General features: G+C 41.0%; 2 protein-coding genes and 1 pseudogene across 9 annotated transcripts; 2 read left to right on the top strand and 1 right to left on the bottom strand.

Annotated features, from left to right (window-relative positions):
• Positions 1-332: 332 nt before the first annotated feature.
• On the bottom strand, positions 333-60,408 carry LOC738676 (tripartite motif-containing protein 60). Of its 6 annotated transcripts, none has more exons than XR_010156739.1 (3): positions 60,260-60,395; positions 59,417-59,554; positions 333-453 (listed from the first exon to the last, which is right to left on the bottom strand). XR_010156739.1 is itself a non-coding variant. In XM_063809983.1 (3 exons), exon 3 carries the CDS (start codon positions 52,684-52,686, stop codon positions 51,271-51,273), a length of 1,416 nt encoding a protein of 471 aa, XP_063666053.1. In that variant the 5' UTR covers positions 52,687-53,023; positions 59,417-59,549; positions 60,260-60,395; the 3' UTR covers positions 50,965-51,270. The 6 variants fall into 6 exon arrangements, 2 of the variants coding, with proteins under 2 accessions (XP_063666053.1, XP_024212125.1); XR_001717266.1 differs by lacking the exon at positions 333-453 and adding an exon at positions 6,641-6,799; XM_063809983.1 differs by lacking the exon at positions 333-453 and adding an exon at positions 50,965-53,023 and having other exon boundaries at positions 59,417-59,549.
• Positions 8,244-28,317, top strand: APELA (apelin receptor early endogenous ligand). 3 transcript variants are annotated; one of them, XM_009448507.5, is made up of 4 exons: positions 8,244-8,655; positions 10,142-10,231; positions 23,140-23,173; positions 24,779-26,904. In XM_009448507.5, exons 1-2 carry the CDS (start codon positions 8,580-8,582, stop codon positions 10,228-10,230), a joined length of 165 nt encoding a protein of 54 aa, XP_009446782.1. In that variant the 5' UTR covers positions 8,244-8,579; the 3' UTR covers position 10,231; positions 23,140-23,173; positions 24,779-26,904. The 3 variants fall into 3 exon arrangements, with proteins under 3 accessions (XP_009446782.1, XP_009446783.1, XP_009446781.1); XM_009448508.5 differs by lacking the exons at positions 23,140-23,173; positions 24,779-26,904 and adding an exon at positions 28,093-28,317; XM_009448506.5 differs by lacking the exon at positions 23,140-23,173 and having other exon boundaries at positions 8,245-8,655.
• LOC461588 (tripartite motif-containing protein 60-like) lies at positions 44,824-46,307 on the top strand (annotated as a pseudogene).
• Positions 60,409-72,089: the final 11,681 nt, after the last annotated feature.

Below are 72,089 nucleotides of genomic sequence, written 5' to 3' on the forward strand. Positions count from 1 at the left end.
ATAGATAGATAGATAGAATACATGTATAATATACACATATATATAATATATACATATATATAATATATATTTTCTATGACCTTACTGGACTTCAAAAGTACACAAGATAGTTTAAATATTGTTGTGTGTGATATGGGCTTAACAAATCTAAAATCCTCATAGTCATTGAGTAACTAATCACAAACATTTCTTGTTTAGGTACCAAGTTTGGGGAATGCAGAGGTAATAGGATAATGAATAATAATAAAATACACCTTCTAGCCAGGTCAGGAGGCACAACAGAGAACTGTATCCAACATTCTTATAAAATAGCCTGTGTGGGTACTCACTGTAAAAAAGGAGAGAGTTGGCAATCGTTCTTGACTAGTTATCGGGATGAAAGTCAGGCAAAGCATGGCAGTGCTAGACAACCAGGCTGAGTATCCCAGGATAACATTAATTGGACTAGATTCTCTGGAAAAGAGAAATGATATTTTTGCAGCATCTCACTAGAGAGTGAAATCAAGGTCCAAAAAGAAAGAATGAAAGTCTCGAATACTGATCAACAAGGTTTTCCGTACTTTGTTAATCACACATTAATTGGCATGCTATTACCCTCATGTGTTTGGGACATAATGTTTTGGTATTATATTTTTCTTTTTCATAAAGTGCAACAAAATCCCTGCATATACTAAGTATTCATTTCATTTTGATTAAATAAATTTATGAGCCCTCTTAAATAGTCAGCCAAGGCCAGGCACAGTGGCTCACGCCTGTAATCCCAGCACTTTGGGAGGCCAAGGCAGGCAGATCACCTGAGGTCAGGAGTTCGAGACCAGCCTGGCCAAGATGGAGAAACCCCATCTCTACTAAAAACATACAAAGAATTAGCTGGGTGTGGTGGTGGACGCCTGTAATCCCAGCTATGTAGGAGGCTGAGGCGAGAGAATTGCTTGAACCTGGGAGTTGGAGGTTGCAGTGAGCAGAGATCACACCACTGCACTTTAGTATGGACAACAGAGTGGGACTCCGTCTCAAAAAAAAAAAAAAAGCCTGTTGCAGTGGCTCATGCCTGTAATTCCAGCACTTTGGGAGGCTGAGGTAGGTGGATCACCTGAGGTCAGGAGTTTGAGACCAGCCTGGCCAACATGGAGAAACCCCATCTCTACAAAAATATACAAAATGTTAGCCAGGTGTGGTGGCAAGTGCCTGTAATCCCAGCTACTTGGGAGGCTGAGGAAGGAGAATCGCTTGAACCTGGGAGGCAGAGGTTGCATTGAACCAAGACCACACCACTGCACTCCAGCCTGGGCAACAGAGTAACAGTTTGTCTCAAAAAAAAAAAAAAAATCTGTAAAGTTAAAGTCTAAATGCCTCACTTTTTAAATAAAGAATCTGATAAAATAATTTGACCAAAGCCAAATGATTTAGTGACAGAAGCCAGGACTAAACACTCAAGTTGCGTTACCTGTAAAGTCAAGTCATCCTATTTCCATTATACTAAACTACCTTCACTTTTGTTCATGAACAAAATCACCAAGCCTAATTTCAAATACAAAATTTCTGATTTATTTGTTTAATGCTAAACACTAGGCCATTCAAGCAGTGTAGTTCAAAAAAGATTCAAAATTTCATGTATTTCAAAGTCTTAAATATGCACTTAAAGAATTCCAGCCCAGAGTTTACTAGCAGTTTTATATTTTATATAATTTATCCAGTAAACAATAATTGTTGCTTAGGAGTCACTTGGGTTTATTATGAAAATTCCTGAGACTGTTTTTGATTAAATAAGCACATAAACAATGTTGAAAGTGGTGATGGAGAGGATAAACCCAAATGTGTCTCACATTTTTTATTTAAAGAGAAGTATTACTAAATAGGATCTCTTTTATTCACTTGAAATATTTATATCTAATTTGTTCTTCATTAGAAAACCATCTAAAGATCACCATTATCTCTTTTAATTTCTCACAATACCAGAAGGTCTTCTTCATGCCATTTGGTCAATCACTTTAGTCAAGTAGCCTGGGTAAGAATCACCCCAATATAGGGATGTCTGAATATTCCACATATGTTGCTACCTCTGTTATTTTTGTACACAATATAAAGAATCTATTACTCGTATTCCTATGTTATTTTTCTCAGGTTTGCCAGACATATGAGGGTTAGGAAGGTATTCATACTCTCAAAAGTGTGTGCCTTTTTTGGACTTATGGGTTCTTGCAAAAATATATGTTTTGGCTCAGATATTAGGCTGATGCAGCATTTATGATCAGTAATGTTTTTTCAACCAGCACATGTGCCCAAGGAGATCCTGGGAAAATTTTTGAGTGAGCATTGTACTGAATAAATGTTTTACCACACTCAATATTTGAATTTTATACATTTGATATGTCCGACACATCTAATCCATCATTTCCTCTAAGCAAGGAGAATGCCAATTTTGTTCACACAAGTTTTCAAAACTAACAATTTTTTGATTTACTATGATTCTATTTTCTATAACTTTGGCTGTTAGCTTTCCACTTGGTGCTATTTGAGTTCCAAGAATGGCAGTAGATTAGGTAGGCCTAGGAGAACTAATTAAGAATTAATTAGATAATAAAATTAAGTAAATGCTAAGTTAATTAATTGGAGAATTAAGGAAGGCCTAAAAGAACTAATGTAGAGAATGAAAACTAAAAAGCATTACATTAGTCTATAGCAAGAAGTGGTCAAAATGGAACAAAGGATCAAAAGAAAAATACATACCAAAACCAGGTCAGTCCAGCAAGAGTCAGAAAGCAGAAAAACATAGTGGTCTGAAATCCAGCGAGGGTCAGAAAGCAGAGAAATGGAAGAAATAGGAAGCCAGAAAGAAAGAAGGCCACAGGCAGATACCTGAGGTTAAAACAAAGTATTGGCAAGGGGTAGTGAACACCATCCAAACAATCAGTAATCAAATAGGAAACACACTTGAGAAGATACACTCTAAATTGAGCCACATTCTGTCTCCACCAGGATTAGCTTTAAATGCTTCCATCTGAGGGCAGGAGCTAATCCCACCACAAATAGAGACAGGTGTGCTAACCAGGAATCATGAGCTGATCCTCATAAGATTAAGATCTTCTTTACTACACTAGTGTGGTTAGCATGGAATTTTGCTGATTCATCAAGTACGATATTGAAAATATAGCAGTGAAGAAAGCAGTTAAAACTTCCTACCCTCATGAAGTTTACATTCTATAGAGTTAGACAAATCCCAGGTTAGAGAGTGTAGTTACAAGACACAGCTTTTCAGACTTGAAAGGTAACCTAGTTTCTACCCTTAACTTAGGTCAAGTTCCATAAATGGCCATCTTAGTACTTGCTGTAATTAATTCCTGAATTCACCTCATTTTTTATCTTTTTCACTTTTCCAGGTAAATATTTTTCACATATTCTTTTTCTTCATTACAACTTTCGTTTCTGGAGCCATACTGGTTTTAAGTTCTCACCCATGCATTCTTTTTAATATCTCATGATTTTCATACTCGATTGAATATGATTCAATATTTCTAGACTCTGGAGAAGACACCAAAATGGGAAAGAACAAGTTTGTTCATTCAAGGAGTTTTTATTTCTGCAGGATTCCATACGTGCTCAAGAAACTGTCAGACCAGGATGAATGTATTATGGCCCACGAGGGAGGCATTAAATGCTATGGTGATGAAAAGGCTATGATAACAGGAAAATTTCCAGATCCCTAAAACATGACTAAAATCACTTCAGTTGGTAGGAATCAGGAAATGCTTATAGAGAAAATTCAATTAATTTATAAGAAAATTTAATTAATTAAATTTAATGAATGAGCATTATATTCATCATATAGTGACATGTCTGGTTCCTGATTTTATCCCTAGTATGCACAACAAAGCCTGGGACACAAAAGTAGTTTAAGTACTCTACAAATATTTGTTGAACTGATCTGGAATGATTGATTAAACCCTGAAGAACTTGTAGGACTTCAATTAAGGAAAATTGGAACAAACCCAGCAGATTTTTTTTCTAAAGAAAAGAAACACAAGGCCAGGCACCGTGGCTCCCATCTGTAATCCCAGCACTTTGGGAGGCCGAGACGGGTGGATCACCTGAGGTCAGGAGTTCAAGACCAGCCTGGCCAACATGGTGAAACCCCCATCTCTACTAAAAATAGAAAAATTAGCTGGGCATGACGGCACATGCCTGTAATCCCAGCTACTCGGGAGGCTGAGGCAGGAGAATTGCTTGAACCCAGGAGACGGAGGTTATAGTGAGCCAAGATTGTGCCCCTGCACTCCAGCCTGGGTGACAGAACCAGACTCCGTCTCAAAAAAAAAAAAGAAAAAGAGAAAAGAAACACAAAGCATGACAAAAACAAGAAAAGCGAAAAAGGTGAGCGGAGTGTAGCCTAATTTGGATGCAGTGAAGTGTCCACAGAAAAAGTCATATTTGAAAGTTTAGGCCAGGCATGGTGGCTCATGCCTGTAATCCTAGCACTTTGGGGGGCCAAGGTGGGTAGATCACCTGAGGTCAAGGGTTCGAGACCAGCCTGGCTAGGAAGGAAGGAAGGGAGGGAGAGAGGGAGGGAGGGAGAAAGGAAGGAAGGAAGGAAGGAAGGAAGGAAGGAAGGAAGGAAGGAAGGAAGGAAGGAAGGAAGGAAAGAAGGAAGGAAGGGAGGTTAGTTTAATGCTTGGACTCTATTTCAGACATCTAGCTGAATGATAATGGGCAAAGGGAGAGAAATTTTAGGTTGGAAAGAGTACTTTTATAGGGAGAGAGGGATGCAGTAAAGAAGGAAAGACTGAAGCCAGGTGCGGTGGCTCACGCCTATAATCCCAGCACTTTGGGAGGCCAAGGCGAGTGGATCACGAGGTCAGGATATCGAGACCATCCTGGTTAACATGGTGAAACCCCGTTTCTACAGAAATACAAAAAATTAGCCTGGCGCGGTGGCGAGTAGTCCCAGCTACTCAGGAGGCTGAGGCAGGAGAATGGCGTGAACCCGGGAGGCGGAGCTTGCAGTGAGCCGAGATTGCGCCACTGCACTCCAGCCTGGGCGACAGGGTGAGACTCTGTCTCAAAAAAATAAAAAATAAAAAAGAAGGAAAGACTGAAGATGCAAGTGGCAACGATGAAATCAATTGGGAAGGATATCCTAGGAAAAGTTAGGGCACAAGATCCAAATCAAAGAGATAAGAGGCCCAGGACTGAGAGACACAGGCCTCATATTGACTTTGCTATGAGCTATTTTATCTGGGGCAAATCACTTAATCCTCTGAGTTTGTTGCCTTTTCTGTAAAATGAAGATAGAGCTTACATCATAAGATTATGATGTGTAAACAAAATAACATTTGTTAAACACCTGCATATATAGTATACTACTATAAAATAAGTATATATTTATTGGATTATACAGAGAATATTTATATCCTTATAGAATATATGTAGGTACAGAAATGTATTGATTTCCTAGGGCTGTTATAACAAAGTGCCACAGACTGGGTGGCTTAAAATAACATAAATTTGTTCTTTCAAATTCAGGAGGCTAGAAGTCCAAAATCAAAGTGTCAGTAGTGTTGATTTTTGGAAACTCAGAGAATGGTTTTGTTCCATGTCTCTCCCCTAACTTCTGGTGGTTGCTGGCTATCTTTGGCATTGGTTCCTTGGTTCACGGTAGCATAACTCTCATCTTTGCCTCTATCATCACAGAGCTCCTCCCCACCCGTCCCTGTGTGTCTCTGTCTCTTCTTTTTGCTATAAGGACAGCCGCCATATTGGATTTAGGACCCACCCTACTCCAGTATGACCTCAATCTTAACTGATTACATTTGCAATGACCCTGTTTCAAAATAAGGCCACATTTTGGGTTCCAGATGGACATAAATTTTATGGGGCACAATATTCAACCTCGTACAAGAAATATATTGCTAACTTATCTTTTGTTTTATAATAGCTTCAATAGGCTTTTTTTTTTTTTTTTTTTTTTTTAAGAACTGGGATTGGGGCCTTAAAAGGGAGGATAGCAAAATGTTTGAGGGCTGAGATTACGGAATTTGGATCCCATCTATTCCTCTTCCGGTCATCTAGCCCTTGGAGGCTACACCTCTTTAGCTGTCAGTTTTCTCATCTGGTAAACAGGGAGTCATGATACTTCAGAGTGTTTTGGGGAGGATTATGCGAAGTAACATATGCAACACACTTAACATAGGATTTGGCCCGGGGCACAGCGCTTGCCTCCCTCACAAAGGCTGTCTGTAGGGTAGAAGTCTAGGTTTGTGTTCCTGTAAACAAAGAAGATTCCTTGTTCTCTTATACTTGCAGGCTGAAAGTGCTGTTTGCAGAGCCAGTTACATTGTTCTGACACTTTCCTACCAATATTTCTCCACACCTAGTTATTCAGTACTAAGATGAATGATTTATTGCTATTGTTGACTCACATTCCACAGAAATGCTGGATCACTTTTCATTGTACCTCCATGTCTAACATTTCAGTTGCTCATTGACTGTATAATCACTTTATTACTATACTCCAAAAGTCAACTATTTAAACAACATCTTTTTGTTTGTTTTTTTGAAAGAATAATTTTAAAACATGTAAATAAATCATGTGTAAATTTTCATGAGTTTAATACATAATCACTCTTTCAGGTAGAAAACCAGGTATTTTATCACATCTTTTTTCTTTTAATGAGAAAAATAATGTTCTATGTGGTTAGATGACTTAAATATAACAGTTTGCTCTGTCCTGATCAGTGGAGATATGTATCTTCCACAGCACTGGTGCATATTAGTGATATTCTAGGAATTCATTGTTGATCACCTGGTAATGAAATATAAAAATTTTAGTCAATATTTGCTCTCTGTGGTAGGTCTCTATCTTATCTATAAAGACTCACTACTAAACCTTTGAATAGACTTAAAACTTGGCCTGAAAATATAGTGCCAAAATCTATATTGATCTCTTATTGATTTAACATTCAACTTTGTTAGCATGCTGTTTTCCTGAGTGCTGTACTAAGAAGACTGGGGCGGGAAATGGGGAGGGATTTAAAAATCTGAATAAACTCTTTGCCATTCTTAAGTCACTTGTATATCATGAGTTCAAACTCTATTGTATTCCATTGATTTTATGAAGCGATGTACACCATGGTAAAGTAGGACCCTTTAACACTATGCTTGCAGTCCCCAAACAGGTCAATATATTCTCAAGACTTCAATAAAGTGAATTTAAGAATTTTTGTATGCCATCGCCTATTATAAACTCCATGCCTAACTAGACAGGCAGGGAAATTTACAGATTGACTTATAAAATCAAGACAAATTGTGCATTAAATTCAAACCTCAGGAAGCCCCAAGGTTATGTACCAACTACCTGAGTCTAAAGAAGCCAAATACAACAAAATTCCTAATGGTTCAAAACAAATTACACATGCTTTAGAGCTAGTACTTTGGCTGTACTTGTGTTTCAAGGCATACCTATACTATTCTTTTGGCATTTTGCATTTTACCTAAAATATGTTCGATATGGCTGTTATAAATGGAATTTATTATACTTACATAATAAGTATAGTCATTTCCATTTATAACAGCTATATCTGATATATAAGGGAGCACTTGAAACAAAAAGAGATCTTGGTGCATGTGTGTAAAAGACAAGGCTAGACTGTTTTTGTGTTTTCTGAATTCACTGGGAGATGAACTAAGACTTGTTTTCTCCATCTCCAATTTCTGTGACTGTGGTATGTTAGCCTGGTATTCCACCACATATAAATTTTTAACCGAACACAGATTTCATGAGTTTGTGGCTTGCCTGAACTTCCTTTTTTAAAATCCTGGACATTTGCAGATGAAAATAATCTCTGTTACTTTTAAAACTGCACTTTACAAAATATTAATATAAATGTATATGTTTTGCAGATTTATTTCAAAACATTCTAAATTCCAAAAATCTTTACTGTTACAAACCCAATGAATTAGGCAATTTGGAGAGTTCGTGTAAACAGGCACTACTTTGCAGTAAGTTTGGTAAAGATAAAGCATTTCAGCACATGTTCTGCCAGAAAGCATTTGGGACTCTTATGTTAGAGCTTCAGAATTCCTTCTGAAAAAAGACAAAAGAGAGACTTCCTGTCATTTCCACTGGTTTCTGCATGTGGGACCAATATGGGCAAAGTTTAAACAGATGCAAATGGTAAGGGGAGGAGGCAGTGTCACGTCTTGTTTTACGTATTTCTTCATATCCAGATTGAATTTAAGTCATTCTCTTCTTGGAGCTTTCGGAGTACACTTCCACTAAAGTTATAGCATGCTTGAATGGTTTATTTCACCAATATTTGCTTATGGAAATAAAGGGGAGTGGCCGAGGAGAAAGGAGAAGAGGAGTGGAGGAGGGGTTTGAGGCTGAGGGAGGCTCTGACCACAGCACAGAGCACCGGCAACTTTGTCTAATGTGATCATTAACCTTCCTGCAAAACACAGCTGGCAGTTCTCTGAGGTTTGTCATTAGAATGTGAAGACAGCCACACAGATATTGCACAGACTATTTACAGATCGTTTGGTTTGCACTGAGAGTCATTGCTCTACTTTTGTGCGGTAGGAAAATGAGATTTCAGCAATTCCTTTTTGCATTTTTTATTTTTATTATGAGTCTTCTCCTTATCAGCGGACAGAGACCAGGTAGGCCTTTGATACATTTGTACAAGTAACTTGTTTTGCTTGTTTGCATCCCTGGGTCTCTGAGCATGATTGTGTTTATCTGAAAACCACTTAGGTGTGCTTGCAGTTAGTAGTATTGGGGATAAATGTGTAGGATTTTGAAAGTATGCTATCTATCCTGTTGTGTCTATTATTTCAATATTTTAAAAACATCTGGACTTTGAAATGATAAGTATTTTACCACTATTTTTCCTAAATGCAAAGAAAATAGATCTCTAAGCTATTGCAGATTATATTGTCTTTACAAGTAAAATGAAACAGAAGTGTTCGTCTATTCATTATAAAGGTAAATAAATGTATAGATTTTTAGGTAAAATGCAAACTCCAAAGCAGTTTATTTAAAAAGTATGTTGCTGCCCAGAGTAGGGGCTGAATTAACATACAAAAAGCATAATGCAACAAAATGCAGATTAAATCTTAAAACAGGTCAATAGCTGTCATTTCTAATTATGTAACTAGGCATGTCACTTAAAACAAATAAGTGCAGTTTTTATTATTATGCTTATACAGCTAAAAAGCATCAAAAATATGTATGGTAAAAATACATAATATTAATTTACTTGACATGTTTTCAAAGATGATATCAAGTATATTGTACTTAACCAACAGAAATTTAGTACACAAAAGTATTCTAATGTACTTTTACTTCAAAACCAAACAGCTAAGATTTCAAAGAACCAGTAAGTTTGAAAAAAAAAAAAGAAAAGAGAGAAAGAAAGAAACAGAAAAAAGAAAGAAAGAAAGAAAAAAATTAGAAAGTTAAAGTTTTCTGAACCACAAACCCAACTTTAAATAAAAAGGTGGTAATATTTACATCCAAATATGTTAAATTATTCACTTGATAATATACTTCTTCAGTTAGAACAGAAAATGATGCATCACTTGTTAAAAATTCAGACTTTGCTTTTTAGTGAATTAGAAGTTTGATCACTGTGAGTTTATTTCAAATGATGTCCCCTGGTCTGTGCTTTTACATAAATAAGAAAAAAGTTCCAATTCAGCAACTCTGAGAAAGCAGCTTGATCCCTTCTCATTGTTTACAGCAGTCACTATTCAAACCATTTATACTTTTCGGAAATACAGAGTAGCTTTGACAATGTTCTTACAAAATATTTGTGATTAATTTACTACATAAAATAAAAGGTCTAGGAGCATTTAGGAAAAAATCATTCAAAAGGAGGAGGATATTACTGTTAAAATGTTGCTATATTGCTTAACGATGGAGATAAAAAAATAGGAGTAAAAGAAGATCTTGCTATTAACATTAACTGTTAGGAACACCCCTTGTGTATATGCATCACATTGGTTTTTAATTTTATAATCACATTTGAACAAATGGCAAATAACCACAATCTAGTTTGGCTCCAAAATATGTTTGCATTGTCTAGATTAAACAACAATTAAGCCTCTGAAAAATGCTCCTAATACTTCTCTCTTTTTCCTTCAGTTAATTTGACCATGAGAAGAAAACTGCGCAAACACAATTGCCTTCAGAGGAGATGTATGCCTCTCCATTCACGAGTACCCTTCCCCTGAGGTATTTCTGACAGAAAATAGTTTCGCTACATTTAGGCAGTGTTCCAAATTCGATATACCAGAGAATGTTTCTTCACAGTTTGTAATATGTGATAATGGCTTATGGCAATGTCAAGACTTAAGAGATGCATACCAATAAATGAAAGAGTTAAATGAATGACATGACTTTTGAGAATTGCTTTAATAGTTAAGGAAGAAAATTAGACAGATGAGGACAATGTAGGAAAATCTTGATAACTGTTGAATCTGAGTAACAGCTATATGGGGGCTAATATTATTGCAGATGTTATGCAGAACGAGCTGATTGCCCTATTAAGACCAGTGTGTATGAAAGCATTTGGATGTATTCACCCAACAGCCCCATACCAGCAATGAACTACCATCAATACTTCGGGGTTTCTTTTCCTCTCCTCCTCTCCTCCTCTCTCCTCTTACCTCTCCCCTCTCCCCCAGGGTCTTGCTCTGTCACCCAGGCTGGAGTGTAATGATGTGATCCCAGCTCATTGCAGCCTCAACCTCCCGGGCTCAAGTGATCCTCCCACCTCAGCCCCCCAAGTAGCTGGGACTACAGGCATGCGCCACCACTCCTGGGTAATTTTTGTATTTTTTGTAGAGATGAGGGTTCCCCATTTTGCGCAGGCTGGTCTCGAACTCCTAGCCTCAAGTAATCCACCCGCCTTGGCCCTCCAAAGTGCTGAAATTTCAGATGTAAGCCACCACACTTCATATTCCTATTCAACTATTATTTGCCCTCAGGGTTTATTTATTTTTTTCTGAAAATATTTCTTTTAATAGATAGTAAAGTTAACACTAATAAAATGGCAGCTTTCCAGCCTCACCAATAGTAGTGATCTTGATAGTCACATCTTAAGGATAAATTCTGGTAGAGTTTTGCTCCTCCCTTTTCTTGTTTTTACACTTGTTAAATAATGTTACAACACCACAATTACTGGTAATACTGCTTGAATCAGTTAACTTCAAACACTGTCCAAGTTTGTCACTTCATACTAAAAAATACACAGTTTGGCATTCCATTGTAAGTATTTCAAGCTCATTAATTCATTTAAGATATAGCTTCCTTAAAAAATGCCACAGAAATATCCCTCATCTGGTTAACATACACAGGCAATGGCAAAATTAGCTTATTCAGTTGGCCTGTAGAGTAGCTTTTACGGTTCCATTCATTCAGTGGAAAGAACAGTTGCTGTATCTATTGTTTAATGCATGCTTTCCAAACCCGGGGAAAGCCCTGTAGTAGAAAATTAAATGAAGGAGGAGCAATTTCATAATAAACATTTATCAAAAGGATTGAGACAAAAATGTCAAGTTCTCTATGTCTATATCTGTAACAAATTAATCTTTGTTATCAAAATATGAAAAATAGCTTTGGTGGAGGAATCCAGAAAGATACAGTAGGAGGTTTCTGAGAAGCCAATTAATGGTGATTGAAACATGCTTTAAAAAGATTTTCTGTGTTAAAATATCCTTTGGTGTGTGTTGATAATGCTTCCAGCAGAGCATTTCAGTGTCATGTATGAAATAATGGTAAAAATCTGTGCTTAAGAGGAATAGAGACACCCCAGATTTTTCCAGCACTCCTTCATAAATAACAAAGAGGAGAGGACACATTTCACAATAGCAAGAGAATTCCTGCATATACAAAGAAAGATACCTTGCAAAATATAAACACAAGTCTTTAGATAGCCACATATTATCCTCAAATCACATACCATAAAAACCAGTGTTACAAGTAAGCATGAATAGTGAAATTTGAATTTTTAAAGTTGAGGGAAATTTTGACTTACAAATCAAGTTTGTAAACCAAAGGGAAATTTAATTAAAGCTATGCAAACTACTTAATAATAGCAACTCTTTACAAAAGTTGGCTGAGAGCTTATAAAACTGCTTGGGTGACAGCATCCATTTTCTCAGTTTTAGACTCATTCTACATTTCAGCTACAGTTCTTTGAAGAATGTTTAAAAGTCACCTGTTGGAATCTACTGTAAGAGTTAATGTAAGATAAACATTAGAAAATTTTTCAAGACCTTGCTCAACCAGCACTATAATAACAAGTGCTACCTTCAGATCTGATAACATAATTCTCACTGTCCTAAATACTTTCCCATTTTTTATATGTTTTGCAACAAAGGCACTTTGATAACTGGGTAAATGTACTGTAAACCTAGGTAGTGGACTCTAAGGCAAAACACCCCTTTCACTTCTTCCCCTCTAATTTTTTGGATGCTTTAGATAAAATCACATGTGGTTATTTGATCAGTTAGGATCAAGTAAGACTTTGTAAAAGGATAGGTAAGGTAAACAATTGACTTTGAAAGTTTTCCAGATTAACCCTTTATTAGAGTGTTCAGACCTTTAGCTCTTTTAATAGGAATGTCATATTATCTTTACTCTGTCAATTTTTCCAGCTCCTAGGGTCATCCTCAATGATCCCAGCCTATGCAACTGAATTAATTACACAGAAAAATCTATGCTGTATGCCGTTCATTTCCTTGATTTTTTTTCTCAGAAGTATTTTGGCATCACCTTCAGTCCTAAGTGATTTAGAGTGAAGGAGAGCAAGAGAAGGGGCGTCAGGAAATGCAAGTCTACAGGTTAATGTGAGGGCCCTAGAGTGGAAAATGAGGTCGCGACTTAAGGCTGGAATGACTTCTCCCTTCCAACAGTAAAATCTCAGCACATCAATGCTTTTATTTATAAGTATGTACTCTAAGGCCAGGTCCAGTGGCTCATGCCTATAATCCCAGCACTTTGGGAGGCAGAGGTAGGTGGATTGCTTGAGTGCAGGAGTTCAAGACCAGCCTGGACAACATGATTTAACCTTGTCTCTACCAAAAAAAAAAAAAAAAGCCAGGCATGGTGGCGTGTGCCTCTAGTCCTAGCTATTTGGGGGGCTGAGGCCTCCAGGGAGGATCATTTGAGCCCAGGAGTTTGAGGCTGCAGTGAGCTATGATTATGCACTCCAGCCTAGACTCTGTCTCTAAAACATTACTTACTTAATATGTACTCTAGATAACTACATACTCCGTCAATACATACTCTACTAGCTTTTTTTTTTAATTTATTTCTATTTTTTGAGACGGAGTTTTCACTCCTGTTGCCCAGGCTGGAGTGCAATGGTGCCATCTCGGCTCACCGGAGCCTCCACCTTCCAGGTTCTAGCGATTCTCCTGCCTCAGCCTCCCGAGTAGCTGGGATTACAGGCATGCACCACCATACTCGGCTAATTTTGTATTTTTAGTAGAGACAGGGTTTCTCCATGTTGGTCAGGTTGGTCTCGAACTCCCAACCTCAGGTGATCTGCCCCCCTCAGACTCCCAAAGTGCTGGGACTACAGGCATGAGCCACTGCGCCTGGTCTAGCTAGCTTTTTAATAACAATTGTAATACATCTTCATGGTGTAGAATATATTTCTAACAGTATGGAAGAATGTAAAGTCAAAAGTACAAGTTCCCCATCCTACCCTATATTGCCCATATTCATGTTCTAGAGGTAATGACTATGAATATATTTTTGGAAAAGGTGTCTTTTAATACATTATTATTATTATTATTAATTTTATTATTATTATACTTTAAGTTTTAGGGTACATGTGCACAACGTGCAGGTTTGTTACATATGTATACATGTGCTATGTTAGTGTGCTGCACCCATTAACTCATCATTTAGCATTAGGTATATCTCCTAATGCTATCCCTCCCCCCTCTCCCCACCCCACAACAGTCCCTGGTGTGTGATGTTCCCCTTCCTGTGTCCATGTGTTCTCATTGTTCAATTCCCACCTGTGAGTGAGAACATGCGGTGTCTGGTTTTTTGTCCTTGCGATAGTTTGCTGAGAATGATGGTTTCTAGCTTCATCCATGTCCCTACAAAGGACATGAACTCATCATTTTTTATGGCTGCATGGTATTCCATTGTGTTAATACATTATTTTTAATTCAGTCCAACTGATACTCTCTTGTCACCCTCATTTGGTATTCAAGCTTTGCTTCTAGTTTCCTATTTTCTGTCTTATTCTTACCCCCTTGCAGTCATGGGCATCTGACCCCCTTAACCAAACCTGCCCTGCTTCCCAACTCTTCCTGCAATTGTCCTAGCATCTTCATCTTTCTCACTCCATTCTCTCCACCTCTTGGGTTTAAGTGAAACCCAATTCTGCTTTCAGCATAGAATCTCTACTTTCGTGGAGCACTTCATCTCCAACTTTAGCTGGGCTCTCTGGGAAGAACTCTTCTGCACTTCATATTCCTATTCAACTATTATTTCAAACTAATAACCTCTAGTTTCTTTACACTTCTTAATCTCCTCTTCCAACTCACAGCAAAAGATAACTCCTCTTACTTCAGGTGAAATAGGAGGTCATTAAGCCTCAAAATCCAACCTCGCCCTCAAACTACAGACATCTACATCTACAATGCTTCTTTTATGTTCCCTTTCTAGTCTTTCTTTTTTTTTTTTTTTTTTTTTTTTGAGACAGGATCTCATTCTGTCACCCAGGCTGGGTGCCATGGCGTGATCATAGTTCACTGTATCCTCAAAGTCTCAGGCTCAAGTTATCCTCCTGCCTCAGTCTTCCAAGTATCTGACAGTACCGGTGTGTGCCACCATGCTTGGCTAATTTTAAGATTTTTTGTAGAGACGGGGTCTAACTTTGTTTCCAGGCTGGTCTTGACCTTCTGGGCTCAAGCAATCCTCTTACCTTGGCCTCCGAAAGTGCTGGGATTACAGGCATGAGCCACTGTGTGTGGCCCCTAGTCTTTCAATAAAAAATACCTCTCAAGTATGGGTAATCTCCCTACACCTCAAGGACCTTGATCTAGCAATTATACTCTCTTGCTCCCCCAGAATGCTCAATATGTCAACACTGATCTATTTTGTCTTAAAAAAAAAAAAAAAAAAAAAGACAGAAAGATGAAAGAGACAAAGACAGAAAGAAAGAGGAAGAGAAGAAATAAAAAGAAGAGAGAAAGAAGACAGAAAGAGAGGAAGAGAAGAAAGAGAAGGGAAGAAAAAAGGAAAGAAAGAAACAGGGAAAGAAGGAGAGAAAGAAAGAAGGAAAGAAAGAAAGAGAAAGAAAGAAAGAAAGAGAAGAGAAAGAAAGGAGAGAAGAAAGAAACAGAGAGAGGGAAAGAAGAAAGAAAAAGAGGAAGGAAGAGAAGGAAAGAGAATTCCACCATTGACTCCATAGTGCTCTCTAGCGACCAGCCCATGTTCTCTTCATCTCTTCAAAGCCACACTTTTTGAAAAGGCAGCTGTTTTCTTTCCTCCCAACTATTTTCAACACATTGTTCCCCTTTTCCTTCTGCGGAAGGTCCATTATGACTTCCTTCTTCTGAATCCAGTGAATGTGTTTCAGTCCTGATCTCAGTTATCCCGCTGTAGGTCAAATGGAACACAAAATAATAACAATAATTTGACAAAAAACACCTTACAATATATACCTTTCCAGTTTCATCTGTTACCTTATTCTTTCCCCCTTGCCTGTCCCAGAGGAGATAAGAGTTAAGACTGTGTTTGGACCTACTAGATTCAAGCTCTGGCCACACAGCTCACTCTCTGGTGATCATTGTTGGTAAGTCATTTATTCTCTCTGAGCTTCCCTCCACTTCCAGATCTGTAAGATGGAACTTGTTATGGCCCTTATCCTATCATAACAATACTTGGCACACAGTAAGTGCTAAATAAATAGTAGTTAGACTTATTATTACTTTAAAATCAGTCCATTCTTCACCTCTTAACTGTTCTTCAAGCTATGCTTTTACCTCAAATATATATTTTTTCACTTTTTTTCTCAGTATCATTCATCCTTTAGGAAACCATCTCTGATTTTAATACCCCTACTAGTTACAATAGATATGCCCACTTTTGCTCTCAGAGCACTAGTTACATACTTCTGTTAAAGTCCTTAACGCCTGGCATTAGAAAGTGTTAACTGACTATAGTCCTCCCCTCTTCCCTCTGCATGCTGTAAATTCCCTGGAGGCCGAGGGTAGGTTTTATTTATCTTTGTATCTTCAGCCAAAAAAAAGTGCCTAAGTGTTTTTGCTTGTTTGTTTGTTTTGTTTTGTTTTTGAGACGGAGTCTTGCTCTGTCGCCCAGGCTGGAGTGCAGTGGTGTGATCTCAGCTCACTGCAGCCTCCGCCTTTTGGGCTCAAGCAATTCTCCTGCCTCAGCCTCTCAAGTAGCTGGCATTACAGGTTTGTGCCACCACACTCAGCTAATTTGGGTATTTTTAGTAGAAACGGGGTTTCACCATGTTGGCCAGGTTGGTCTCGAACTCCTGACTTCAAGTGATCTGCCCGCCTCGGCCTCCCAAAGTGCTAGGGTTACAGGTGTGATCCATCGTGCCCAGCCTCATAATGTTGCTAAAAGAAGTAAAATAGGCTGGGCGTGGTGGCTCACACCTATAATCCCAGCACTTTGGGAGGTCAAGGTGGGCAGATCGCTTGAAGTCGGGAGTTTGAGACCAGCCTGACCAACACAGTGAAATGCCATCTTTACTGAAAATACAAAAATTAGCCAGGTCTCATGGTGGGCACCTGTAATCCCAGCTGCTCAGGAAGCTGAGGCAGGAGAATCACTTGAACCCAGGAGGCGGAGGTTGCAGACAGCCAAGATCACGCCATTGCACTCCAGACTGGGTGACAGAGCGAGACCGTGTCTCAAAAAAAAAAAGAAGATGAAATGAAATGAAGCTTTTATTCATTATCTTTTAATTTAAGATCATAAATTTAAGACTTGTTCTCACTAGACACACACACATTGTCAGATTTATTTTCTAATATTTCTAGGATGGAACTATGATTTTCTATCTCTGTGGTGGAGATATTTCCTCTTCTAGGAATTTCTTCTCTCATCAAGTCCAAACTCTCTCCCTCCTTGAGAATTCTCATAAATCCTATTTTCCTCATGACGACCACCCTAATTCAGTTAGTTTAAAATAATCTTCATCCTCCTAACAATCACAGCACTTTCAGTAGTAGGCTTTTAAAGCCATCTATCACATTCGACTTTGTTTCTTTAGATTTTTATCAGTATTGAAATATGAGCTCCTTGAAGACAAGATTTAGCCCCTAAAGCTTAAGGTACAAATCTTTGCTTAATGTGAATGGCCCAAGAACTGCCTTAAATATGGGGCATTCCTGTGTGGGCTGAAATATCTGCAGGACATATTGCATAAAGCTAAATGAAATATAGAAAATTACTCTTTTCTAAATTAATCACAGCCCAGTGTCCAAAGGTCATGCTTGGAGGAAATCCCTAATGTCCCTAATTTACTGATGAGATAAAACTTTTCTGTAAAGATTATGATGCCAGCCAGCCACAGTGGCTCACACTTGTAAACCCAGCACTTTGGGAGCCTGAGGTGGGAGGATTTTTTAAGACCAGGAGTTTGAGATCAGCCTGGGCAACACAGCAAGACACTGTCTCTACAAAAAATACATTAGCTGGCATGATGGTGCATACCTGTAGTTCCAGCTACTCAGGGGGCTGAGGTGGGAGGATTGCTTGAGCCTAGGGGTTGAGGCTGTAGTGAGCTGTGATCATACCACTGCACTCCAGCCTGAGAGACAGAGTGAGACTCCGTCTAAAAAAAAAAAAAGATTATGATGCCTTAATGATGAATATATTTACTTATACACTTATATATCAATACATAAATATAGTGATGTTTATATTATAAACATTTGTTACAATAATTGTATATTCCTCTGAACAAAGTATGTATACAATGTTCTAGAGTTTCAAAGTTTTCTTTTCTTTTCTTTTTTGAGACAGAGTTTCACTCTTGTTGCCTAGGCTGGAGTGTAGTGCAGTGGCACAATCTCAGCTCACTGCACCTTCCACCTCCCAGGTTCAAGCAGTTCTCCTGGCTCAGCCTCCCAAGTAGCTGGGATTACAGGCACCTGACACCACGCCTGGCTAATTTTTTTGTATTTTTAGTAGAGACGGGGTTTCACCATGTTGGCTGGGCGGGTCTCAAACTCTTGACCTCAGGTGATCTTCCCACCTCAGCCTCATAAAGTGCTGGGATTACAGGCATGAGCCACTGCGCCCAGCCAGTTTTCTTCATTTTAAAAACTGATTTCTCCTTACAAAATGTGTAACAATTCTTTCCATAGATAGCTAAACTAGCTGCTCTCTACCATGTTGTTCAGGAATCTAAAATTTCTTTTTAGCATAAATCCCATCTAATCCATTCCCCCCCTTACCCACCCCCATCTTCCTCTTCCTTCTTGGTATTACGGAAGGCATGGCCAATCCTTCATACGTGCTGTGGGTCCCCTTCTCTCCCTAAGATTTCTTAGGAATTTCAAGCTGCACTTATACCTTTACCTCTCTGGATCATCGTGTCAACTTGAAAGTTTAAATGGTGATAAGCCTATATCCTAAAACAAAAAAAACACACATATACACATCCACATACCCCTCAGTCAATGCTCTCATGATTTTTCTGTACTCATTGTCCCTGATTCATTATTTTGTATTCACATCTAAATCCACTTTAATCTGCTTACATCTCCATTAGAATTATCCTTATCTTACTAAATTTTTTTTTTTTTTGAGATGGAGTTTCTCTCTTGTCACCCAGGCTGGATTGCAATGGTTCCATCTCAGCTCACTGCAACCTCTGCCTCCTGGGTTCAAGCGATTCTCCTGCCTCAGCCTCCTGAGTAGCTGGGATTACAGGCATGCGCCACCACGCCCAGCTAATTTTTGTATTTTTAGTAGAGACAGGGTTTCACCATGTTGGCCAGGCTGGTCTCGAACTCCTGACCTCAGGTGATCCATCTGCCTTGGCCTCCCAAAGTACTGGGATTACAGGCTTGAGCCACCGTGCCCAGTCTAATCTTTCTAAATTAATTGACAAATTTTAGTCTTCTTCCTGATTTCACAGCAGAATTTAGCAGCTGGCTACTTGGCCTGCAAAAGTCCCTTCCCTTCAATTCCAGGGCACCATACTTATTTCCACTAAGTTCTCAGCCAACCCTCTGCCTCCTAAACAGGCTGTTGTACCCTGCAAGGTATAATAAAATGTATCTCTACTCTCTCCTGCTCTGTTTTATCCATTCCTTTAGCTTACCTCTTTACACTTAATTATCATACTCCTGAGGAAAAAAAGAAAAAAAGAAGATAACCACTCAAATGAATCAAGCCAGGGCTATTTATTCAGAGTTTACATAGCAAGGGAGTCAACCAGCATCTCTTGAGTTTGGCAGAGGACCAAGACAGGCAGAGAATCAGGAAAGCTTCATTGTGAGAAACAGAGAAGGCTTTAGGTATGATGTGGAGATTGTTGGCATGGGAATGCTGAAGGCAGGCTATCTAGAAGCATGATATCCTATTTAATTTGGGGAGTATATGTGGTTTCCTTCAGTTAGTCCTAAGCTAGAATCAGGGGAGGAGGGATAAAAAGGAAACTGGTAGTTCTTAACCATCTGGGACCAGCTGCTGCAGAGGTTGTGATTTGGCTTCCCGGGCTGGTTGCTGCAGTTTGTGGGTCAAAGCATTAATATAGGATCTGGCCATTGTACACTTGTACATATTCAGTCTCCCAGTTCCCAATTTGTCACCAGTTCACATTACACAAGCTCAACTACTGTTTACCTTGCAGCAACTTTCACACCTCCACTTTTGCTTCTCTTTTATCCATTCTTCGTATTATGGCTTCTATACTGCTTAAGGTCCTTTAGTGATTTCTCATTACTCTTACAATTGAAATAAAATTCTGAATGCAAACCACAAAAGCGCTTCTCTGTGAGTTTGTCAAATATGTCATGTTCCTTACCACTTCAGGGCTTTTACACATTATTTCCTCTGCCTAGACATGCTTTTTTCCTACTCGTCACCTTTTTCCTACTCAATGAAAATTTTGATTAAATGTCACTTCACTTGAGAGAGTGTGTGTGTGTGTGTGTGTGTGTGTGTACCATATATAACTTCTTTTTTTTGAGACAGAGTTTTGCTCTTGTTGCCCAGGCTGGAGTGCAATGACGTGATCTTGCCTCACTGCTAGATCCGCCTCCCGGGTTCAAGCGATTCTCCTGCCTCAGCCCCCCAATAACTTCTTTTATTACACTGGCCAAAGTAACCTCGGTGAGGGTGGGGTGGGAGTGGGGATGAGGGTGGGGGATATGTGGGGGCTTGGAGTTCTTTAGGTATCACATTTCATTTATGTCAAAATTGTGCTGGAGTTTAGTTCAATTTTATACTTAGTCTTCACATTTTTTTCTAATAGCAACATTTTTATATATACGAAAATTATATGTGTATAAATATGACATATACACATTATTTAAACATATGAAATCCATTTACTGCTTTGTCTTTTACTTAGCATCTAAGTGACATTTAATCTAATTTACTTTAATATTGTATAAATATGACATATATACACATTATTTAAACACATATGAAATCCATTTACTACGTTTATCTTTTACTTAGATGTATTTATTTGTACATGTGAAAACAGTAAGTTATTTTTATTTTTATTTTACTTTAAGTTTCAGAATACATGTGTAGAACGCACAGGTTTGTTACATAGGTAAACGTGTGCCATGGTGGTTTGCTGCACCTATCAACCGTCACCTAGGCATTAAGAGACGGTCACTTTGAATGACACTGTAGTCCAGTCGGCCCTCCATATCTGTGGGTTTTTCATTAAATCAGCCAATGGCAGATTGAAAATATTCAGCAAAAAAAACAGAATGGCAGTATCTGTACTGAACATGTTCAAACTTTTTTCCTTGTCTTTATTCCCTAAACAATACAGTATAACAACTATTTACATACCATTTATATTGTATTAGGTATTATAAGTAATCTGCAAACAATTTAAAGTATACGGAAGGCTAAGTGTAATTTATATGCAAATACTACACCATTTTATACAAGGGACTTCAGCATCCATGGATTTTGGTATCCAAGGGAAATCCTAGAACCAGTTCCCAGGGATACTGAGGGATGATTGCATTTCACTGTATGGATAGCCTTAATTTATTTATCTTGACTTTATAGATCAATATTTATGTTTTGTAGTATTTATTTATGCTATTTTGAACAACGTTGCAGTGAATGGCATGCATACGTATTTGAACATATGTACACTTATTTTCTTGCAAAATACTCCTAGAAGTGGAATTATGAGGATATGCATGTTTAATTTTTTTCAGTTATCATTTATACACCAGACAATTCACCCATTTAAGGTGTACAATTTAATGGCTTTTACTATATTCCTAAGTTGTGCAACCATCACCATGATCAATTTTAGAACATTTTCATCATCCCATAAAGAAACCCCATTCTCATTAGCAGGCACTCCCCATTTCTCCCCAGCTGTTCAGTCCTAGACAGCCACTAACCTACTTTCTGTCTCTATAGATTTCCCTATTCTAGATATTCCATATAAATGAATTCTTGTGATATGTGGTCTTTGTAATTAGCTTTTTTCACTTAATGTCTTCAGGGCCCATCCCTGTAGTAGCATGTATCAGTACTCCACTCCAATTTATGACTGAATACAATTCCATGATATGGAAAAATCACATTTTGTTTGTCCAGTCACCTATTGATGAACATTTGGGTTATTCCGGCTGTTTGGCTAATATGAATCATTCTGCTGTGAACATTAGTGTAGAAGTTTTTGTTGGAACATATGTTTTCAGTTCTCTGGGAATTAAAAGAGAGGAATTGTTGGGTCATATGGTTATGCTATGTGTAACTCATTGAGGAACTGCCAAACTGTTTTTCACAGTAGTGGCATCATTTCACATTCCCACCAGCAGTATACGTGGGTTTTAATTTCTCCATATACTTGCTAACACTTGTTGTTATAGCTGTCCTAGAGGGTGTGAAGTGACAACTTATTGTGGTTTTGATTTGCATTTCCATAATGACTAAAATGTTGACCATCTTTTCATGTGCTTATTGGATATTTGTGTCTCTTTGGAGAAATGGCTATTCAAATCCTTTGCCCATTTTTCAGTTGGATTATTTGTCTTTATATCGTTGAGCTGTAAGATATATATATATATGTGTGTATATATATTCTGAATACAGGGCCCTTATCTGAAATATGATGTGCAAATATTTTCTTCCATTCTGTGGATGTCTTTTTTTGGTGTTGTCCTTGGAGCAAAAAAGTTTTTAATTTTATTGACATCAAATTAGTCTATGTTTTCTTTGGTAGCTTGTTCTTTAGATATTATGTATTTAAAAAATAATCGAAGGTCACAAAGATTTACATCTACTTTGTCAATTTCTGCAAACAGTCATCTGGTATTTGGATAGGGATAGTTTTAAATCTATAGATCAATGTAACAAGTATTGCCATTTTGACAAAATTAAGTCTTCCAATCCATGAAATGGAAGTGCTACTTTAGCTGTATTCCCTAAATATTCATTGTCATTCATCTCAAAATACTCTCTTATTTCCCTTCTGAGTCTTCTTTGAGTTACTGGTTGTTTAGGAGTGTGTTGTTAATTTCCATATATTTGAGAATTTCTCAAATTTCTTTTGTTATTCATTTCTAATTTGATTCCATTGTTGAATCATCTATTTTTCCTTTCAATTCTGCCAGATTTTGCTTCATGTATTTTAGGGCTCTAAGTATATATATCTTCATAATTGTTCTATCTTCCTCAATTGACCCTTTTAGCAGTATAAATGTCATTCTTTGTCTCTAGTAACAATTTTTGTCTTAATTTTTAAAACTATGACATTATTAGTATATTCACTTCAGGTCTCTTATACTTGCTGCTTGCATGATATCTCTTTTTCCATCCTTTGACTTTCAATCTATTTTTGGCTTTGAATCAGAAATATGCCTTTGCAAAGAACCTATGGTTAATCATGTTTTTTGTTTGTTTGTTTTTTTACCCAGTCTGACACAATCTGCCTTTTGAATGGATTATTTAGTAAGTCCATGTTTAATTTTATTATTTATATGGTTGAACTTACGCAATTTTATTTTTTCTTTTCTATATGTCCCATGTCTTTTTTTGTTCCTCTCTTCCTCTTCTACTGCTTTCTTTGCATTAAATGAATATTTTCTTGGGTTTGTTTTTTGGTCACCGAAAAAAATAATAATAAAAGGAAAGAAAAAATAAGAATATTGTGCAGTAAAACATTTTAATTTATTTAACAATTTTTTGGCCGGGCGTGGTGGCTCACACCTATAATCTCAGCACTTTGGGAGGCCGAGGCAGGCGGATCACTTGAGATCAGGAGTTCAAGACTAGCCTGGCCAACATGGCAAAACCCTGTCTCTACTAAAAATACAAAAAAATTAGCCGGGTGTCATGGCGCATGCCTGTAATCCCAGCTACTTGGGAGGCTGAGGCAGGAGAATCATTTGAACCCAGGAAGTGAAGGTTGTGGTGAGCCAAGATCGTGCCACTGTGCTTCAACCTGGGCGACAAACATGTATATATTGTAAGTTTGATAAGCAAAAAAAGTCCATCTCATTTTCATCTATTTTTTTAAAAACACACACATCTATATATATATATATTTTTTTTTTTTTTTTTTTTTTTTTTTTTGAGAGAGTCTTGCTCTGTCGCCCAGGCTGGAGTGCAGTAGCTTGATCTGGGGTCACTGCAACTTCTTTCTTCCAGGTTCAAGCAATTCTCGTGCCTCAGCGGGGAATATAGGCATGCACCACCATGCCCAGCTAAATTTTGTATTTTTGGTAGAGACAGGGTTTCACCATGTTGGCCAGGCTGGTCTCAAACTTCTGGGCTTAAGCAATCCACCTGCCTCGGCTTCCCAAAGTGTCAGGATTATAGGCGTGAGCCACCATGCCCAGCCACACATATATTTTTTCGAGATGAGCTCTTGCTATGTTTTCCAGGCTGGTTTTAAACTTCTGTGCTGAAGCCTTCCTCTCACCTCAGCCTCCCCAATAGGTGTGAGCCATCATGCCTGGCCCCATTTCATTTTTATGTTCAAATTTAGGCAATCCGAGTTGAGAGAGATGATTCCAGAAGAGGTATCTCTATATTTGTATTGCTAAATTAGTCATAGTTAACACCCCACTATGACTGTGAGATGTGAAGTGAAAGTGAAATGTGAAGGAGGTGGAAGCTTCCAGAAATGAAGCAAGAAGCAGCCTTCATGTCTTCAGGAGGGGTCCCAAAAGAAACTACCTAGGGAAACATTGACACCAGTGGCGCACACCTGTAATCCTAGCTATTCAGGAGGCTGGGGCATGAGAATCACTTGAACTCAGAGGCAGAGGTTGCAGTGAGCTGAGACCGTGCCACTGCACTCCAGCCTGGGCAACAGAGTGAGACTCTGTCTCAAAAAGTAAATAAAATAAAAGTTTAAATTCAGCCTTTTAAAGACACATAGGTGCTGCATTTCTATTGGAAGGTAACAATATATAAAGTTGCTTTCAGCACTGAAAAACACTGATAAACTTCCATAACTCATTATTTAAAAAAAAATTAGGCATGTGTGTATTGGTGTGCTGGATAGTATTTCTTTGATGTATTTGTTTCTCCCTTGCCTCTCAAATATAGATCTCTCTAGCTAACTTTACTGGGTCTATCAGAAGAAGAAGAGGAGTGAAGGAAAGACACCCAGCCACACAAAAGAACTTCATGATGCCAACAGCGTGATTGCTTAGAAGTTCCTACACAAAAAAAGGATCATTTGAAAGCACCTGGAATGGTTTATTAGCTTCACAGGATTTTATTCTTCTTGGCTTCTATTTGGAGGGAAAATAACATAAATTCAAAAGGATTCCAATCTGAAGCCCAAATCGTTTGCCTACATAACAAAAATATCTCATCTTTTCCTGTACATTATTATTCTTTTATGGGTTAAAAAGAAAAATACCTTTTAGTGTCTTAGAACTCTCTCATGGTAAAAAGTGCAAGAATTTAAAATGTTGCTTTCATATTCCTATAATTCTCCAAAAGTATTAAATTTGTATATGTTTGGGTGATTTTCTAAAAACTGCTCAACCTGAAATCAATTGCATTGACCATTTGGCTTCACACAATAGGGAGAAAATAATTGGTTCACTGATTATATAGAGAGAAAGACTAAGAAAAGCTATTAATTGCTACCAATTTTATGATAAGCTTTAAGGTTTATGAAAGTATGTTTTTTTATTTAATGAGTAATGTCCATTTGAAGTTGAAAGAAAACATGAAATCCTAATTGTAGTTCATTTTATGTTCAAATGAAACCATTGTTTTTGTTTTTGTTTTGAAACAGAGTCTCACTCTGTTGCCCAAGGTGGAGTGAAGTGGCACGCTTTTGTCTCACTGCAAACTCCACCTCCCGAGTTCAAGTGATTCTCGTGCCTCAACCTCCCAATTATAGGCTGGGATTACAGGTGTGCACCACTACACCCAGCTAATTCTTGTATTTTTTGTAGAGATGAGGTTTTACCCTGTTGCCCAGGCTGGTCTTGAACTCAGGCTGGAACCATTCATTTTTCAACCTTTCTCATCATGTAATTATAGGAACCCAATGTTTGATTTCTTTTGAAGTTTTGTTATGTCCTTTATTATTTTGTATAGATAATTTCTTTAAAAGTCTTACTTAAAGTCAACATCTAAAATACAGTTATGCCAATGAAGTCCCACTCAGGGTGATATCTGTATCTAAAAGATGAATGCTCATCATCCTATTAGGCTTTGTCTTGGTGGTGTTCATCCTGAGATGCTGAGACATGGAAATAAAAAATCAGAAGGAATTTAGGGATATGATTACTCAAAAAAGAAACTGTCCTGTCTAAATTTGAATTGTGTTGATAACTAGCCGTTCCCCAGATGCTAAGATGTTCTTAATTTGTATTTATTGAAGGATTGTTAGCTTAGTGCCACAGAATTTTTCTTTATGTTAATTCCAGATAAGAAATTTACAAGTTTATATCTTTTTTTTTCTTTTTTTTAAGATGAGATCTGGCTCTATCACCCAGGCTAAAGTGCAGTGGCGTGATCTAGGCTCAACCTCCACCTCCCTGGCTCAAGCGATCCTTCCACCTCAGCCTCCCGAGTACCTGGGACTACAGGCACTCACGGCCACACCTGACTAATTTTTGTATTTTTTTGTAGAGATGGGGTATCGCCATGTTGCCCAGGTTGGTCTCAAACTCAGGCTGGTGAGCTGAAGTGATCCGCCTCCTTGGCCTCCCAAAATACTGGGATTACAGGCATGTGCCACCATGCTGGGCCACAAGTTCATATCTGGAGTAGAAGTTTTACTTTGTAAATATTATAAAGTAGAAGAAACCATAAACCATTAACCCTTATTTTGCTAAAATGAAAGGTTGGGGTTAATATAAATGTAATTTTAAATAGAATATCTGGCAACACTGTGGAGTTTGTCTTCCTTTCAAAACTTATTAAAAGTGTCTTTGCGGATGAATGGTACTTTCCACAATGCATTTGAATAGAAACATAACCTATTCTCAGTTATATTTATGTTTAAAACATGTACTTGTTTGTATATTTTGTACTGAAAAAAGAAAACACTTTATAGTCAAGATACATCTCATTCAATACAAGTCTAAACTCTTTCAAGTACAAATTCGCATATTCACAGAAAAAGTTACAAATCAGTTTTACTATTGTAAAGTAATGAAATGGTTATACATTTCTTAATTGTTCAATAAAACACTCAATGATTTGCATGTCTGGCTGTGCTTTGTATAAGAAATGTTCAGTGTTGAGTATAGCATGATAGAAATGTTCCTGATACCTGTCTCTGTTTCCAGTGTTTGTTCCTATTAATTGAGGCATTTAAGACTGAACATCCTCGATACATCCCTTACCACTGCAGATCTTTTACATAATTCATGATGATCAGAGCAAGGGCAAAGCTTCTCTCAAAGTCTACCAAAACACAATAACCAGTGGCACATATGCTTGTTGACATACCAGAACAGGTCCTTGACATACAGCTATCTTTTATTCACTGGGAGGTAAATGAGACCAGAGGGGTGCCAAATCTGTGTTCTTTAAACTTAACAATTTTTATGGGTTGGTATTCTTTTAATTATCTTTCTTGGAGATAGAGTCTCACTCTGTTGCCCAGGCAGGAGTGCAGTGGCGTGCTTCCAGCTCACTGCAACCTCCATCTCCCAGGTTCAAGCGATTTTGGTGCTTCAGCCTCCCGAGCAGCTGGGATTACAGGCACCCACCACCATGTTCAGCTAATTTTTGTATTTTTATTAGAGATGGGGTTCACCACGTTGGCCAGGCTGGTCCCGAACTCCTGACCTCAAGTGATTCACCAGCCTCGGCCTCCCAAAATGCTGGGATTACAGGCGTGAGCCACTGCACCCAGCCTAATTATTTTTGTATTAAAAGTTCTTTGTGGCCGGGCGTGGTGGCTCACACCTGTAATCCCAGCACTTTGGGAGGCCGAGGATGGTGGATCACCTGAGGTCAGGAGTTCGAGACCAGCCTGACCAACATGGAGAAACCCCATCTCTACTAAAAATACAAAAATTAGCTGGGCATGGTGTCGGGTGCCTGTAATCCCAGCTACTCAGGAGACTGAGGCAGGAGAATTGCTTGAACCTGGGAGGAAGAGGTTGCAGTGAGTCAAGATCACGCCATTGCACTCCAGCCTGGGCAACAAGAGCAAAACTCTGCCTCAAAAAAAAAAAAGTTATTTGTAATTTCTAACATTTTCAGAACACAAAGGAAAAGACTTTTTACAGAGCTTGATCAAGATGGTTAAGGGGATCAGTAGTAATTGTGCCACCCCAATTTGGATCCCAGGGGTGAGTCAGTGAATAGACCAGATGGAGGGTGGTGGACCAAAGAAAATTGTAAAGGCTGATCCCTTCTTTCATGTTTTGCCCTTCTTACAGCTTCCTTTGAGGAATGAAAATCATTGTTTGCTGTACATTTGATCAGAAGAAAAAAGAAAAACTGAAATTAGTGAAGTCAGTGAAGTCTTCGGTCCCATCCTGAATCATTTTTACCCTCTGTTTAGGGACAGGTCTAGAACGAGTGAGCACAAAACTGAAGAGTGTGCCGAAAATCTCAGCAATCAAGATAACATTTGAACTCCATTTTTGAAAAAATAAAAACTAACACCCACGAAAAATACATGATGAATAAAACATCGAAATTTTAGATAAACACAGGATATCAGGAGTGAGTGTGGTGGCTCACTCACCCAAAGTGTAATCCCAGCACTTTGGGAATCTAAGACAGGAGGATTGCTTGAAGCAAAGAGTTACAGACCAGCCTCTGCAACATAGCAAGTCTTCGTCTCTAAAACAAAATAATTAGCCAGGCATGGTGGCACATGCCTGTAGTCTAAGCTACCAGGGAGGCTGAAGTAGGAGAATCACTTGAGCCTAGGAGTTGAAGGCTACAGTCAGTTATGATCACCACTGCATTCTAGCCTGGGCAACAGGAAGACCCTGTTGAAAGGAAGAGAGAGGACCAGGTGCGGTGGCTCACACCTGTAATCCCAGCACTTTGGGAGGCCGAGGCAGGTAGATCACTTGAGATCAGGCATTCGAGACCAGTCTGGCCAACATGGTGAAACTCCGTTTCTACTGAAAACACAAAAATTAGCCAGGCGTGATGGTGCGTGCCTGCAGTCCCAGCTACTCAGGAGGCTGAGGCAGGAGAATCTCTTGAACCCAGGAGGATGAGGTTGCAGTGAGCCAAGATTGCACTACTGCACTGTGGCCTGGGCAACAAAGCAAGACTCTGTCAAGAAAGAGAAAGAAAGAAAGAAAGAAAGAGAGAGAGAGAGAGAGGGAGGGAGGGAGGGAGGGAGGGAGAGAGAGAGAGAGAAAGAAAGAAAAAGAAAGAAAGAAAGAAAGAAAGAGAAAGAAAGAAAGAAGGAAAGGAAGAGGGAAAGAAAAGAAAAATAGTTAAACCATGTTAGAGCCTTTGGCAAAAGGAAAAATCACTAATTTGAATCCCATCAGTAACAAGAGCCTTGTCTAGGCATATTGGGCCCGAGTTTCAGCCCTCTGTTTCCTCCCTTCATTCTCACTTCCCAAAATGACCTCACTCCCCAAACTCCATGTCTGTAAATGATTTTCCACTCTTGGCTTCCACTTGCCAAAGTGTTCATGGAAAGAAGACCAGATTCTAGCCCTGGCTTCTTTTATATCTAAACTCTCATTTCACTATAAATCATATTATTGGATTCCAAGGAGTAAGACAGGTCAAGTGAGGTTGATGATTTGAGGCTCTGGTCCCTGTCAACTGCTCTGCAGAAAAGTATTATTAATCCCATCTGGAAGTCGGCCATCTGATTGTACACTAGGAATTCACAAGGACTATCCACACCATCTCCTGATTACGAACACTTTTAGAATTACTACAACACTCCCTATTTTTGTAAGTGTTCTCTTAATACCTCATATCAGCTTGGTTTTGTGGCACTTGCCATGTAAGTAACTTTATACTAGTCTTCAGGCTGGGCACAGTGGCTCGTGCCTGTAATCCAGCACTTTGGGAGGCTGAGGCAGGAGGATCACTTGAGTCCAGGAGTTCAAGACCAGCTTGGGCAACATAGCAATACCTTATCTCTGTAGAAAAATAGAAAAAATTAGCCAGGTGTGGTGACACACACCCATGGTCCCAAGCTACTGGAGTTCGAGGCTGCAGTGAGCCATAATTGTGCCACTGCACTCCAGCCTGGGAGACAGAGCAACACTTTGTCTCAAACAAACAAACAAAAAGTCTTCAATAGGTGAGAGTAAAAGAATATTGTGGGTCATGCTGATGTGGGAGAGACTAAGCTCATAGGGGGACATGAGAGGTGGTGGTGCCATCTTGGGAGTGGCAAAGGCGAGGTCCCCATGTTGATGTAGTCCAGTGGGCCCTGGGCACAAGCACAGCTTTCTTTTGGGGATCTTGGGGCTCATAGCGAGTATAGAGGACTCTACATTCCGGGGTGGGTGAATGAATAATGTGCGTCTCGGCCACGGGACATCTCAGAAAGCCCTGGGCTGCGTTGTAAAGGGGCTTGTGGGGCAGGTCTGTATTGGCAGACGTTTTGGGAAGATTGGAAATTTTTATCTCTGGCCACTCTATTGGAAAAATGTTCCTCTTTCCACACCCCAGGAGTGGGTATAAGCCTTACTGAATCCAGTTCAGAGAGGCTTTATGGCCAGTAAGGAGTCCTAGAAGCTGCTGTTGGGCTTAGGGAGTGGAACTTAGGGTGAGTGAACTTCCTGGAATGAAAGAGGAGGACTGGTCAAGGCTGGGGATGGCACCCACCAGGAAAAGAAAAGCGGTAGTCCTCTTGCCCCAGGAGCCTTGGGTACCCATCTGCCTTCCTGACTAGCTGCATTCTTGCTCTGGAAGGGCCTGTAGACTTGATTTCCTTGGTTGGCTGCTCCGTCCACCAAAACTGTCCTTCTTTGGTGGTGTTAGATTGTAATTTTGGCAACGCCTCAAATTACAGTCACACCAAGCGGGGCCAGACAGCCTACACTTGGTTGTTGATGGGCATGTGTCTGAGGAGGCACACTTAGAGACAAGCCAGTGTGTTGCTCTGGTCACCTAACAGCTCTGCAGGCCTGGGGCTGTTCTTTCAGGATTGTTGAGAGTGGGCAGAATCTGATGCTACTGCTGCTGCCTGGGCCCTACATGGCCCTGGTGGCCAACTGAGCAGTTCTGGGCTCTGCTGCTGACTCTGTGGCTTTGGGCTGCTAACCTCATCAAGGCCCAGTTTTCTCCTCTTTAAACTGGGATATGAACAGTTTGTAAAGTGTGTAGAGGTCGAGTGCGGTGGCTCAGTCCTATAATCCCAGCACTTTGGGAGGCCGAGGTGGGTGGATCACCTGAGGTCAGGAGTTTGAGACCAGCCTGGCCGACATGTAGTGAAATTCCATCTCTACAAAAAATACAAAATTAGCCGGGCATGGTTGCGCATGCCTGTAATCCCAGCTACTTGGGAGGCTGAGGCAGGAGAATCGCTTGAACCCAGGAGGCAGAGGTTGCAGTGCGCCAAGCTAACACCATTGCACTCCAGCCTGGGCAACAAGAGTGAAACTTCGTCTCCAAAAAAAAAAAAAAAAAAGTGTGTAGAGCCCCACCAAGTGTTAGCACCCAATAGGTGTTTTCTAAGGTATAACTATAGTTATTATTACTTCTGCCATGTAGCTTTGGCTCCTCAGGAGTCTTCTAAAGTCCCTGCCCCTCATGTGACTTCTCTCACTGTGCCTCAGTGCAGCCCCTACCCCTGACCCCAGGGCAGCCCTTGCTCCCTCCTGGCTCCCAGGGCCATGAACAATCCCAGCCCCTGCTGAGCCTCTCTCCGCTCCATGCCTGGAGTCTTGAGGCAGTGGACAGGTAACTGGTGGGAAGACGTCTTGGCCAGGCTGTTTCCTTCTTAATCTCAGTGTCTTTAGGTACAGAGTTGGCAGCTTTAGATTCTGTGCTTCTAAGGAAGGAGAGCAAGGGGAGGGTGTGGATAGTGAGGACCAAGAAGTTCCTAGAGGCAGCTCAGCAGGTGCCCCTCATCCCTCAGATGAGGCAGGTGAAGATGGAGTGGAGAGATTTGGGAACAGGAGGGGGGCCTCGTCCAAATGGTGATGTCCTCTGTGCATTTTCCTGAATCCGGGCTTCATCGGCAGAGACCGGCGAGTGGATGACCTGGCTTGTTAGGGATGCCACAGCTGATGCCCCAGCTCAGGATGTCCACCTGGGTTCAAACCTCAGCTCAAATCTTAGGCAAGGCACAGAGCCTCCATTTCAGTGTTCCCATCCATGAACAGGGTCAGACAGCATGGAACCCATGGGACATTAGGGAGCATTAATGAGCTGATGCGTGAAGAGTGCTCACACACTGCCTTGGCTCGGCAATGGATGGTGTCTGTCTCTGCTGTCGGAGATCACCTGAACCCAGTGTGAGTCCTTCCCCCCAGAGGGGGTCTCTGCACACCCTACAGTGCTATCCTCTTGATCGGTTGGCTGCAGGAGGTGACAGCAGGGCATGGTGTTATTTAGTGCAATGATACCTCCTGCAGTGGGAACAGGGTCAGGAGGGATTTTTGGGGAGCAGGGCCACTCACTGGCCTAGCCCGAGGTACCCACCTGCCCTGGAACTGTGGTCTCGTGGGGTCCAGGTGCTCGCCCTCTTAAGGGCCATGACAAGAAATGGGAATGTCAAGTGGTGGGGGAGTGAACTGGCCAGCTGCCCCTGCTTCTCTGCCCCAGACGGACCTCTTCCTATGTCCTTTCCACCCGCTTGCCTCCTCCTCCCAAATTCACCACAGGGTCCCTTTCCCAGCCTCACTGAGTGGGGTTAGGGACTCTGCCTGCTACTTTTTTGTCTTACTATTGATTAATAAATAGTACTTATCAATGACTGCTAATTGTTGTGTTTCTTTCTTTTTTTCTTTTTTTAGAGTTTCACTCTTCTTGCCCTAGCTGGAGTGCAATGATGCAATCTCGGCTCACTGCAACCTCCACCTCCCGGGTTCAAGCAATTCTCCTGCCTCAGCCTCCCAAGTAGCTGGGACTACAGGTGCGCGCCACCATGCCTGGCTAATGTTTGGTAGAAATGGGGTTTCACCATGTTAGCCAGGCTGGTCTCGAACTCCTGACCTCAGGTGATCCGCCCGCCTCGGCCTCCGAAAGTGCTAGGATTACAGGTGTGAGCCACCGTGCCCGGCCAATGTGTTTCTTATTTGTAGAGTGCTTCACAACTATTTTCATGTCCAGAAGGGAAGTGACATAACTTGGCGTTAGAAGTATGGGATCTGAGTCCATTGCCCAGGTTCAAATCCAGCTCCATTTCTCAGTTTTCCTATTTTTAATGTAACATTTCCTGGGAGGCTATGTTACTATGTCTATTTCGGCACTATTCTCTTCTCTTACAATGTGATGTAAACAAAGAGTTTGTATTGTTTGTTTTTTGTTTTTTTAATTTACTGACATACCACTTGGTGGCTAAAACATTTGTGTTTCATAACTCAAATAGTTATGCATACATAAATATGACTTGTATAAACTGAATAATAAATGTTATGAAGAGTTCAAATACTACAAGTAAATCAAAAGCAAAAATATTTCTAATTATTTAGCATTTGGTAAAATCTTTTAACAATATTAGCTTTGAAAAATGAAAAAAGTTCTAAACTTGTAACTTTTTAAAACTTTAATAAAACTTTTTTTCTTTTCTTGGGATGGAGTCTCTGTCATCCAGGCTGGAGTGCAGTGGCACACTGCAACCTCTGCTCCCGGGTTTGAGCCATTCTCCTGCCTCAGCCTCCCGAGTAGCTGGGACTACAGGCACGCACCACCAGGCCAAGCTAAGTTTTGTATTTTCAGTATAAACAAGGTTTCACTGGCCAGGCTGATCTCAAACTCCTGACCTCAGGTGATCCACCTGACTCGGCCTCCCAAAGTGCTGAGATTACAGGCATGAGCCACCGTGCCCAGCCAAAAACTTTTTTCTTTTTTATTTTCCCTACTGTAGCTACCTCTGAAGATTAACTTGCAATTTCACGGAAAATCAGGATGTTTTGTGTTAAGGCTGGGCACCGTGGTGCATGCCTGTAATTCCAGCACTGTGGGAGGCCAAGGCGGGTGGCACTTGAACACAGGAGTTCGAGACCAGCCTGGGCAACATGGCAAAAGCCTGTCTGTACAAAAAAAAAAAAAGAAAGAAAAATTGCCAGACATGTTGGCACATTCCTGTGGTCCCTGCTACTTGGGAGGCAGAGGTGGGAGAATCACTTGAGCCTGGGAGGTCGAAGCTATAGTGTGCTAAGATCACACCACTACACTGAAGGCTGGGCGACAGAGTGAGACTCTCTCTCTCCCAAAGAAAAAGGAAAAAGGAAAAATGATGTTTTCTGTTAAGAAGCTCTTCCAGATGATGGGATTGTAGAAGATAGTTTTTATTCTCCATATTAGAATTTTTGGAGTTAGGTTCTTAGAGTGTCTATGCCCTTTAGGAAAAATTTTAAGATATTTTGTTTAATTAAAAAAGTCATTGCACTTGTTAGGAAGGAAAAAAAAGACGGAAGGAGGAAGGAAGGGCTTCAGGCTCTGCAAAGCTGTTTTGCAATAACTGTGAGATTAAGACTTATTTTGCTCATTTTAGATGAAGAAATAGAAACTTAGAAAACAAAAGTGGCCAGGCACAGTGGCTTATGCCTGTATTCCCAGAAGTTTAGGAGGCCAAGGTGAGAGGATTGCTCAAGGCCAGGAGTTCAAAACCAGTCTAGGCAACATAGCGAGATGCCCCCTATCTCTACAAAAAGAAAATAAAAATTAGCCAGGCATGGTGGCCCGTGCCTACAGTCTTAGCTGTCCGGGAGGTTAAGTAAGGAGGATGGTCTGAACGTGGTTATTCAGGCTGCAGTGAGCTATGATTGTGCAACTGCACTCCAGCCTAGACAAGAGAATGAGACCCTGTCTCTTAAAAAATAAATAAATACATAAATAAATAAATAAATGAAATATATTAAAAAAAAAGAGGTAACCTAAAATCACACATGTTAGTATACTGGTAGAATTGGAATACTAACCCAAGTGGCTGCCAGGTTGTGGGCTTAAGCTCTAAGATATAAGAGGGAGTTTTAAATTATTTATTAAAGCCACATATTTTGTAATGAAACAAAAATAGTCTTGTGACCTGCAACTTGAAGGGGTGGGTTGCCCCTCCACACCTGTGGGTGTTTCTCGTAAGGTGGAACGAGAGACTTGGAAAAGAAAAGGACACAGAGACAAAGTATAGAGAAAGAAATAAGGGGACCCGGGGAACCAACGTTCAGCATATGGAGGATCCCGCCAGCCTCTGAGTTCCCTTAGTATTTACTGATCATTCGTGGGTGTTTCTCCGAGAGGGGGATGTGTCAGGGTCACAAGACAATAGTAGGGAGAGGGTCAGCAGACAAACACGTGAACAAAGGTCTTTGCATCATAGACAAGGTAAAGAATTAAGTGCTGTGCTTTAGATATGCATACACATAAACATCTCAATGCTTTACAATGCAGTATTGCTGCCCGCATGTCCCACCTCCAGCCCTAAGGCGGTTTTTCCCTATCTCAGTAGAAGGAACGTACAATCGGGTTTTATACCAAGACATTCCATTGCCCAGGGATGGGCAGGAGACAGATGCCTTCCTCTTGTCTCAACTGCAAGAGGCATTCCTTCCTCTTATACTAATCCTCCTCAGCACAGACCCTTTATGGGTGTCGGGCTGGGGGACGGTCAGGTCTCCCTTCCCAGGAGGCCATATTTCAGACTATCACATGGTGAGAAACCTTGGACAACACCTGGCATTCCTAGGCAGAGGTCCCTGCGGCCTTCTGCAGTGTTTTGTGTCCCTGGGTACTTGAGATTAGGGAGTGGTGATGACTCTTAAGAAGCATGCTGCCTTCAAGCATCTGTTTAACAAAGCACATCTTGCACAACCCTTAATCCATTTAACCCTGAGTTTGACACAGCACATGTTTCAGAGAGCACAGGGTTGGGGGTAAGGTCATAGATTAACAGAATCTCAAGGCAGAAGAATTTGTCTTAATACAGAACAAAATGGAGTCTCCTATGTCTACTTCTTTCTACACAGACACAGTAACAATCTGATCTCTCTTGCTTTTCCCCACACAACTAAAAAAATGGAGGCTATTTTCTGGGACACAGACTTATAACTTCTCTACGAGGCACATCAGTGTAGTGATCACTATAGTTTAGCCAGATACCTGTGTATCTCTCTGTCTGTGACTCACACTTAATTCAACAAAGTTTGGATTCAATCCCTTTCAACTTTCCTTCTCTCCCTTTTAAGGAAACGTAAACATTATTGTTTGTTTTAACAATTTTTTTCTTTTTAAAAAATTTTTTTATTTAAATATATATATATATATATTTTTTTTTTTTTTTTTTTTTTTTTACAAAATGAGGTTTCGAGATGTTGCCCAGGCTGATCTCAAAACCCTGAGCTCAAGCAATCCTCCCGCTTTGGCCTCCCAAAATGTGGGATTACAGGCATGAGCCATCTCACCTGGTAGCTTTGACTGCTTTTTAAAAAGAAGAAGTATTTGCTAAAAACAGCTCTTCTGGCCAGGACTGGTGGCTCACACCTGTAATCCCAGCACTTTGGGAGCCAAGGCGGGTGGATCACAAGGTCAGGAGTTCAAGACCAGCCTGGCCAACATGGTAAAACCTCATCTCTACTAAAGATACAAAAAATTAGCCGGGCGTGGTGGCACGCATCTGTAATCCCAGCTACTCAGGAGGCTGAGGCAGGAGAATAGCCTGAACCCGGGAGGCGGAGGTTGTAGTGAGCCGAGATCACACCGTTGCACTCCAGCCTGGGCGACAGGGTGAGACTCCATCTCAATTAAACACACACACACACACACACACACACACACACAGCTCTTCCTTTTCCTTTTGTTTAGCACCATATTTAAGCAGAATATTTCAATCTATTCTAGAAATAATTGCATCAAAAAAGCTTGACTTTTTTTTCAAAAATTATTTTCAAATAGAAACGAAAATACACACATTTTGATACTTTAAAAAATCTTCAAAATGATACAGAGCAAAATGGTACACAAACATCCTCCCTCTATAATCTTTCTTCTGCCCTCAGACAGAAACAGAAAAAAAAAATCTTTAGAATTTATAGATAATTGGTATGTATTCATGTTAACAAAATATGTTTTATGAATATTTTACACTACATTTACCACGCCAGTCACTGTTCAAAATGCTTTAACTCATGAAAACTCATTTAGTACTCAACAAATCTAAGAAGTAAGTTGAACTATTTTTGCCCCATCCCTTCTTTTTTTTTAACTAGATGAGAAAGGCAGAAAAAGATAACCTGCTACGGTCACACAAGGTAGAAGAGGACAGAGCATGGATTTGAACTCCTAGAAGCCTCATTTAAAGTTAAGCCTTCACCACCTCTATTTTCTTCCTCTAACATGCAGAAGTACACAGACACACATATGTGTATGCACACTCATATACACATACATATATATTTCAGACTACCTGTAAAAAGTCTGTCATGTGTCCCTGCAGACCTTTACATATACATATGGACAAGAAGAGGGAGAGTAATCTGCTAAATCCAGATTGAACAGACACAGAGCAAGGCTACAAAGCATGTTAGAATGTTAACAGGCATGAAAAATATTCCTTGGCTGAAAAACTAGATCATTGATAAACTTGGAACAGTCTCAGCGGAGGAGTAAGGGTGAAAGCCAGATTGCAGGCCGGGCGCGGTGGCTCACACCTGTAATCCCAGCACTTTGGGAGGCCGAGGCGGGCGGATCACGAGGTCAGGAGATCGAGACCATCCTGGCTAACACGGTGAAACCTCGTCTCTACTAAAAATACAAAAAAATTAGCCAGGCGTGGTGGCGGGTGCCTGTAGTCCCAGCTACTCGAGAGGCTGAGGCAAGAGAATGGCGTGAACCTGGGAGGCGGAGCTTGCAGTGAGCCAAGATCGCACCACTGCACTCCAGCCTGGGCGACAGAGCGAGACTCCGTCTCAAAAAAAAAAAAAAAAACAAAGAAAGCCAGATTGCTTCTGACCTCTTTTTGTAGGGAAGAACATAATTCTTAAGAGCAACTGGTACAGACGAATAATTAAATGAATCACATCGCTTCAGGTTAATTAGCATCTAGCAGGTGGGCTCCATCCTGTTAGATTACACTGTACCCTATGAGGTATGCTCAGCCTTGCAGGAGGATTCAGTGCCTCCTGACATACACCAGGGCCTGTTGGGGGGCAGGGGGTGATGGGAGGGATAGCATTAGGTCTTGCTCTGGGCGACAGGCCAACAGGCCCTGGTGTATGTTGAACTCCTATTGATGGGGTTCTCATCTTTTTTTTTTTTTTTTTTTTGAGATGACGTCTCGCTCTGTCGCCCAGGCTGGAGTGCAATGGCGCCATCTTGGCCGGGTGCGGTGGCTCACGCCTGTAATCCCAGCACTTTGGGAGTCCGAGGAGGGTGGATCACGAGGTCAGGAGTTCGAGACCAGCCTGGCCAACATGGTAAAACCCCGTCTCTACTAAAAATAAAATAAAAAAAACAAACTGGGCATGGTAGCGTGTGCCTGTAATCCCAGCTACTCACGAAGCTGAGGCAGGAGAATCGTTTGAACCCGGGAGGCAGAGGTTGCAGTGAGCCGAGATTGTGCCATTGCACTCCAGCCTGGGCAACAGGGCAAGACTCCGTCTCAAAAAAAAAACCAAAACAAAACAAAAACAACAACAACAACAAAAACAAAAAACAAAAGCAGTGGTGCCATCTAGGCTCACTGCAACCTCCGCCTCCTGGATTCAGGCGATTCTCCTGCCTCAGGCTCCCCAGTAGCTGGGAGTACAGGCGCCCACCACCACGCCCGGCTAATTTTTGTATTTTTAGTAGAAACGGGGTTTCATCATGTCGGCCAGGCTGGTCTCGAACTCCTGACCTCAGGTGATCTGCCTGCCTCGGCCTCCCAAGTGCCAGGGTTACAGGCATGAGTCACCACGCCTGGCCGATAGGGTTTCTATCTTAAGTATATATATATATTTTTTTTTTGAGACAGTGTCTCTCTGTCACCCAGGCTAGAGTGCAGTGGCGCCATAGCAGCTCACTGCAACCTCTGTCTCCTGGGTTCAAGTGATTCTCCTGCTTCAGCCTCCTGAGTAGCTGGGATTACAGGCACCGACCACCAGGCCTGGCTAATTTTTGTATTTTTAGTAGAGACAGGGTTTCACCATGTTGGCCGGGCTGGTCTGGAACTTCTGACCTCAAGTGATTTGCCCTCCCAAAGTGCTGGGATTACAGGCGTGAGCCACCATGCCTGGCCTGTTGAGTGATGTTTTTGTTTGTTTTTTTTTTTTAGTTTTACTTTATGTTCCAGGATACATGAGCAGAATGTACAGGTTTGTTACATAGGTATGCATGTGCCATGGCGGTTTGCTGCACCTATCAACCTCTCATCTAGGTTTTAAGACAGGCATGCATTAGGTATTTGACCTAATACTATCCCTCCCATCACCCCCTGCCCCCCAAGAGGCCCTGGTATATGTTGTTTCCCTCCCTGTGTCCATGTGTTCTCACTGTTCAACTCCCACTTATGAGTGAGAACACACACAGCGTTTGGTTTTCTGTTCCTGTGTTAGTTTGCTGAGAATGATGGCTTCCAGCTTCATCCATGTCCCTGCAAAGGACATGATCTCATTCTTTTTTATGGCTGCATAGTATTCCATGGTGTATATGTGCCAGATTTTCTTTATCTAGTCTATCATTGATTGGCATTTGGGTTGGTTCCAAGTCTTTGCTATTGTAAATAGTGCTGCAATACCGCAATAAACATATGTGAGCATGTGTCTTTTTTTTTTTTTTTTTTTTTGAGACAGAGTCTTGCTCTGTTGCCCAGGCTGGAGTGCAGTGGCGCAATCTCGGCTCACTGCAAGCTCCACCTCCCAGGTTCATGCCATTCTCCCACCTCAGCCTCCCTTGTAGCTGGGACTACAGGCACCCGCCACCACGCCCAGCTAATTTTGTTTTTGTATTTTTAGTAGAGATAGGGTTTCACTGTGTTAGCCAGGATGGTCTCGATCTCCTGACCTCGTGATCCACCCGCCTTGGCCTCCCAAAGTGCTGGGATTACAGGCGTGAGCCACTGTGCCTGGCCTGGTTTTTTTTTTTTTTTTTTTTTGAAACAGAGTCTCGCTCTGTTGCCCAGGTTGGAGTGCAGTGACACAATCTCGGCTCACTGCAACCTCCAACTCCCGGGTTCAAGTGATTCTCCTGTCTCAGACTTCCAAGTAGTTGGGATTATAGGTGTATGCCACCACACCCACACCCAGCTAATTTTTGTATTTTCAGTAGAGACAGGGTTTTACCATGAGGCCAGGCTGGTCTCAAACTCCTGACCTCAAGTGATCCGCTGCCTTGGCCTCCAAAAGTGCTGGCATTACAGGTGTGCGCCACACGCCTGGCCAAATGTGCTTTATATGCAAGTAAATATACATATCTCGATATATGTATATATTGCATATAATAAAATAAAACATGGGATAATAGAAGTATATGGATTCAGCTAAATTTGTATGAGCTCTTGAGATTTTCTGAGATAGTCTTATAGTACTTTTTATTTATTTTTATTTTTGAGACAGTTTTGCTCTTGTCACCCAGGCTGGAGTGCAATGGCATGATCTCAGCTCACTGCAACCTCCGCCTCCCAGGTTGAAGTAATTCTCCTGCCTCAGCCTCCTCAGTAGCTGGGATTACAGGCAGCTGCCACCATGTTCAGCTGATTTTTGTATTTTTAGTAGAGACGGGGTTTCAGTATGTTGGCCAGGCTGGTCTCAAACTATTGACCTCAGGTGATCCACCTGCCTGGGCCTCCCAAAGTGCTGGGATTACAGGTGTGAGCCACCGTGCCCAGCCTATAATACTTTTTACTGTATATGTATTAAATGCCAAGGACTGTGGCAAGTGTCTTAATTTATTCATTTATGCTTAAAACATAAAACAGTATTTTTTCCTACTTTCTGAGAAGTGAAACTCAGCAAAATTAACTTGACCAAGTGCATGTAACTAGTTAAGTGTTAGCATTGGATGAATACCCAATTCTGTTAGGTATTGCTATCTCTCAATTTGTATTTTTTCTTTTTTCACCATTGTAGTGTTGGATCAATAAGCCCATTTTAACCCGTTAAAATATTTGGGATATGTTGGCCAGGCGCGGTGGCTCATGCCTGTAATCCCAGCACTTTGGGAGGCCAAGGTGGGTGGATCACCTGAGATCAGGAGTTTGAGACCAGCCTGACCAACATGGTGAAACCCCATCTCTACTAAATAGAAAAAGTTAGCCAAGCACGGTGGTGCATGCCTGTAATCCCAGCTACTTGGGAGGCTGAGGCAGGAGAATTGTTTGTACCTTGGAGGCGGAGGCTACACTCTGCCAAGATTGAGCCATTGCACTCCAGCCTGGGTGACAAGAGCAAAACTCCAGCTCAAAAAAAAAATTGGGATAAGTTATTAAATATGAACAGCTGAACATATCAAATATGAAAAATGTAAGGTGATTTGATATATAGAGGGATGCACAGGATGATGTGGGAGTATAAAGAAGGAGCAGTACAACTTAGTAATTGAGTATCATGCCAGTAGTTATGCCAATTAGCATAATGTTGGATAAGTATGTTCAGATTCTTGTAGACTCCGCTTTTACAGCTCTAGGCTTTTATAGCTCTAATTGAGGATAATAGCTCCTAACTTATGGAGTTGTTCTGATGGTTTAGTTGAACCTGTGACTATGTGGAAGATCCTTAGCATAGTGCTTGACATATAATAAATTATCTTAGAGAACATTTCTCTTGGGCTGAGCCTCTAGAAGGACCAAAACTTAGTCCTAGGAAAGAAGTAAGGGCAGGGTAATCTATGCAGCAAGTGGTTTGTGAAGAGGGAAAGCATGGCACCTACGTTGGTTGGTTGGTTGATTTGTTTGTTTTGGCCAAGTACTTTAGGGGACTGTAGCCAGATGAAGAAAATGAAATATGAAGGGCTCTGAAGGGTGAGCTAAGGGTGAAAAAATGTTGTCCTGACTTATGCGGAGTTATAAACAGATTGTAATGAGGGGAAATATTTAATTCGTTAAAAAAGTGAAGGCCTGAAGGACAAGTTAAATGACATTAAGAAGCAATAAGCATGCCTGGCATGAAGGCTCACGCCTGTAATCCCAGCACTTTGGGAAGCCAAGGTGGGCAGATCACCTGAGGTCAGGAGTTCAAGTCCAGCCTGTCCAACATGGACAAAGGTGGAAGCAGGGAACGTTATTCTAGATTGAAAAAAGATTTAAAAGAACTAATAAGCAAATGCCAATACGTGGCTCTCGTTTGGATCCAGATTCCAAAACATCTAACAGAAAGCTCCTTTGGCCAAGAAGAATGGGCACATATTAGCTACCATTTACATGATATTCTTATAATAAACAGAGGTTGTTATACTTCCCATTTTACAGGTCAAAGAAATGAGATTTAAAAAAAACACATCAATTTTTTTTCACAAAGTAATTTTATTACAATTGTAATAAAATACATAAAAGTGAAGTTTACAGTGAGTATGACTGACAGATGAGTTACTTGGTTTAAATGATCAGGGAGTACTTCCTCAGAAAATGACATTTCAAATAAGACCTGAAGGATAAGAAGAATTGCTTTCCTAAATGCTTTACAAAAAGTACCATAAATGCTTTATAAAATGTATTGCCCAAATGCTTTGTAAAAAGCTTAGACTCTTCTATGCCCTTATCACTTTTCCTACCTTGTATTCCTCAACTTGAAATGATTCATTTAGAGGTAAAATAGAAAAATCATGTTCATAGGTCTGAGTATATAGTTTCTTTCTTTTTTTTTTTTTAATTCATAACAGGCTATGAAGCACAAAAAACCAAACACCGCATGTTCTCACCCATAGGTGGGAATTGAACAATGAGAACACTTGGACACAGGAAGGGGAACATCACATACCGGGGCCTGTCGTGGGGAGGGGGGAGGGGGAGGGATAGCATTAGGAGATAGACCCAATGTAAATGACGAGTTAATGGGTGCAGCCACCACATGGCACATGTATACATATGTAACAAACCTGCATGTTGTGCACACGTACCCTAGAACTTAAAGTATAATAATAATAATAATAATAATAATAATAAAAGACAGCCATAATATGGCAGTAGTAATGACTGCGTGCCTCAAAACACATCAGTTTTCTAAAGATACACAGCACATAGCTGAGCCAGGATTCAAACCTGGTGTCCTCTCAGTAATGTTAGTGCTTACCTTGTGAAATACTGCCTCCTGTAGCATGTTGCTGTGATAGCTTTTGCTTGTGCAGTCCTAGGACACTGAGTTAAAACTTTAAGTTTGGGAGTAATGGATAAATGGTGACTTTCTAGGACTACTGCATTTTTTCCTATTCTGCTAGTCTAAAGAGAATTTCTGCATAGCAAAAGAACTTGCTAGGTCACCAAGACAGAGCCAATTTCACATATCAAAGCCATGCGCATAGTATTACTCTCACTGTCGTTGGGTTATGACGAAAGCGAGAGGAAGAAGAAGAGTTGAGAAAGTGTCTAGGGAAAGGAGGTGAAGGGGAAAAAATACTATATTGATGGTTAGGTGGCTTGCAAGCTTTGATGGAGCAATTTGACTTGCTTAAAATCAGGTACCTGTGGGTGTCTTGAAAGCAAGCCAGGAAGTTTTTCTGCCTCACTTTTGTTTTGAAAGTGTCAAACTTAAAGAAAGACTGAAAGGGTATGCATGATTATACCTTTTCCCTGGACTCACCCCAGTTGTTACCTTTCTGCTACATTTGCATTTTCTCTGTTTACATTTTTTTTAATTGTTGAACCTTCTGAAAGCTTCAGGCTTCCAAATGGCTTCCCCCGTGCATCAATATATATCTCCTAAGAACAAGCGCATTTTACTTACTATTATAATTTTATCGTGCCCAATTTAACATTGGTACAACAGTATGTGATATACAGTCCATACTAAGATTCTCACATTTATTTGTTGCCAACATGTTTTTTTGTTTGTTTGTTTTCGTTTTTTTTTAAGACGGAGTTTTGCTCTGTCGAACAATCTTGGCTCACTGCAACCTCCCCCACCCAGGTTCCAGCGATTCTCCTGCCTCAGCTTCCCAAGCAGCTGGGATTACAGGCGCATGCCACCATGCCCAGATAATTTTTTATATTTTTCGTAGACATGGGGTTTTGCCACGTTGGCTAGGCTGGTCTCGAACTCCTGGCCTCAAGGGAGCCACATGCCTTGGCCCCGCAAAGTGCTGAGATTACAGGTGTGAGCCACCACACCTAGCCTGTTCCCAGCATTTTTTAGTTTTTTTGTTTCTTTGTTTTTTAATTTCAAGATCTCAGATTCAATCAGGGATCACACATTGTATTTATCATGTTTCTTTCCTCTCCTTAAATCAAAACCTTTTTTTATGCTTGTTTTTCCTGACATTGACATTTTTGAAGAATGCATACCAGTTTTCTTGTAAGAATGCTCCACAATCTGAATTAATTTTCTCATGGTTAGCTTGAATGGCAATATTTTTGGAAAGAATATTATATAGGCAATGTTGTATACTTGCCATAGCATCCTATCAGGAAGCACATAAGTTTGTCCCTTATTTTTTAGTTTTTTTTTTTAAATAAGTAATGTATGGCGTGAATCTCTGCAATATGAGTATCTTGTTTTTCCAAGAACTTCCACCCCATGATTTTAGCATTCATTGATGATTCTTGTGTGAACGTTTAATACATTTGTGATTATGGATCAGATTCTTAACGTGGTATCTTTTCTTACTCACAGGAAGGATTCCCTATCTTGGACCTGAGGCTGCTTTCTTGAAGAAAACTCGACTTTATTTCATTTAGTGGGAAGAGCAGCAGCCCAGCTATTAGGTTCTAATATGCAACAGGCTGCAGGCTGTGAAGTGTTCATGGCAGTAGACTCTGAAGCTAAGGAGCTGAGGGCTTAACAAGTTTCTAGAAGCTGCCATCAACATGCCAAGTCAGTAAAACTTGAAAGCTGGTCAGATTTCAAGGTCTGGGGAGGATATCCACTGCATACTGAGTCTTGAGCTCTAGAGAGCTAGGCCTTGCTAAAATAAAAGAATTACCTTACCTACCATCTTTGTTCAAGTCTCAATGGAATTTGTGATGGCCCTGGCTGACCTCCGAGCAGAGGCTAGCTGTCCCATCTGTCTGGACTACTTGAAAGACCCAGTGACCATCAGCTGTGGGCATAACTTCTGTCTCTCCTGCATCATTATGTCCTGGAAGGATCTACATGATAGTTTCCCCTGCCCCTTTTGCCACTTTTGCTGTCCAGAAAGGAAATTTATAAGCAATCCCCAGCTGGGTAGTTTGACTGAAATTGCTAAGCAACTTCAGTTAAGAAGCAAGAAGAGGAAGAGGCAGGAAGAGAAGCGTGTGTGTAAGAAGCATAATCAGGTTTTGACTTTCTTCTGTCAGAAAGACCTAGAGCTTTTATGTCCAAGGTGCAGTTTGTCCACTGATCACCAGCATCACTGTGTTTGGCCCATAAAGAAGGCTGCCTCCTATCATAGGAAAAAACTGGAGGAATACAATGCACCGTGGAAGGAGAGAGTGGAACTAATTGAAAAAGTCATAACTATGCAAACCAGAAAATCACTGGAACTGAAGAAAAAGGTAAAACATAGGGCGGAAGAAGTCAAGTCTGAATTTGAGCAACTTAGGTTATTTCTCCAAAATGAGCAAGAGACTGTTCTTAGGTAATTACAAGATGAAGAGATGGATATTTTAGCACAACTAAATGAAAGCCTAACAAAATTTTCAGATTATACCTCCTCATTAAAATATCTACTAAAGGAGATAGAGAGCATATATGTGAAGTCAGAACTGGAATTACTGGCAAATGTTAAGGATATCTATCACAGATATAAGAATTTAAAATTCCCTGAGCTGTTTTTATTCAAATTAAAAAAATATGGTTACCATCTGCCTCCACAATATTCTGGCCTAGACAAAATTATCAAGCGATTTCAAGTAGATGTAATTCTAGATCCTGAAACAGCACATCATAAACTTATAGTCTCAGAAGATAGAAAAACTGTGCGCTATGGAAATACAACACAAAATGTACCTCATAACCCAAGAAGATTTTATCTCCTCCCAGCTGTTCTGGGTTCTAAGGGATATAGTTGTGGCAGGCAGTACTGGGAAGCAGAAGTGAAAGACAAGCCTGAATGGATTCTTGGTGTCTGTAATGACTGTCTTCCCAGAAGGAGGAAGAGTCAACCAATTTTAGTACAGGATGGATTATGGGGAATTTGGTGATCTAGTCAGAATAATTATATTGTATTGGGCCATGAGGAAATTAATCTGCTGCCAAAAGTAACACCTAGTAAGACTGGCACTTTTTTAGACTATGAAATGAATGAAGTTTCCTTTTATAATTTGAATGATAGATCTCTTCTCTATACTTTTAATGCTAACTTTACAGGAGCACTTTGGCCTTATTTTTATACTGGAACTGACTCAAAACCTCTTAAAATTTCTACAGTAACAGATTCTGAATGAAGAACTGTTAAAAAACTGTCATTTTCTTTCAACTATTAGACATAACTGAGCCAGTGAATATAGTTTTGATAATTCTGTAATTTGTCTAGTTTTCCCCACACAAAAAAAGAATAGTTTATATCTCAGTTTCAGCAACTTCTAAAAAATGTGATTATAGGACCTACTTTATAATAAATTATGGGGTCAGCCGGGCATTGTGGTTCACGCCTGTAATCCCAGCACTGCCAAGGCACGCAGATCACCTGAGGTCAGGAGTTCGAGACCAGCCTGGCCAACATGGAGAAACCTCGTATCTACCAAAAATACAAAACTTAGCTAGGCGTGGTGGTGTGCACCTGTAATCCCAGCTATTTGGGAGGCTGAGATGGGAGAATCGCTTGAACCCAGTAGGCAGGGGTTGTAGTAAGCCGAGATTGTGCCATTGCACTCCAGCCTGGGCAACAAGAGTGAAACTCTGTTTCAAAAAAAAAAAAAGAAATCACACAAACTACATTATCAGACTATACAAAATTATAACAGATATTACAGAAAAATCTCTGGGAAATCCACAAAAATGTGAAAACTAGTACACTTCTAAATACCCCTTGGGTCAAAGAGTAAGTCTCAGGGAAATTAAATATTTTGAGCAAAATAAAAATAAAAATACAATATTTCAATATTTGTGTAACATAGCTAAAGCAGTAGAGTGAAATTTATAGCATTAAATTTATAATATATTAGAAAAAAATCTAAAATCAGTAACTTAACCCTTTACCTTAAGAAACTAGAGAAAAATGGCCGGGCGCGGTGGCTCATGCCTGTAATCTCAGCACTTTGGGAGGCCGAGGCGGGCTGATCACGAGGTCAGGAAATCGAGTCCATCCTGGCTAACACAGTGAAACCCCATCTCTATTAAAAATACAAAAATTCGCCGGGCTTGGTGGTGGGCGCATGTAGTCCCAGCTACTTGGGAGGCTGAGGCAAGAGAATGGCGTGAACCCGGAAGGTGAAGCTTGCAGTGAGCCGAGATCCTGCCACTGCACTCCAGCCTGGGTGACAGAGCGAGACTCTGTCTCAAAAAAAAAAAAAAAGAAAAGAAATTAGAGAAAAAAAAGGAGATGGAGAACTTTTAAATGTAAAGCATGCAGAATGACAAAAATAAAAATTGAAGCAGAACTCAATAAAATTGAAAATTGGAAACAAGAGAGAAAAATCAACAAAACCAAAGCTGATTCTTTGAAAAGATAAAAATGGAGGCAATAAATTGTTAACTGCCACGAACTGCCCAAGTTAGTATCGGATTTCAAATGCATGCTCTTTCCACTATCTCAGTGCCTTACTTTTGGTGATGAATAAGGGATGGAACAATTAGGAAGACTGATTATGTAGGGGAAAAGGGGAAGAGAATATTATAGTGATTTCTTGGGACATAAGGTTGGTGGTGGAATATTAAGTAGCCAGAAACTAACTGGCAAGGGGAGTGCAGAGTAGGGATGCTGGAAATACATCAGTATATATTTTTCATTTACAAAACCCTTATCACTTACAGAAATGATTCTGTCTTCAAACTATGACTGTTTTCTTGTCCACAGAAGCCACTGAGTTTATGGATCCTCGAATATATCAGTTGATCCATGTATCTCTAATAACACTTATTTCACCAACGTCATCCTATTTTTGATGTCTACTAATTATTGTAATTTAACCAGATGTGTAATTTTCTCTGAATTGGTGTAAAATAACTGGCTGGGCACAGTGGCTCACACCTGGAATCCCAGCACATTGGGAGGCTGAGGCGGGTGGATCACTTGAGATCAGAAATTTGAGACCAGCCTGGCCAACATGGTGAAACCCCGTCTCTACTAAAAATACAAAAATTGACCGGGCACGGTGACGCGAGTCTGTAATTCCAACTATTCCAGAGGCTAAGGTGTGAGAGTCGCTTGAATCCGGGAGAGGGAGGCTGCAGTGAGCTGAGATTGCACCACTGCACTCCAGCCTGGACAACAGAGTGAGCCTCCATCTCAAAAAAGACAAAAACAAAAAACTTAAACTGAAGCTTTTTTAAGTTTTTAAAAACTTAAACTGAAGCTTTTACAATAGCACCTGGAGCTTGAATTTATCCATTATAACGCCAGCTGACCTTGGCTGCGAGTTCATGACCAAATCTATGTAATGTATTGATTAAATCTCATGCTTATAGAATTCTGCCTATGCTTTTTTTTTTTGAGACGATACCCAGGCTGGAGTGCAGTGGCGCGATCTTGGCTCACTGCACCTTCTGCCTCCTGAGTTCAAGTGATTCTCCTGCCTCAGCCTCCCGAGTAGCTGGGACTACAGGTGCATGCCACCAAGCCTGGCTAATTTTTTGAATTTTTAGTAGAGACGGGGTTTCACTGTGTTAGCCAGGATGGTCTCAAACTCCTGGCCTCATGATCTGCCTGCCTCAGCCTCCCAAAGTGTTGGGATTACAGGCATGAGACACTGCACCCGGCCTTAATGTATTTCATTACACATTGTAAATATCATAACAATATATTTCCCAATTTAAAAGGTTAAAAATACATAAGAGTGAATTGTTTTAAAACTATAATTCCAGGCCCTGATAAACTTCTGGTTAAATATCAGGATAGACTAAAGACATTTTCAGATACAAAGGTCTCAAAAACTTTATTTCCCATGAACCTTACTAGAAAGCTACTGAAGGATGTGCTCAAATTAAACAAGAAACCAAGTTCCAAATGGAAAAACATAAAGACAGGTAAAACAATGCAAGAGATGCCAAGAATATCCCCAAGATACCTGAGCCACTGGCTTAGTGAACAAATGTGCCTTAGTGAACAAAGGTATTATTGCAATGTGATTTAGTGACTATAAAAGTAAATACGAAAACAGCTGAGGAGTTCAAAGTGACTACCTCTAAAAAGCTGGCAAAAGTGGTTATAAAGCAATAGTTGTAATTCAAATAAATCTTGTGAACAATAATTCAAACATTAAACCTACATTTTTAAAAACTGTACTTTGGGGCTGGGTGCAGTGGCTCATGTCTGTAATTCCAGCACTTTGGGAGGCCGGAGTGGGTGGATCACCTGAGGTCAGGAGATCCAGACCAGCCTGGCCAACATGATGAAACCCCATCTCTACTAAAAATACAAAAATTAGCTGGGCATGGTGGCAGGCACCTATAATCCCAGCTACTTTGGGTGGAGAGGGTGCGGTGCTGAGGATCCAGAACTGCTTGGACCCAGGAGGCAGAGGTTGCAGTGAGACGAGATAATGCCACTGCACTACAGTGTGGGTGACAGAGCGAGACTCTATGTCAAAAATAAAAAAAGAAAAAGAAAGAGAAAAATGATCTGTATTACACAGGAAGAGATACAGATGTCTTTACCTGCCCATGACATGACTATCTCTACGGAAACTCCAATGGAATCTAAACAAGAGCTACTAAAAATGAGTTTAGCCAGCTATAGGAAATAAGATTAATATTCAAAAATTAGTTTTCTGTATACTAGTAATGAACAACTAGAATTGAAATAATCAACATGAAAAATTAAATACTTAAGGACAAATCTGACAAAACATGTTAAATAACACGTACACTAAAAACTACAAATTTCAGAGACAATTACATAAAAATTCATTGAATAGATTCACTGTTATGTCTACTAGCTGACATGTTGTCAATTTTCTCCGTATTAATCTAAAAAGATACAACATAATCCCATCAAAAGCTCATCTTTTTTGTTGACACAAGTTTTCCAAATGTCACCCATCTGTGATCTATTGAAAGATGTTAATTCCTGAATTAACAGAATAAACCTAAGGAGGAAAAGATGGAACTAAGTTAAGATGGATTCTGAGACTAGAGATCAGTTCCCAAAGTGAAGGACAGTAGCTGAACAGCACTAGAGGGTACTCTGTCCAGTGGGAACAGAAGAACAGGTTATCTACCGGTTGTGTATGTACAGTATGTGTGTGTGTGGCAGAGGAGGATGTAAGAATGCCATCTCATTTTCTATAGGACTAAGGCAATATTAACAAAGGCACACACAATAAAAAATAAAGTAAGTTACTTAGAAATACGGAGGTAAACAGATGAAAGGTGAAAGTGGCACTGGGCATGGTGGTTCATGCCTGTAACCCCAGTGCCTTGGGAGGCTAAGGCAGGAGAATTGCTTGAGGCCACAAGTTCAACACCACGCTGGGCAAAATAGAAAAATAAAAACTTTAATTAAAAAAAAAAAAGGTTGAAAGTAGCTACCTGGCTAGGCGTGGTGGCTCACACCTGTAATCCCAGCACTTTGGGAGGCCGAGGCAGGTGAATCACTGGAGGTCAGGAGTTCGACCCCAGCCTGACCAACATGGTGAAACCGTCTCTATTAAAAATACAAAAATTAGCTGGGTGTGGTGGTACACACCTGTAATCCCAGCTACTTGGGAGGCTGAGGCTGAAGAATTGCTTGAACCCGGGAGACAGAGGTTGCAGTGAGCCAAGATCCTGGCCATTGCACTCCAGCCTGGGCAACGAAAAAAGGGGAGGGGAGGGGAGAAGAGGAAAAAGAAAAGAAGAAAAGAAAAAGAAAAGAGGCTGTATTTACATAGCAGTAGTCCAAGAGTAATGATGAATGCCTTTAATAAAGACTTAATCTTTCTTAAAGGAAAAGTATATAAGAAATACAGAAAAAAAAGTATTGGGCTTTTATTGGCAATTACAAAAGTAATAGATTTTCTTACATAATACATTTCTTCAGTAATATATGTTTCAAGTATTTTACTGTAGAATTTCTAAAGTACCTTGTCGCTGACCCCATAATTTAATATAAAGTAGGTCCCATAATCACATCTTTTGGAAGTTGCTGAAACTGAGATAAAAAATATTGCTTTTTTATGGGAAAAACTGGACAAAATACAGAACAGCCAAAACTAGATTCACTGGCTCAGTTATGTCTACTAGGTGAAAGAAACTGAGTCTTCTAATAATTCATTCAGAATCTGTTACTGTAGAAATTTTAAGGGGTTTTGAGTCAGTTCCAGTATAAAAATAAGGCCAAAGTGCTCCTGTAAAATTATCATTAAAAGTATAGAGAAGAGATTTATCATTCAAATTATAAAAGGAAACTTCATTCATTTCATAGTCTAAAAAAATGCCAATCTTACTAGGAATTACTTGTGGCAGCAGAATAATTTCCTTGTGGCCCAATACAATATAATTATTCTGACTAGATCGCCAAATTCCCCATAATCCATCCTGTACTAAAATTGGTTGACTCTTCCTCCTTCTGGGAAGACAGTCATTACAGACACCAAGAATCCATTCAGGCTTGTCTTTCACTTCTACTTCCCAGTACTGCCTGCCACAACTATATCCCTTAGAACCCAGAACAGCTGGGAGGAGATAAAATCTTCTTGGGTTATGAGGTACATTTTGTGTTGTATTTCCATAGCGCACAGTTTTTCTATCTTCTGAGACTATAAGTTTACGATGTGCTGTTTCAGGATCTAGAATTACATCTACTTGAAATCGCTTGATAATTTTGTCTAGGCCAGAATATTGTGGAGGCAGATGGTAACCATATTTTTTTAATTTGAATAAAAACAGCTCAGGGAATTTTAAATTCTTATATCTGTGATAGATATCCTTAACATTTGCCAGTAATTCCAGTTCTGACTTCACATATATGCTCTCTATCTCCTTTAGTAGATATTTTAATGAGCAGGTATAATCTGAAAATTTTGTTAGGCTTTCATTTAGTTGTGCTAAAATATCCATCTCTTCATCTTGTAATTGCCTAAGAACAGTCTCTTGCTCATTTAGGAGAAATAACCTAAGTTGCTCAAATTCAGACTTGACTTCTTCCGCCCTATGTTTTACCTTTTTCTTCAGTTCCAGTGATTTTCTGGTTTGCATAGTTATGACTTTTTCAATTAGTTCCACTCTCTCCTTCCACGGTGCATTGTATTCCTCCAGTTTTTTCCTATGATAGGAGGCAGCCTTCTTTATGGGCCAAACACAGTGATGCTGGTGATCAGTGGACAAACTGCACCTTGGACATAAAAGCTCTAGGTCTTTCTGACAGAAGAAAGTCAAAACCTGATTATGCTTCTTACACACACGCTTCTCTTCCTGCCTCTTCCTCTTCTTGCTTCTTATCTGGAGTTGCTTAGCAATTTCAGTCAAACTACCCAGCTGGGGATTGCTTATAAATTTCCTTTCTGGACAGCAAAAGTGGCAAAAGGGGCAGGGGAAACTATCATGTAGATCCTTCCAGGACATAATGATGCAGGAGAGACAGAAGTTATGCCCACAGCTGATGGTCACTGGGTCTTTCAAGTAGTCCAGACAGATGGGACAGCTAGCCTCTGCTCGGAGGTCAGCCAGGGCCATCACAAATTCCATTGAGACTTGAACAAAGATGGTAGGTAAGGTAATTCTTTTATTTTAGCAAGGCCTAGCTCTCTAGAGCTCAAGACTCAGTACGCAGTGGATATCCTCCCCAGACCTTGAAATCTGATCAACTTTCAGTTTTACTGACTTGGCCTGTTGATGGCAGCTTCTAGAAACTTGTTAAGCCCTCAGCTCCTTAGCTTCAGAGTCTACTGCCACGAACACGTCACAGCCTGCAGCCTACTGCATATTAGAACTTAATAGCTGGGCTGCTGCTCTTCCCACTAAATGAAATAAAGTCAAGTTTTCTTCAAGAAAGCAGCCTCAGGTCCAAGATAGGGAATCCTTCCTATGAGTAAGAAAAGACACCACATTAAAATTCCATAATCACAAATGTATTAAACGTTCACACAAGAATCATCAATGAATGCTAAAATCATGGGGTGGAAGTTCTTGGAAAAACAAGATACTCATATTGCAGAGATTCACGCCATACATTACTTATTTTAAAAAATAAACTAAAAAATAAGGGACAAACTTATGTGCTTCCTGATAGGATGCTATGGCAAGTATACAACATTGCCTATATAATATTCTTTCCAAAAATATTGCCATTCAAGCTAACCATTAGAGAAAATTACTCTAATTCAGATTGTGGAGCATTCTTACAAGAAAACTGGTATGCATTCTTCAAAAATGTCAATGTCAGGAAAAACAAGCATTAAAAAAAGGTTTCTACATTTAAGGAGAGGAAACAAACATGATAAATACAACGTGTGACCCCTGATTGAATCTGAGATCTTGAATTAAAAACAAAACAAAACAAAAAAATGCTGGGAACAGGCTGGGTGTGGTGGCTCACACCTATAATCCCAGCACTTTGGGGGGCCAAGGCGCTCAGCTCCCTTGAGGCCGGGAGTTCAAGACCAGCCTGGCCAATATGGTGATACCCCATCTCTACTAAAGATACAAAAAATTAGCTGGGCATGGTGGCATGTGCCTGTAATCCCAGCTGCTTGGGAGGCTGAGGCAGGAGAACCATTGGAACCCGGGAGGCAGATGTGGCAGTGAGCTGAGATTGCAGCACGGCACTCCAGCCCCAGCGACAGAGTGAAACTCTATCTCCCCCCTCAAAAAAAAAATGGGGAACAAATAAATATGAGATTCTTAGTATGGACTGTATATCACATAATGTTGTACCAGTGTTAAATTGAGCACAATAAAATTATCACAGTAAGAAGTAAAATGCCCTTGTTGTTAGGAGATATATATATATACTGATGCACAGCGGGAAGCCATCTGAAACTTTCAGAAGGTTCAACAATTAAAAAAATGTGTAGCCGAGTGCGGTGGCTCACGCCTGTAATCCCAGCACTTTGGGAGGCCAAGGTGGGCAGATCACCTGAGGTCAGGTGTTCTAGACCAGCCTGAATAACATGGAGAAACCCCGTCTCTACTAAAAACACAGAATTAGCTGGGTGTGGTGGCACATGCCTATAATCCCAGCTACTCAGGAGGCTGAGGCAGGAGAATTGCTTGAACCCGAGAGGAGGAGGTTGTGGTGAGTGGAGATCGTACCATCGCACTGCAGCCTGGGTGACAGAGGGAAACACTCTGTCTCAAAAAAAAAAAAAAAAAAAAAAAAAAAGTGTAAATAGAGAAAACATGAATGTAGCAAACAGTTAACAACAGGGGTGAATCCAGGGAAAAAGCATAAGGATGCATACCCTTTCAATCTTTCTGTAAGTTTGACACTTTCAAAACAAAAGTGAGGCAGAAAAACTTCCTGGCTTGCTTTCAAGACACCCAGAGGTACCCGATTTTAAGCAAGTCAAATTCCTCCATCAAAGCTTGCAAGCCACCTAACCATCAATACAGTATTTTTTCTCCTTCACCTCCTTTCCCCAGACACTTTCTTAACTCTTCTTCTTCCTCTCATTTTCCTCACAACCCAACGACAGTGAGAGTAATAGTATGTGCATGGTTTTGATATGTGAAACTGGCTCTGTCTTGGTGACCTAGCAAGTTCTTTTACTATACAGAAATTCTCTTTAGACTAGCAGAATAGGAAAATATGCAGTAGCCCTAGAAAGTCACCATTTATCCATTATTCCCAAACTTAAAGTTTTAACTCAGTGTCCTAGGACTGCACAAGCAAAAGCTATCACAGCAACATGCTACAGGAGGCAGTATTTCACAATGTAAGCACTAACATTATTGAGAGGACACCAGGTTTGAATCCTGGCTCAGCTATTGACTGTGTATCTTTAGAAAATCGATGTGTCTTTTTTTGAATCGCATTTCTTTGACCTGTAAAATGGGAAGTATAACAACCTCTTTTTCTTATAAGAATATCATGTAAGTTGTAGCTAATTCTTCTTGACCAAAGGAGCTTTCTGTTAGATGTATTAGAATCTGGATCCAAACAAGAGCCATGTATTGCATTTGCTTATTAGTTCTTTTAAATCTTTTTCAGTCTAGAATAATGTTCCCTGCCTCCACCTTTGTCCTAGACTACCCCAAATTCAAGATTTGCCTATTGCTTTTTGTGTGTGTGTGGAGCCTTGTTCTGTGGCCCAGGCTTGAGTGCAGTGGCACAATCTTGGCTCACTGCAGCCTCCACCTCCCGGGTTCAAGTGATTCTCCTGCCTCAGCCTCCTGAGTAGCTGGGCCTACAGGCGTGTGCCACCACACCCGGCTAAGGTTTGTAACTTTAGTGGAGACAGGGTTTCGCCATGTTGTCCAGGCTGGTCTTGAACTCTGGACCCCAAGTGATCGGCCCACCTTGGTCTCCCAAAGTGCTGGGATTACAGGCATTAGCCACCGCACCTGACATGTCTATTGCTTCTTGATATCATTTAACTTGTCCCTCAGGCCTTCACTTTTTAAACAAATTAAATGTTGTTTCCCCTCATAACAATCTGTTTATAACTCCCCACAAGTCAGGACAAAGTTTTTCACCCTTAGCTCGCCATTCAGAACCCTTCGTATTTCATTATCTTCATCTGGCTACAGTCTCCTAAAGTACTTAACGAAAACAAACAAACAAACACAGGTATCATGCTTTCCCTCTTCTGCACAAACCACTTTCTGCTTAGATTACCCTACCCTCACTTCTTCCCTAGGACTAAGTTTTGGTCCTTCTAGAGACTCAGCCCAAGACACATGTTCTCAAGGATAATTTATTATATGTCAGGCACTATGCTAAGGATCTTCCATATAGTCACAGGTTCAATTAAACCATCATCAGAACAACTCCATAAGTTAGGAGCTATTATCCTCAATTAAAGCTATAAAAGCCTAGAGCTGTAAAAGCGGAGTCTACAAGAATTTGAACATGCTTATCCAACATTACGCTAATTGGCATAACTACTGGCATGATACTCAATCACTAAGTTGTACTGCTCCTTCTTTACACTCCCACGGCATCCTATGCACCCCTCTATATATCAAATCAACTTAGATTTTTCATATTTGATATGTTCAGTTGTTCATATTTAATAATGTATCCTAAATATTTTAAAAGGGAAAAATGGGCTTACTGATCCAACACTACAATGGAGAAAAGAGATAAAATACAAACTGAGAGCTAACAATACCTAACAGAATTGGGTTTTCATCCAACTCTAACACTTAGCTAGCTACATGTACTTGGTCAAGTTAATTTCTCTGAGTTTCACTTTTCAGAAAGTAGGAAATAATACTCTCTCAGGTTTTAAGCATAAATGAATAAATTATGTAAGACACCTGTCACAGTCCTTGGCATTTAACCCATGTACAATAAAAAATATTGTAGGACTATCTCAGAAAATCTCTCAAGAGGTCATACAAATTTAGCTGAATCCACATACTTCTATTATAGCATATTATAGTTGATGTATTATATGTAATACATACATATATAGAGATAACCTATATTTACTTACATATAAAACACATTGGGCCAGGCGTGGTGGCTCACACCTGTAATCCCAGCACTTTGGGAGGCCAAGGCAGTGGATCACTTGAGGTCAGCAGTTTGAGAACCAGCCTGGCCAACATGGTAAAACCTTGTCTCTCCTGAAAATACAAAAATTAGCTGGCAGTGGTGGCGCATGCCAGTAATTCCAGCTACTTGGAAGGCTGCAGCAGGAGAATTGCTTGAACCCTGGAGGCAGAGGTTGCAGTGAGTAGAGATCGTGCCACTGCACTCCAGCCTGAGCAACAGAGCAAGGCTCTGTCTCAAAAAAGCAGCACATTGACATTTCACCTGAAAGCTGTTATGGCTTATAAGGTTGCTAGTCCTGAAATGATTAGTAAAGGCAGTAACTTCCAAAGGCTCACTGTAGTAGTGGTGTGCTTCAGAGAATTTTCCTATACTAATTTTGGAGTAAGACAGAAGTTTTAGAATTTTAAAATACATCCTTTATTTTAAATAGCCCTCCATATCGGCAAGTTCAGCATCCACTAACACAATTAACTTCAGATAGAATCGAAAATACAGTATTCCTGGGATGCAGAACCTCCAACCACTGGTCTTGAGCATTCATGGATTTTGGTATCTTCGGGTGCCCTGGAACCAATGCCCTGTGTATATTGTATATCCAGGGATGAGAGTACATTTAACTTGTGAAAAATTCTAACACAACACTACAGAAAACATAGAATAATGGCCGGGAGTGGTGGCTTCAGGGCTGTAATCCCAGAACTTTGGGAGGCCAAGCTGGGTGGATCGCTTGAGCCCAAGAGTTCAAGACCAGCCTGAGCAACATGGCAAAATCCCATCTCTACAAAAGGAAAAGAAAGAAAAGAAATAAAAAGAATACTGTCTCTTACAAACCACTCTTCCCACCTGCCCACACTAAGTGTCGCTATGGTAACTCCCAATACCTGCTTAATACTTTCAAATGGGTACTGTTGAGCAGAACAAGAAAGTTAGAAAGTGCATGGGAATGGGAGTGAGGTTGCATAGGGTGCTCAGAGATTGGAAAAATTGAGCCTGAAAAAGTTTTAAGAATCTTGCCCAGCCACGCACGGTGGCTCACACTTGTAATCTCAGCACTTTGGGAGGCCAAGGCAGGCAGATTACCTTAGGTCCTAAATGTTCGAGACCAGCCTGGACAACATGGTGAAACCCTGTCTCTATTAAAAATGCAAAAATTAGCCGGGCATGGTGGTGCGCCTGTAGTCCCAGCTACTTGGGAAGCTAAGGCAGGAGAATGGCTCAAACCAGGGGGCAGAGGTTGCAGTGAGCTGAGATGGCGCCATTGCACTCCAGCCTGGGTGACAAGAGGAAAACTCCATCTTAAAAAAAAAAAAAGAATCTTGCCCAATGTCACATAGTTAGTAAACTGCAGAGCATCATTGCAAAAAATGGTAAAATCAGAAGAAAAAAATGTACTTTTAAGAAAACATGTACAAAAAAGGACTCTAGCACAGTGCAAAGTGCAGGGAAAAGAAAGAGATCAGACTGTCACTGTGTCTATGCAGAAAGGGAAGACGTAAGAGACTCTATTTTGAAAAAGACCTGTACTTTAAACAATTGCTTTGCTGAGATGTTGTTAATTTGTAGCTTTGCCCCAGCCACTTTGACCCAACCTGGAGCTCACAAAAACATGTGTTGTATAAAATCAAGGTTTAAGGGATCTAGGGCTGTGCAGGACATGCCTTGTTAACAAAATGTTTACAAGCAGTATACTTGGTAAAAGTCATCGCCATTCTCTAGTCTCCATAAACCAGGGGCACAATGCACTGCGGAAAGCCACAGGGACCTCTGCCCTTGAAAGCGGGGTATTGTCCAAGGTTTCTCCCCATGTGATAGTCTGAAATATGGCCTCGTGGGATGAGAAAGACCTGACTGTCCCCCAGCCTGACACCCATAAAGGGTCTGTGCTGAGGTGAATTAGTAAAAGAGGAAAGCCTCTTGCAGTTGAGATGGAGGAAGGCCACGGTCTGCTGCCTGCCCCTGGAAACTGAATGTCTCGGTATGAAACCTGATTGTACATTTGTTCAATTCTGAGATAGGAGAAAAACCGCCCTATGGTGGGAGGCGAGACATGTTTGCAGTAATGCTGACTTGTTATTCTTTACTCCGCTGAGATGTTTGGGTGGAGAGAAACATAAATCTGGCTTACGTGCACGTCCAGTCATAGTACTTTCCCTTGAACTTAATTATGACATAGATTCTATTGCTCACATGTTTGTTGCTGACCTTCTCCTTATTATAACCCTGCTCTCCTACTACATTCCTTTTTGCTGAAATAATGAAAATAATAATCAATAAAAACTGAGGGAACTCAGAGGCCGGTGCCGGTGCAGGTCCTTGGTATGCTGAGCGCCGGTCCCCTAGGCCCACTGTTGTTTCTCTATACTTTGTCTCTGTCTTATTTCTTTTCTCAGTCTCTCGTCCCACCCGACTAGAAATACCCACAGGTGTGGAGGGGCAGGCCACCCCTTCACAAAGGACACAAGAGGACTCACTCCAGGTATCATTGTGCCCTCCTTTCCCCAAGCATACACCCAAAGCAGTCTTCTCTACTATTTAAAATCAGGACATTAAGTGAACAGAACAGCTCTGTAGGCACAGTCACCACCCTAGTTTAAACCACTTATGTCTCTCTCCTAGATACACAATGGTGCCTCCAATTTCTTAAGTCTGTAGCTAAACTGACCTTTTCAAATACAAACAGAATCCTTTCATATTTCAACTGAAAACATTCCACTGGTCCTTTATTACTTTATGGAAGCAGTTCTCAAATCTTACCTTGCATTATAATCACCTGGAGGTCTTGGTAAAAGATTGCCTGGGCCACATCCCCAGTTTCTGACTCAGTAGGGCTGGTTTTTTCCTAAGTTCCCAGATGATGCTGCTGGCCTGCGGACTGTACTTTGTGAACCTATGCTTTAAGGAAAACAAAGCAAAAAGATCCATTAAGATCTAGTCCAAGTTTTTTGCCTAGCTCCCATCATGTCACATATCACAGTTATGTGATTTTACAGCTACTCTGCAATTCTTTACCTAACTGTAAAAACCCCTCACCAGGCAGCAAGCTTCTTGGTGGCAATATGTCTCTAGCTTGTTTGAGGAATAAATAAAACCTGTGGTAGACTCCAAGCTCTCAGTTTCAACCATCATCATACTGGCTGATTCTTAACATGCCTGCACCTAAAGCGCCTCATCTACAAAGTTGAAATGATAATTCGTACCTGTAAGACCCTTGTGAGGATTAAAGGATGCTTACATAGGTCGAGGGTGCAGACGACGTAGGCTGGTGGGTTCTCAACTGGCAGCTACCACTTCGCTCCCTTAACTCCCCAACCCCCACTCCCAAACACGTACATTAACTCTTTGAAGATAACATAGCCACTTCATAAACCCTAATTCAGATAATAACATTTAAAGCTTAATTGATACAGGCTCAACACCCCCATTCTAACTCTACAATCCTGAATTTTTCACAAGAGCTATGCCAGACACTAAGGAGATCCAGTCGTGGGCAGGCAGCGACCCGGAGGTTTAGGCACAGAGAATGTTCAAGAAGCCCCTGTCCAGTTAAGCCTCCTGGCGAGGCCCTTCTGGGCCTTTCCTGCGGCCTTCCCAGCTCACCTGGAGCAGACGGATCAGCAAACCCGGCCAAAGAATACTCAGGACCCACCGAGCCCCCGCGAGGAAGGACTCATACCCCAACCCCACCAAGTGGGCGGCTTCCTCCCTGGGGCTCAGCCTGCGCGGTGGTTGGCAGTTGCCCCGGAAGTGGGCGGCAAGGACCTGCGCATGCTCTGTGACCCTGGGTGCAGGGATTGTATGAAGATTGAGAGCTGGGGGCGCCCTCTTCCGTGATCAGGGCCCTGTTGGCCCCAACTGGCATTTAATTCCCCTGGCTGTCTTTTCGGATTCTTATCATTTTTTATTTATACGAGTAAACTTGAGGGTCCAAGTAAGTCTGCAAGTTGGTTTTAAAAGCTTCACCAGCACAGCGTCCCCTCCCAGATGGTGAGGGAGTGGAGAGCTTTGCAGGGTCAACTGCTTCCCGTAGCCTGGGGTCGCAGGGTGGAGTCGTTGAGCACTCCCTATGCTTGAAAGAGGAATAGAAGCCCCTTTGGATTAGTTTGCATCTCAGTGGGTGAGTGGGTGGATCTCTCCCACCCTGTGGGATTGTGCCCCACCCTATGAACTCAGGTTTACCTGAGGAAGTGACATTTCAGGCGGAATTTGAGGGATGAAGAGGCATTCGTTGGATCAATTCCACGGTCAAAGTCTTCAAGGCTGGAAGAAGAGCCAATGTGGAGCCTCTCAACTTCAAAGAATTTAGTACAGGCCGGGCATAGTGGCTCACACCTGTAATCCAAGCACTTTCAGAGGCAGAGGTGGGAGGATCGCTTGAGGCCAGGAGTTCAGGACAAGCCTAGGTAACATTGCCAGACCCTGCGTCTACAAAATATTTTAGAAATGATTTTTTTTTTTTTAATAAGAGACAGAATCACTCTTTCGCCCAGAATCACTCTTTCGCCCAGGCTGGGCTGCAGTGGCGCGATCTTGGCTCTCTGCAACCTCTGCCTCCCAGTTTCAAGCAATTCTCCTGCCTCTGTCTCTCGAGTAGCTGGGTCTTTAGGCACACGCCGCCACGCCTGGCTAATTTTTTGTTGTTGTATTTTTAGTAGAGACGGGGTTTCATCGTGTTGCCCAGGCTGGATTTGAACTCCTGAGATCAGGCAATCTGCCCGCCTCGGCCTCCCAAAAGTGCCAAGATTACAGGCGTGAGCCACCTCACCCAGCCAGAAATGATAATTTTATTTTTATTTATTTATTTTTTTTGAGACGGAATCTCGCTCTGTGGCCCAAGCTGGAGTGCAGTTGCGTGATCTCGGCTCACTGCAAGCTCCGCCTCCCGGGTTCACGCCAATTTCCTGTCTCAGCCTCCAGAGTAGCTGGGACTACAGGTGCCCGCCACCACGCCCAGCTAATTTTTTGTATTTTTAGTGGAGACGGGGTTTCACCGTGTTAGCCAGGATGGTGTCGATTTCCTGACCTCGTGATCCGCCCGCCTCGGCCTCCCAAAGTGCTAGGATTACAGGCGTGAGCCACCGCGCCCTGCCTAGAGATGATAATTTTTTAAAACTTGGTACAAAAGGAACCGAAAGAGGTCATTTGGTTGGCACTACAACGTGGGAAATTGCAAGAAGTATAAAATATGGAAAATGGCTTTGTGAGGCTGATGAGATAGGCGAGAATGAATGCTGCAAGGCCCTTTAGGCAAAATTGAGGATATTGGTTTTTATCAAATGCAAAGAAAAGCCAGTGAAGCATTTTAAACATGAAGTACTAAGATTTGAATTGTGGAATAAAGACCCGTCGATGCCTTTAATATATCCTAGAAAGGGTGTATGGTGGACAGTTGAATAGAGGTGTGACCTAGACAAATCAACCGATAAAGCAAAGTCCTTGTTCGTAAACCTTTTGAAATTCCAGAGTCTCCTGAAAAAGAAAGGAAAAGAAATACCAGTGGCAGCAGCTTCCCCCATATTACTTTGCAGTGAGGTGAGTGCATGGTATTTATTTGTTATTTTCGCCCAGGCTGGAGTACAATGGCGCCATTTTGGCTCACTGCAAGCTCCGCCTCCCGGGTTCAGCCTCCCTGGTTCAAGCAGTTCTCCTGCCTCAGCCTACAGAGTAGCTGGGATTACAGGCGCGTGCCACCCACGCCCGGCTAAATTTTTGTGCTTTCAGTACAGACGGGGGTTTCACTGTGTTGGCCCGGCTGATCTCAAACTCCTGGGCTCAAGCGATCCACCCTCCTCGGGCTCCCAAAATGCTGGGATTACTTAAAGGTGTGAGCCACTGCACCCACCCTGTATATTATGCTATTTAAACAAACTATGCAGCCAGCCGGGTGGTTTCTTTCCCTGTCACAGTACGTGGCATTAAAAATCACGCTTGTAATCCCAGCACTTTGGGAGGCCGAGGTGGGCGGATAACAAGGTCAGGAGTTCGAGACCAGCCTGACCAACAAGGTGAAACCCCATCTCTACTAAAAATACAAAAATTAGCCGGCGTGGTGGCGCCTGCCTGTAATCCCAGCTACTCAGGGGAGGAACTGCTTGAACCCGTGAGGCAGAAGTTGTAGTGGGCCGAGATCGCACCACTGCACTCCAGTCTGGGCGACAGAGGGAGACTTTGTCACCAAAAAAAAAATTATTTAAGATACCCAAAGGACTATAAATCATTCTACTATAAAGACACATGCACACGTATGTTTATTGCAGCACTATTTACAATAACAAAGATTTGGAACCAATCCAAATGCCCATCAGTGATAGAATGGATAAAGAAAATGTGAACATAGCCGGGCGTGGTGGCTGACGCCTGTAATCCCAGCACTTTGGGAGGCTGAGGCAGGTGGATCACCTGAGGTCAGGAGTTCGAGACTAGCCTGGCCAACATGGTGAAACCCTGCCTCTACTAAAAATACAAAAATTAGCCGGGCATGGTGGCAAGCGCCTGTAATCCCAGCTACACGGGAGGCTGTGGCAGGAGAGTCGCTTGAACCCGGGAGCTGGAGGTTGTAGTGAGCCGAGATGGCGCCATCGCACTCAAGCCTGGAGGACAAGAGCGAGACTTCATCTCAAAAAGAAAAAAAAAAAAATGAAAATGTGGAACACATACACCATGGAATATTCTGCAGCCATCAAAAAATGAGGGAAATAGTTGAGGGACATAGTACTTTGCAGGGACATAGTTGAAGCTGGAAGCCATCATTCTCAGCAAATTAACACAGGAACAGAAAATCAAACACCTCATGTTCTTACTCAAAAGTGGCAGTTGAACAATGAGAACACATGGACACAGGGAGGAACAAAACACATGAGGGCCTGTTGGGGGGTGGGAGGGCAAGGGGACGACAGTATTAGTACAAATACCTAATGCATGCGGGGCTTAAAACCTAGATAACAGGTTGATAGGTGCAGCAGACCACCATGGCACATGTATACCTATGTAACAAACCTGCACATTCTGCACATGTATCCCGGAACTTAAAGTAAAATTTAAAAAAATAAAAATTACTTAAGAGACCAGGCATGGTGGCTCAACGACTATAGTCCCAAAACTTTGGGAGACTGAGGCAGGTGATTACTTGAGGTCTGAAGTTTGAGACCAGCCTGGCCAGCATGGTGAAACCCTGTCTCTACAAAAAATACAAAAATTAGCTAGGCCTGGTGGTGGGCGCCTGTAAGCCCAGCTATTCAGGAGGCTGAAGCAAGAGAATTGCTTAAACCCGGGAGGCAGAGGTTGCAGTGAGCCAAGATGGCGCCACTGCACTCCAGCCTGGGTGACAGAGCGAGACTCTGTCCCAAAAGTAAATGAGTAAGTGAATAAATAAATAAATAAACAAATAAATACTTAATATGGGAACCCCATCAATATGGCACTGAATCCTGCAAGGCTGACTATACCTCATAGGATACAGCATAATTTAACTGGATGGGGCCCACCTGCTAGATGCTAATTAACCTAAAGAGATGTGATGTAATTATTCTTCTAGACCAGTTGCCCTAAGAATTTTGTTCTTCCCTACAACAAGAGTTCAGGGCTGGGTGCGGTGGCTCATGCCTGTAATCCCAGCACTTTGGGTGGCCGAGGTGGGTGGATCACCTGAGGTCAGGAGTTTGAGACCAGCCCAGCCAACATGGTGAAACCCCATGTCTACTAAAAATATAAAAACTGGCCGGGCGTGGTGGTGGCTCCTGTAATCCCAGCTACTCAGGAGGGTGAGGCAGGAGAATTGCTTGAACCCAGGAGACAGAGGTTGCAGTGAGCTGACACTGTGCCGCTGCACTCCAGCCTTGGTGACAGAGTGAAACTCTGTCGTCTCAAAAAAAGAGAAGAGTTCAGAAGCAATCGGGCTTTCATCTTTACTCCTCCACTGAGACTGTTCCAAGTTTATCAATGATCTAGTTTTTCAGCCAAAGAATATTTTTCATGCCTGTTACATTCTAAGATGCTTTGTAGCTTTGCTCTATGTCTATTCCATCTGGATTTAGCAGATTACTCTCCCTCTTCCTGTCCATAAAAATATGTAAAGGTCTGTAAGGACGCATAACAGACTTTTTACAGGTAGTTTGATATGTGTATGTATGTGTATATGTGTGTGCATACACATGTGTGTCTGTGTACTTCTGCAGGTTAGAGGAAGAAAATAAAGAGCGGTGGTGAAGACTTGACTTTAGAACCAGGCTTCCAGGAGTTCATATCCATGCTCTGTCCTCCTCTATATTGTGTAACCTTAGCAGTTATCTTTTTCTGCCTTTCTCATCTGGTTAAAAAAAGGAGGGATGGGGCAATAATAGTTCAACTTACTTTTTAGATTTGTGAAGACTAAATGAGTTTTCATGAGTTAAAGCACTTTGAACAGTGTCTGGTATGGTAAATGTAGTGTAAAATACATATAAAACATATATTTTGTTAACATAAATACATACTGATTATCTATAAATTCATCTGAATTTATTTTTTCTGTTTCTATCTGAGGGCAGAAGTAAGATTATAGAGGGAGGTGGTCAGGCGTGGTGGCTCAAGCCTGTAATCCCAGCACTTTGGGATGCCGAGGTGGGTGGATCACCTGAGGCCAGGAGTTTGAGATCAGCCTGGACAACATGGCAAAACCCCATCTCTTCTAAAAATACAAAAATTAGCCAGGCATGATGGTGGGTGCCTGTAATCCCAGCTACTTGGGAGGCTGAGTTTGGAGAATCACTTCAACCCAGGAGGCGGAGATTGCATTGAGCCGAGATTATGCCACTGCACTCTAGCCTGGGCAACAAGAGCAAAACTCTGTCTCAAAAAAAAAAAAAATCCATCTGTTATTGTCTATTTCTCTCTTCTATTTTGTTAAATTTTGGTTCATAAATTTTGATTTTTTTTTTTTTTTTTGAGACAGAGTTTTATTCTTGTCACCCAGGCTGGGGTGTAATGGTGTGGTCTCGGCTCATGGCAATCTCTGCCTCCCGGGTTCAAGTGATTCTCCTGCCTCAGCCTCCCAGGTAGCTGGGATTACAGGTGCCTGCCCCCAAGCCTGGCTAATTTTTGTATTTTTAGTAGAGACAGAGTTTCGCTATGTTGGCCAGGCTGGTCTGGAACTCCTGACCTTGTGATCTTCCTGCCTTGGCCCCTGCAAGTGCTGGGATTACAGGCGTGAGCCACCACACCCGACCAGATCATTTGTTATTAGGTGTGTAAATGTTTATAATTGTTACATCTTCTGTTTTGAATCTTGTATTAACATATAATTCCTTTCTTTGTCTCTTAGAACCTTTTTGATTTAATGTCTGTTTTGTCTTATACAAGTATGATGACCACTGCTCTCTTTTAGTTTCTGTTTGCATGGAATACCTTTTTCATTCATTCACTTTCAACCTGTTTGTGTCTAAAGGATACTCACTTTGAATATCCTTTAGACTATATATATATGGATCATTTTAGACTTAATTCTGCCATTCTGTCTTTGATTAAAAATTTAATTCATTTACATTTAAAATAATAACTGATAAGAAGGGATTTACTTTTGTCATTTTGCTATTTGTTTTCTACATTCTGTATCGTATTTTTGTTTCATTATTTCCATGCAGAGCTGATGCTAAGATAAAAGCTAAAATGGACGGACATTAATGGCAGTTTATCTTCCAAGACTTTCCCTGGAATTTCCAAGCGTGAAAAAAGACTGCAGAGGCTGGGTGCGGTGGGTCATGCCTGTAATCCCAGCACTTTGGGAGGCTGAGGTGGGTGGATCAAAATATCAGGAGTTTGAGACCAGCCTAGCCAATATGGTAAAACCCCGTCTCTACTAAAAATACAAAAAACTTAGCCAGGTGTGGTGGCACACACCTGTAATCCCAGCTACTCGGGAAGCTGAGGCGGGAGAATTGCCTGAACCCAGGAGGCAGAGGTTGGAGTGAGCTGAGATTGCACCACTGCACTCCAGCCTGGGTGACAGAGTGAAACTCCATCTCAAAAAAAAAAAAAAGACTCCAGAGAGTTCCACAATAGTTTCATCAGAGAGATTTTGTTAGCACAATTGCTGGCTGGGTAGGAAAAAAGATTCTTGGTGTTTCCTACTTCTCTATCTTCCAACAATTCTTCCCTGTTGCTTATTTCAGTGTGTTCTTTTCTTCTATTAAACTGTACTCATGAGTTGTTATGCACTGAATATGTGTGTTTCACCAAAATTCATATGTTTAAGCCCTAATTCTTAGGGCTTACATTCTTACATTCAAATTTTTTTTTTCCTTTTGAGACAGTTTCATTCTTGTTGCCCAAGCTGGAGTGCAAAGACACGGTCCCGGCTCACTGCAACCTCCATCACCCAGGTTCAAGCAGCTATCTGGCCTGAGCCTCCCGAGTAGCTGGGATTACATGGGATTACAGGTATGCACCACCACACCTAACTAATTTTTTTCTATTTTTAGTAGAGATGGAGTTTCACCATGTTGGCCAGGCTGGTCTCGAACTCCTGACCTCAGGAGATCCACCTGCCTCAGCCTCCTAAAGTGCTGGGATTAAATTTTTTTTTTTAATTCAACGTTTTCTTAAATTCAAAATGTCTTTACATTCTTAAATTCAAAATTCATATGTTTAAGCCCTAATCTGAACTTAATGACTTCCCAAAGTGGCCACTTTTATATTTTGTACAGTGAAAAAATATGAAGGCGGTGCCTTTGGGAAAGTCATTAGGTTTAGATGAGTTCATGAGGGTGGGGTCCCCATGATGGGATTAGTGGCCTTATCAGAAGAGGAAGAGAGAACCAAGCTCTTTCTGTGCACACAAGTAAGACAGAAAAGGCATCAGAATGAAATCTGTCTTGCTGGCACTTTGATCTTGGACTTCCCAGTGTCCACAGTATGGAGAAATAAATTTCTATTTTTTAGGTCACCCAATGATGGTGTTTTGTTATGGTAGCCAAAGCAGACTAAATCATGATATATCAGCTTTGCTGAATTTTGTGAGCTTTTATAGTGAATTATTGAACCTGAGTGTGGTCTTGAGGACCTCCTGAACTTGTAGTGGTGATTAGAAAGATTTTTTTCTAGGCTGGGGGCGGTGGCTCACACATAATCCCAGCACTTTGGGAGGCTGAGGCAGGCAGATGACCTGAGGTGATGAGTTCAAGACCAGCCTGACCAAAATGGTGAAACCCCATCTCTACTAAAAATACAAAACTTAGCCAGTCGCGGTGGCAAGCACCTGTAATCCTAGCTACTAGGGAGGCTGAGGCAGGAGAATTGCTTGAACCCAGGAAACAGAGGTTGCAGTGAGCTGAGATTGCACCACTGCACTTCAGCCTGTGCGACAGAGCCAGACTACTCCAACTCAAAAAAAAAAAAAAGATTTTGTTCTCTATAACACTAGTCTGAGAGTGTGCAGAAGAGATTATACAGTTTCTATAATATTCTAAGAGTGGATGTAAAGTAAATTACTTCAATTGTTGGATTGTTAATAAATTTACAGGTTTTTTGCTATTGTGTGTAACATTATGGTGAAATGTGGCACATATACATTTTTAAATTATATTTTTCATAACAACACTTATCATGAGACCTACCCACTCAACCAGGTTTCAAGTGTATAATACACTCTTCTTGATCATGATCTAGATCAAGGTCATACAGCAGGTCTGTAGAGCTTATTTATCTTGTTTATGTAAAATTGAATGTCTGTTGATAAGTAACTTTCCATTTCCCCTACTCCCAACCCTTGGCAAACACCATTCCCCTCAGATTTTATGAATTTAACTATTTTAGATATCCCATACAAGTGGAAGCATGCAGTATTTCTTTTTTCTGTGACCGACTTATTTCCCTTATTATAATGACCTTAAGGTTCATCCATGTTCTCACATAGAACACAGTTTTCTTCTATTTTAAGGCTGAATAGTATTCCATTCCATTGTATGCATCTGTCACATTTTCTTTATCCATTCATCTGTCAATAGAAATTTAGGTTGTTCGCACCTCTTAGGTATTGTGACAACTGTTGCAGTAAACATTGGGAGTCCCGGTATCTCTTCCAGATCCTAATTTTAATTTTTTTGAGTAAATACTCAAAAGTGAGATTGCTGGATCGTATGGTAATTCTATTTTGATTTTTTTAGGAACTTCCACATTGTTTTCATAGCAGCTACACCATTTTTCTTTCCCATTAAAGGTGTGTAAGGGTGGCTGGGCGCAGTGGTTCATGCCTGTAATCCCAGCACTTTGGGAGGCCAAGGTGGGCAGATCACAAGGTCAGGAGTTCGAGACCAGCCCGGCTGGCCAATATGGTGAAACCCCGTCTCTACTAAAAGTACAAAAATTAGTCGGGCGTGTTGGCAGACACCTGTAGTCCCAGCTACTCAGGAGGCTGAAGCAAGAGAATTGCTTGAACCCAGGGGGTGGAGGTTGCAGTGAGCCAAGATCATGCCACTGTACTCCAGCCTGGGCGACAGAGCGAGACTTTTTCTCAACGAAAAAAAAAAAGTGTGTAAGGGTTATAATGTCTCCACATTATTACCAACACTTGTCTTTTTTTTTTTTTTGAGACAGAGTTTCGCTCTCGTTGCCCAGGCTGGAGTGCAATAGTGCGATCTCGGCTCACTGCAACCTCCGCCTCCCAGGTTCAAGCAATTCTCCTGCCTCAGCCTCCCGAGTAGTTGGGATTACAGGCATGCACCACCATGCCTGGCTAATTTTTTGTATTTTTGGTAAAGACAGGGTTTCTCCATGTTGGTCAGGCTGGTCTCGAACTTGCGACCTCAGGTGATCCACCCGCCTCGGCCTCCGAAAGTGCTGGGATTACAGGCGTGAGCCACCATGCCCGGCCAGAGATGGGGTTTCACTGTGTTAGCCAGGATGGTCTCCATCTCCTGGCCTCGTGATCTGCCCGCCTCAGCCTCCCAAAGTGCTAGGATTACAGGCTTGAGCCACCGCGCCCGGCAATTCCAGAACATTTTCATGAGCCCAAAGGGAATTCTTTGCCTAGTGAGAAGTCTCCTTCCTCTAGGCCTTGAAACCAAGCATCCATCCCCTTTCTGACTGTATAAACTATTTTGGTTAACTAACATAAATGAAATCATACAATGGTAGCCTTTTGTATCTGGTTTCTTTCAGTAAGCATATTGTCTGCAATGTTCATCTAATGTTGAAGCATGGGTCAGTAGTTTGTTTCTTTTGTGGGTGACTAATGTTGCACAGTATTGTTATAGTACTTTGTTTATTCATTCATAGATTAATGAAAATTTGGATTTGTTTCCATTATTTGGCTATTATGAATAATGCTATTGTACTATGAACATTTGTGAACAAGTTTTTTTGTTGACCTATGTTTTCAATTTTTAAAAATACATATCAAGGAGTAAAATTGCTGAATTTAATGCAACCTGATTATGTTTGAAGAACTGCCAAAATACCACAGCAGCTATATAATTGGACATTTGGTGGGACCCTTTTGAAATTAAAATTTAAATATACCTTCAACTAGTTTCTTAGTTCTGTTTGTTTGCTTTATAATATTTGGAAGTCAAGTATTGCATGAGAAAGTCTAGCAGATTTACAACGTTAACCGAAGATGTAATCTTAAATAAGAATTGTGGAGTCAGTGGCTAATAGGATGAAAGATGTCAAAAGTGATTTGATGGTGATATAAAAGGGTACAGAGGATGCTATGAGAGGATGGAAAAGTGCTAGCGGAAGCTACAACTTTGGATGAATTACCCATTCTAGGACTCACTTTCCTCTTCTTTATAGAGAATGCAATCATCACTACCTGTCAGTTCTGATACACAGATTCCATTGAAAGTTTAGGTGAAGCACTCAATCCAGTGCATGTATCATGATGAATAACTCAGTAAATGCTAGCTGTTCTCTGGGAACAAACCGGAGGGCCAAGTACATTGCGAGAAACATTAATCTAGAAGACTGGATACCCTACAGATTGTTCAGAACACATCCATTTCATTTATAGTATTTCCCAGAGAGAATTTTTCTCAAATTTGGTAATCTATTAAAAAATAGCCCGAAGGCTGGGCGCGGTGGCTCACACCTGTAATCCCAGCACTTTGACAGGCCGAGGTAGGCGGATCACCTGAGGTCAGGAGTTCAAGACCAGCCTGGCCAACATGGTGAAACTTCGTCTCTACTAAAAATACAAAAATTGGCCTGGCCTGGTGGGCACCTGTAATCTCAGCTACTGGAGTGGCTGAGGTAGGAGAATTGCTTGAACCCAGGAGGAAGAGGTTGCAGTGAGCCGAGATTGCGCCACTGCACTCCAGCCTGGGTGACAGAGCAAGATTCCGTCTAAAAAAAAAAAAAAAAAAAAAAAAAAAAAGAGCCTGAAGTATATATAGTGATATAGGACAAAAATAAATGATAAGTAGGCAGTTGTAGCATATGCAAGTAGCTCCCATTTGGAGATAAACAAAGGGGACCATTCTATACATAACCTATATTCATATAAATGTATTATTTTTGTATATGCATAGACCATTTGGGAATACTTACAAAAAGCCATTAATAGCAATTATCCTTTAGAAGGAAAATGAGTGACAGCAAGTAACTGTGTAACTGTTGTGCCAGGTAGGGCTTTCTTATGGGGAAAAGAAAGAGATCAGATTGTTACTGTGTCTGTGTAGAAAGAAGTAGACATAGGAGACTCCATTTTGTTCTGTACTAAGACAAATTCTTCTGCCTTGAGATTCTGTTAATCTATGACCTTACCCCCAACCCTGTGCTCTCTGAAACATGTGCTGTGTCAACTCAGGGTTAAATGGATTAAGGGCTGTGCAAGATGTGCTTTGTTAAACAGATGCTTGAGGGCAGCATGCTCCTTAAGAGTCATCACCACTCCCTAATCTCAAGTACCCAGGGACACAAAACACTGCAGAAGGCCTCAGGGACCTCTGCCTAGGAAAACCGGGTATTGTCCAAGGTTTCTCCCCATGAGATAGTCTGAAATATGGCCTCGTGGGAAGGGAAAGACCTGACCATCCCCTAGTCCGACACCCATAAAGTGTCTGTGCTGAGGAGGATTAGTAAAAGAGGAAGGAATGCCTCTTTGCAGTTGAGACAAGAGGAAGGCATCTGTCTCCTGCCCATCCCTGGGCAATGGAATGTCTCGGTATAAAACCCGAATGTATGTTCCATCTACTGAGATAGGGGAAAACTGCCTTAGGGCTGGAGGTGGGACATGCGGGCAGCAATACTACTCTTTAAGGCATTGAGATGTTTATGTGTATACATATCTAAAGCACAGCACTTAATTCTTTACCTTGTTCAAGATGCAGAGACCTTTTTGTTCATGTGTTTATCTGCTGACCTTCTCTCCACTATTATCCTATGACCCTGCCACATCCCCCTCTCCGAGAAACACCCAAGAATGATCAATAAATACTAAGGGAACTCAGAGGCCGAG

The sequence above is a fragment of the Pan troglodytes genome, chromosome 3 (genome assembly GCF_028858775.2).
Source record: "Pan troglodytes isolate AG18354 chromosome 3, NHGRI_mPanTro3-v2.0_pri, whole genome shotgun sequence".
NCBI lineage: Eukaryota > Metazoa > Chordata > Mammalia > Primates > Hominidae > Pan > Pan troglodytes.

Bases quoted from the DNA above. Each gene is read 5' to 3' on its own strand.
- APELA (XM_009448508.5), top strand. From the start codon at position 8,580: ATGAGATTTCAGCAATTCCTTTTTGCATTTTTTATTTTTATTATGAGT. The intron at 8,656-10,141 runs GTAGGCCTTTGA...TTTTTCCTTCAG, and splicing joins TATCAGCGGACAGAGACCAG to TTAATTTGACCATGAGAAGA.
- LOC738676 (XM_063809983.1), bottom strand. From the start codon at position 52,686: ATGGAATTTGTGATGGCCCTGGCTGACCTCCGAGCAGAGGCTAGCTGT.